This window comes from Arvicola amphibius, chromosome 14, assembly GCF_903992535.2.
Source record: "Arvicola amphibius chromosome 14, mArvAmp1.2, whole genome shotgun sequence".
Lineage (NCBI taxonomy): Eukaryota > Metazoa > Chordata > Mammalia > Rodentia > Cricetidae > Arvicola > Arvicola amphibius.
This window is the reverse complement of record NC_052060.1, coordinates 8,019,403-8,091,491: the sequence shown is the minus strand read 5'-3', so window position 1 is coordinate 8,091,491 and position 72,089 is coordinate 8,019,403. Positions and strand designations below refer to the sequence as shown.

At 42.2% G+C, this 72,089-nt stretch overlaps 3 protein-coding genes and 2 pseudogenes across 3 annotated transcripts; all 5 read right to left on the bottom strand.

Moving 5' to 3' along the window:
- Window positions 1–12,979: 12,979 nt before the first annotated feature.
- Window positions 12,980–14,157, bottom strand: LOC119801221 (annotated as a pseudogene).
- Window positions 14,158–20,101: 5,944 nt separating this feature from the next.
- On the bottom strand, window positions 20,102–21,238 carry LOC119801220 (speckle-type POZ protein-like). Its single transcript, XM_038311706.1, has one exon. The coding sequence runs from the start codon at window positions 21,236–21,238 to the stop codon at window positions 20,102–20,104; it is 1,137 nt and encodes a 378-aa protein (XP_038167634.1).
- A 30,341-nt stretch (window positions 21,239–51,579) lies between these two features.
- Window positions 51,580–52,671, bottom strand: LOC119801145 (speckle-type POZ protein-like). Its single transcript, XM_038311624.1, has one exon. The coding sequence runs from the start codon at window positions 52,669–52,671 to the stop codon at window positions 51,580–51,582; it is 1,092 nt and encodes a 363-aa protein (XP_038167552.1).
- Window positions 52,672–56,093: 3,422 nt separating this feature from the next.
- Window positions 56,094–56,952, bottom strand: LOC119801219 (annotated as a pseudogene).
- Window positions 56,953–57,114: 162 nt separating this feature from the next.
- LOC119801217 (transcription initiation factor TFIID subunit 10-like) lies at window positions 57,115–57,723 on the bottom strand. The gene has a single exon (XM_038311705.1). The coding sequence runs from the start codon at window positions 57,721–57,723 to the stop codon at window positions 57,115–57,117; it is 609 nt and encodes a 202-aa protein (XP_038167633.1).
- Between the last annotated feature and the right edge of the window lie 14,366 nt (window positions 57,724–72,089).

Below are 72,089 nucleotides of genomic sequence, written 5' to 3'. Positions count from 1 at the left end.
CGTGAGCCATCAGAAGTGGATCAGATTGTGGCTGGATCCTCTGATGATTGGTTGACAGTTGTCTCAATGTTGTGCTCACAGCAGAAAGGGACATGGCTTTTTCAGGGGAGGCCTGGATCCTGGAGTGTAGAATGTCATGCCTTCAAGGCGTCTCTGGTTTCCCTCAGGCTTCTCAGTTCTCTTACGAGGTTCTGTCAGAAAAGAAATGGAAATCAGACATAGAAACAGTCTCTCTTGGGCACAGGCAAGAAAAAAAATCAGGGCCTATTCACCCCTAGTAAAGAAAAGTCAAGGAAGAAAACCCACACCGTGAATCCCCTGGTTGGTGGGAATGGGGCTCAATGGTGGCTCACTTGCCTGGCACAGAGCACTCCTGCTGCAGCAGCTCCATCTGCAGGAGGCTCTCCTCCTGGGCTGTGGTCTGTTCCAGTTCATGCTGGAGATGTTCAAACCTAGAGGGAAAAGGCAGCTGGAACACAGGCCTGGTGGGGCCCTGACATGTCAGCTTTTGAGCCCCCACCAGCTAGAAGACCCATTGTCTTTTAGCTGAGTTCATTGACTGCTTCCCCAAGGGAAAAGGGTCTGAGTGCCCCTGGGCTGGATTTTTTGCTCAATGTTTAAAAATTGTTATAAGTTGAACTAGAAAATACACTGTGCAGTACTTGGGAAAACAGCATATTTTTCAAATAGTCCAAAAACAATATTTTGGAAGAATATCTTTGTCTCAGTCAGATATTCATGGCCTTGATTAGATACCAGGTGAATGTGAACAACCTGTAAAACTCCATGTCTGCCCTCTAGTGGAGCCTACACAACACTGCAGAGAAGGCTCTGATTATTCCTACAGCTCAGAAACTGCATGGGGTTAATTTGTCAACTCCTAATCTGTTTATGGCCAGAGTAAATCTTCTCACAGGAAACTGATGAACCCTGCAGAGAGCCTGCAATTAGGAGTAGTATGCTGCAACCAAGTCAGCAAGAAGACTAGAAACATCTCTCTAAATGTGATGATCCTGAAGGAAAATAAAGTGGCAGAGGACACACTGTCCCTCAAAATTGACCTCCTGCTTCTCTCAGGAGAAGGGGACACAACCCCCATAATACAAAAACCAAGCATTGTTTCGTGGACAAAAGATCCTGGTGATTTGCCAAATCGATAGTCTGAGGTATTCTTTCCCTGGATGTGGGTGGGAGCCTTGACAAATAGACTAAAACCCAAACAGGTCAGAGACCCCAAAAAGGATATTCCACTAGACTACACCTGCTTCTGTCAGTCCGTGCTCCTACCTCATCTGGGACTCAGTGTAGTGATGCTGCAGCTTTACTGCCATGTCCTTTTGCTGGGTAACCATTTCCTTCCGCTTCAGTAGGAATTGAAGGTGTTCCTCCAGTCTTTGATGTTCCTATTCATTAGAAGATTGCTTTCTTAGGGCAGGGTTGTCTGCACCTACGTAACACAGGTCTGCATGTATGTACACAAACACAAACGAACACACACACACACACACACACACACTCCTGGAAACATACAAGAACATGGATGCTCACATACAAGCATATTGCATTGCATCTGCATGTGTAGTTCCTTTATAACACTAATGGAAGAAGAGATCACCTGGGGCCTTCTAGAGAAGAGAGTTAACTTTCATTAGCCCACACCCTCTCTTCCCCACATTCTAAACCAGGCACAGGGATGTGGTGATGTGGTGAGGATTGTGAACTTTGGCTCTGTTTTGATATGTTTTCATTCTATTTCTCCTTTATATGTGTGGGTGTTTTGTCTGACTGTGTGTCTATGCACCACATGCATGCCTGGTCCCTGGGAGAAGAACACAGTGGGCAGAGCAGTCAATGTGCTGCTTGACTTGTACACCCAGGCCACAAACGGTGGATGCCAGGGTTCCTTAACCAGTCATTTAGGCTTGCATAGCAAGTTTTCTAGTCTGTACATTAAAGGCTTAGTTCTGTGGTCCAGGACCACTGTCTGATGGTGGACCAGCCCCTTCCTCTCACTCAGTGCTTCCCTGTGGCTCCAGGAGGGCAGCTTCCTCCTACAGGAGCTCTAAACCACAGGTTACTTCATTTTCAGCCCAATGAGTTCAAGAAAACCAGAAAATCTCTACAACCAGAATTCAAATAAACCTTTGCGTCCAGTAGATGATTGTGTCAGGAATTTGTCTAAGTAAGAGAAGAAGGCTGACTCATGGCCTAATGAGTGCATGTATTACTTCATGCTTAACAATATTCCATGGAAGGGCTTGATGTCATTGAATTTTTACTCATCAATGATGGGCATTTGAAAATTTTCTGGTTTGGCAGTGCTCTGAGTAATGCTTCTATAACCAGGGTTCCCCTAGATTCTCTGTGGACCCTTACTTCTTCTTCTGGGATCACTGGGTCATCTGGGGACTGCAATTCAAGTTTCTGAACAATTATACTTATCTTCTCACAGGACTACCCCATTTTACACCACTAACGATTTCTGAGGGTCCTCATTTCTGCCAAACACCATCAGGCCAACTTTGTCTCAGTGTAAAGAAGCTGGGAATGACAGCAGCTTCTGAGCGCTGCAGACACAACATGCAGTGAGTGCTTTAGACGATGCTGAGCCTGAGTGGGCTGCACCAAGACAGCCTGTTCTCACAGCTCAGCATGGCTGTGGGACTTCTGCTGGGGGCGGCACCTCTGCAGGTCAGCATCTCTTAAATGAGAAAATCCAGGCCAAGATCCAGGGACAAAGTTAACCGAGTCAAGATTGGACAAAGGTGAAAGGAAAATGGCAGCAGGCAATGATGAGGAGAACAAAAGAGGATGCAGAAAAGTCGTTAGTGGGCGGTCACCTTTCACCCAGAGCAGAGAAGGACACACATCCTCACCCGGGCTTTCCTGCTCTCAGGCACCTTGATTTGCCTCAGCAGCCTCTGTCTCACCTCCATACCCTGCATTACCTTGGTGTTCTGCAAAGGATTTCTTTGCAGATGGATATTTATGTCTCTACAAACATCAGTTTTGTTGTCCTTTGTTCTAGTTAGCTGTGCAAAAGATGGGCAGCTCCTTGTGATCCATGACTGATGCAAATTAAAGCTAACCACAGCAGGAACAGTACTTTCTATTAGCACTGGTCTCCAGCATCCTTAAAGATGTCCATCATTCCATGAGTGAACATACATATAAAGGCTCAAAAACATATTCTCAAACCCACAAAGACACATATAAACACAACACACATAACACACACACACACACACACACACACACACACACACACACACACACACCCTTCCTGAACCCAGAAAAGCAAAGGAGAAGAGTCGAGTGTTGCAGACCTTTCCTGCTGCAGCGGGAGGCAGCGGGTCCTCAGTGCTGTCTCTCAGTGCTCTTAGACTCAGTCAGGCTTCTGCCCTAGTCTGAACTTCTTTCCCTTGCAGGAAAGTTCTTCATCTCATGACTCACAGACCGTACAGGTGAGTGAAAACCTCTGCACACCTGAGCTTGACCACAAAAGACCAAGTCCCAAAGGAAGAGGCTGCACATGAAGCCTCCCAATAGCTCTAAGCTGACCCATTCTAGTCTCCTAAGAAACCTTACCCAGGCTCCTCCAGAGAAGACCGTGATAGCACCAGAGAATGAGACTGACCCATGGTCATGACCCAGCAACTTTGGACCATAACACAGGGCGTAATATATGAAAATAGCCCCAGATCAGTCAGTAGAAGCCGAGTGAGGTCTCCACAGTGTTGTTCTGAAATGCAGCACTCTGTACAACTATGAGGAGATCTGTTCTAAGACATAACCATGCGCATGACAGAGTGAGCATCAGAAGTCAGCACAGAGATGGACTGCAGGTTCTGTGTTGTGAAGCCAATGAGACAAACCAGACATTTCCTGGGAGGTTACCTCAGTTCATTAAAAGGGAAGAAGTCTACTTTTTATTTTGAAAATAGCTCTGGGGCTTGAATTTTTTATTATAAACTCAGTAATGCCAAAATAGTGAAAATGTGTACAAATTTAGAAAAACACCAAGTTCTTTCTCTTTCTTACTAAACAAACTAGTTAGCTATAAGATGAGACAGACAAAGATAGGAAAATCTACCTGTGAGGAGACAGGAGATCCAAAGAGCTCTGGCCTGGGAGCTTAAGCAGAACAAAAATATTCTCTTCTAGCAACAAATGATCCCCAGGCCTTGTCCTCACTCACTCACTCACTCACTCACTCACTCACTCACTCACTCACTCACTCACTCAAAGCTCTGTGATTCTCCCTATGTGGCTCCCAGCATAGAACCCTTCCTACCATACTGACATGTAGGTGTGTGATATGTGATTAACCCATCTCCCTCAAAGAACTGCAACTTCTTTCAGAGCAGGGTGGTTTGTTTTCCAATCAGGTTGTGTCTTCCCAGAGGTTACTCTCCAGAAAGACTTGTGAGGGATCCCAGAAATGAACTCTTAGATGGAATGGAGCTGGTCATCTGGGTAACTGAGTGGACGGTTACATGACGGGGTACATATGTGTGTGTGCGGTTAGATAGGTGGGCAGCTTGCTCCTGCTGCCTCAGCTTACCTGCTGCTGCTTTGTCAAGAGGTCACAGATCTTCTCAAGGGCCTCCTCACAGAGCCTCTTTGTCTCCTCACAGGACTCTTGCAGGAAAATCTGCTCCTGCTGCATCTTCCTGTTGTCCTCTCTCAACATGCCCACTCTTTCCTTCATCTGTGTCCTTTCCCTCAGAAGCTGGCTGTAGAGGGTGCTTAACCATCACAAACAATGATGAGCTCCAGTCCACCTCCATCTGCCACTCTTACCTACTAATACCACCTCCGCAAGGTCCCAAGTCCTCAGACAGCCCCAGACTGCAGCCCACCTTAGCCATGCCAGTGTCACCTAGGTGATGTACCTCTGAGAACAGGATTCTGCACTCCAACACACACTGGCCCTACACTGATCATGGTATTGGGAGAACATCATCAGGTATAGAGCAAACATGATCAGAGGGAGGACAGAGGACCCAAGAGGAATACATTCCACACCTGTGTCCCATAGCAACAGGCTCTGTAAGCCCCTCTCAGAGTCCCAGAATCCATTCTTGGTGCAAACCATGTTTTTTTGTCTAGAAGCTCTTGAAGCCGATAGGACAATGTTGGGAGGGGCTCTCAGACTCATTGCACTTGGGAGAAATCAGTCTGGGAGGACTTGTACAAGGTAAAAGCTAGAAGCACAGCCCTCACTTTGGTTCAAAGAGAAATAAGTGCAGCAGCTGTTCTTCCAAAGTGTGGGGTCCCATCCAATCAGACACTCACCTGTAGGAGTTGGTCTCAGTCAGCTCCTTGCAGTTGGAAGAGGCCTCACTGATTTCCTTGGGGGATTTCTCCAGCTCTAATGTCTCCTTCTGGTGATCCATTTTCAGCTCCTCAAGCTCAGAATTTAGCCTGTGGTAGAGCATGGGCCCAGGAACAAAGAACCCCATGAACATAGTCATCAGACCCCCATGAACAAATAATTTAAGGCTATGTCTTGGATTAGTCTAGTCCACTGGGTTTCACATCCTGAATTCTTGGTACGAGAACCTGTTGATGTTTATTAAACTTGCTAAGCTGCCCCAGGGCCAGAAAGACAAATCATGAAGAGGGAGTTGGACAGGGCTACATGAGCTTCCTCAGTCAGCCTAGACGAACAAACTAGCTCTGTTTTAGATGTCCCAGGATTCTGTGCTATGGGTCTTGGTCTACCTGAAAATTCTGATGACATGTTTTCTGTCTTCAGAAAAAAATGTTTATTCTGTGTTCCTGTTATCACGAGGATGCTCAGAACTCATAATCAGGATTTCAATGGAGGAGACCATACAGTACAATGACTTTATAACTTCCCCAGGGAATTCCATTCAGTCACCAAGGCGAGCACAAAGAATGAGGGCAGGGATGCTCAAAGTGGGACTCCAGGGCCTCAACACTTATATCACCTGAGACACTGAGACAGACAAACCTCAGCCCTGCTACCAATCTCTGACTCACAGGATGTGGACAGACACACACGAACACACACTACTATAAGGGAACCTCTCAGAGACAGTACAGAACGCACTCAGACACCACAGCACAAAGGAGATTTATTGACTTAGAAGAGAAATCATGGAATTGAGGGGGGCAGGAATTCCTCTGTATCAGGAAAGGGCTGAGAGCAAGAAATATTTTGTTTTTTTTTTTTTCAGCAGTGGGTTTTTAAGGAGATAAGGGGAAGTTTGTGCTAGGATGTTTGATTGGACATGATTGTTAAGCTAAGCCAGAATATTCAAATAGTGAATTTTGATTTCTGCACCTTGGTATTTGGTTTCAGGAATGAGTCAGTGACCAAAAAAGAGAATGAACCTTGGGAACTAATTTTAGGAAATCAATTTAATGTTTTACCAAGGCAGAGGAAAAAGAAAAGGGCAAAATCTGCCACTGCCATATTGGCAATTTTTGGTCCTGTTAAGCCCTTCACACACATAAACCCATACACAATTAGGATGCTAGAGACATGTAGATAGGTGGCATTATTTCAGAGTACAAGGAACAGAGAGGTGCCGGGTGAGCTCCAGGCCTTCTGGTCACACATTGAGATAAACCCAGTGGGACCAGGCCCTGCTTCCAGAGCAACCAACAAGAAATCACCCAGTTAAATACAAAGACTCCCATGAATTGAGCACCCAGCATCTCCCACAAGCCAGCACCTGTCAAGGCCTCTTTGAAATGTGTATTGTGAGCTCACACACTCTGCCCCATCCATAGAATGTGATTCAGGCCACAAACTCTGCTTTTCATTGGGAGGAAGCAGAACAGCCTGGATCCCCATCTCACTCCTACCCAGGCTTCAGTTCTGCCTCTCAGATGCACTCAGGAGAAGTAGTTTGGGCAGGAGGACACCTTGGAGGTGTAGCCTCAAGTGCCACGAGGAATGATGGGGTTGACACAGCAGGGTCAAGACAGTCACCAGAGAACTGGACATAATGACTACCTGTTGTTCACATCGTTGTTGGTATAATTGGCCAGGACTGCACGAAGTTCATTCCTTTCATTGGTCATCATCTGGAGCTGAAGGGTCAGTTCATCGACCTTGTTCATCTGCTGCTCCTGCTCAGCGAAGGAGGCTGAGGTCCGTGCCTTTCCAGTACTCCCTGTAGGTAGACATACATCAGTGAATTTATACAGTGAGATGGTACAGGGCCATGAGAGATCATGTTGAGTGCCAAGAAGAGTCCTGAGGAAGAGGGAATGCATGGAACCACTGAAGACCCCAAAGAGAAGAACAACTATCCTCAAGTTGGGACCCATAAGTCATGTCTCCATCCCCAATCACCATTGCTAGATATGTCCATCAATGTTGGGAAATATTATTTTCATTTGTGGGACTTTGTTCATGCTGCATTTGTTTAACTCTGTGAATCTATGTTACTGTGCCTGTCTAAAACACCTGATGGTCCTACTAGAGAGATGAACAGCCAGTAGCGAGACAGGAGCTGGGATAGGCGGGACTAGCAGGCAGAGAGTATAAATAGAAGGTGAACTCTGAGAAGAGGAGAATGAGAAGAAGCCCAAGAACAAGAGTGGAGAACTCCAGGTTTCTGCCACAACTCACTCAGCAGGCATGGAGTAAGAGTGAAAGCAAGATTTACAGAAGAGAAAGATCAAAGCGCAGAGACAAAAGGTAGTCGGGAAAATCTAAGTCAAGAAGAACTCACAAGAAGCACACCAAGCTGAGGGAAGGCATTCATAAGAAAGTAGCCTCTGTGTGTGATTTATTTGGGAGCTTGTCTGGGGGACGTTACTCTCCCTCTTTTTAGTGACACACAGCAAAAGAAACCCAGTGACGGTGGAGGACAGGGCTGGAGCTGGAACCACTGTGGTCCCTCTGTGCTTACCACGCAGAGGCAGAAGGAAAGCAGAAGGCCCTCAGCACAGCAGTTGAAGCCTTGACCATCCCTGGCTCTCTGCCAAACACACCATCAGAAATCCTCAACTCTGGGTCTGCTCTATAGTAACTTGGAGAAGCAGAAGAGGACCATTGCTTCCCAGAAACTCCCACCTCCTGAGTCCCACTCCTGAAAGGATCAACTGAAGCCTTCCTCCTTCAGGAATCTCTGTCCCCTGCCCAGGACTCACTGCGCTTTCCCCAGAGCCGTTTATTTCTTGATGTGTGACTCGGAGACTGAAGGCCATCTTCCTTGTGCCTCTCTCTGGTCTCCCTGCGCTCTCCATCCTGTCTCCCAAGCAGCCTGTTCAGTCGTGTCAGCATGGCTGTGGGTGAACCACACAGGCACTGAACGAATGCCTCAAGGGCAGTTGGCGTTGCCACAACACTGGTGACATCACAGAATTCCAGGCTCTCCAGGATACAGTAGAATGTCCAGTTGGGGGACTGCTGACGTCATATGATACAGCTATTAACCCCTGCTAACTACTTCACCTGAAAGTGACCTGAGACTAAGGTGCCATTTCCAAAAGTCTCTCTGGTGCCACCGGGGAAGCCTTTAGGCACATTGTCTTCGTAAAGCCAGGAACTTAGCCCTCTGCTTCTCATGTTTTATGTAAGAATTGAAAGCTCACTTCCCAACCATTGCCCATGGATGGCTTTTCCCTCCTTAAGATTCATACTCAAGTAACATGAGAAACAAAGGATGCTTAGAAATGAAGTCAGGATAAAGGCCGTAGAACAGATGAGATCTCTGAAGTGAACAAGCACCTGGTGCAGATCCTCAGACTTTTAGAGATTGGAGGGTTCAAAATCAAGAGAGGACAGAAAGGAAGTTATGAAAATTTCACCCAGAGTGCCAGTAGAGCTCACTCATGCTATGAGGTTGATAGTGAAGATGTGACTAATCTTGGCAGGTCTACCTGGAGCCACTGAGCCCAGGTGAGCCTTCGGATACTGAAAGCAAACAGTCGTAGAAAGAGTAGGATGGCCCCAACCTTGAATCTATAGACTGAGGAAAGAGTAGTGTCGACCAGAGGTCAGTGTGCACCATCTAGAGGAGTCATTAGTGATGGACACACACACACACACACACACACACACACACACACACACACACACACACACACAGAAATAAGTAGAAAAACTGGCACACAATCACACAATTCTGGTGCAGAACATGATGTAGATCACTGCCATTCTGTGTCAACCAGCAAAGAAAAGCCAAATTTCTTTTCTGGATCCACCTATTACAATTCTCATGCTCTTCCATAGGTGGCGCTGCTAGCTTCGGTGCAAGATACATAAGGAGAGCATGGGAAGGGCAGGCTAGGGGAGGAGAGTCAGAGCTGTTGCACCATACAGCTGTTCTATAGCCATCACCACCTTTCTACGTATCTGACAGTCCCTGTAAAGAGAAGCCAGTCCGTGGTCAGCCTGGAATGCATGTTCTCCGGATCTCAGCACGTTCTTCACCAAAGCAGGATCCTTGCAACTTAGGGCTGATGAGTCTGTTGAGTGATCTGTGTTATTTCAGATGGTGAAGCTCTAATCAAATAAATGTGATTATCAACTTTATTTCTAAATAGAGTCTTATAGAGACCAACGAGTTGAGGACATACTGGAATTTAGGAGCAAACATGTGCCAAACTTGTTATAAAAATTCTTTAAGAACATATAGGGCAGTGATGGGAGTAAAGAAATGAAAAGAGAGAGGTGATATAGATAAAGAGGGGAAGGGAATGAGAGAATATGCTGGCACATGAATCCAGAGCCGGGGCAGTGTTCAAGGTGGAAAAGCATGAAGGATTGCCTAACGATACCAGTGATTACAAAGAGGCCTAGAGTCATCTGTATCCTTGAAACTTCCGATGGTTTAAACTTTTCACCTACTAATTGTGAGATATCACACTTCCATGAGCACATACACAGCCCAGGAGATATAGTTAACCACCTAGCAAAAAGTGCACAGAAAACACTTCTCCATGTGCCTGTCTCTCATCTCACTGATGTCCCATACTAGAAGAGGCACCATGGTCTTTCCAATGTCCTGAGATTCACCTGACAGGGAACAACACCTGCCCTCCACAATGTTCATCTCAGCCCACCCTTGGCACTTGGATTGTGTTCAGAAATGAATTGAGACATTAGACTTTGCATAGACGCAAAGTTCAAGCTTGAGACTTCCTCTCTGTGAATCCCAGCTGTACCATTTTCTGCACTCTAGAGCGGAGTGTCTCACTGGTCAGCTGGTTTCTTCTCCCTCCTTTCACATGCTTCAGGTGACCCAGGGAACAGCCTCCTCAGGCCTATTTACAGCCGCATAAGGTACAGCTGGGCTCCCGAGCCCTCAAGTCTGGCCTCAGAAGCCATGAGAATAGTCGCACAGTTCAACACTAGTATTTTTGAGACACGGAATTTGGAGAGCAGTCATCCTCAATGCCCTTGCTTCAATTTCTCAAGTGCTGAAATCATAGGCATGCACTACTATGCCCAGCTCCTTTGTTTTCTATTTTTAGATATTCAAGTATCCAGAAAGATGCAATATCTAAAATGCTTGTGATCCCAGGCGTTTCCCACGGGGTAGTCTTGGCTTTAGAAATACAGGAACCAGTGTTTTTTTGAGTGGCTAATTCAGTCCAATCCTGAAGTCTAGATCTCTAAAGGAAACTGTGAGATAGAGTTTTCCATGGTGTGATATCTCTGGCAGGGTCTCCAGACAATAGAGCTGACTCAGACTGCACTGTTGGGTGGAAATATCACTGGGTCTCTGACATCCTCAGCTTGATCTCCAGACAGCATTCTTCTCCCTGTGGTGTCGCCCATGCGCATGCAGTCATCTGTGGGCAGCTGCATCTTTGTTTCCTGCAGGACATAGAATCAGGGACTTCCAACATGCTAGGAAGTTCCCTACTACTAAGCTACATTTTCACTGTCTTACCCTTCTTCAGCCTTCCCTCATGTCTTCCTTTCTTAAGGCTCCTCAGGCTGTCCCACAGAGAACTGGGTCCAGCAAGGACACAGAGCACTTGTCACTGTGATTCTGAGGTGGATGTTACTCATGCAAAACAACCTAGTGAGATGATGTCACAAATTGTTAATGGTGATGATAAAGATGATGATATAACTATAGTATTACTATCAATAACAAAGTCTCACTCTTATTTAAATTAATTAATTTAATGACAACCTTTCAAAATGACTTATACGACTGAGCGTGGTTAAGGTAATTGAAGAGAAATACATGAACCAGCATGGTATGGTAGCCTATGGCTTTGATCAGAGTAGTCTGAAGGCAGATGATGAGTCAACTCTGGAGTCTAAAGCTAACGTGGTCCGTACAGCATCTTCTAACACAGCCAAATATGCAGAGTGACAAGTTGTCAAAAAGAAAAAATGCACGATAGCAAACATGATTACCTCCTAAATTCCTGCTAAAATATTTCAGGCTGTCAAAGCTTTACAGAACAAAATTGTCTTACAGAGCCATTTGATCATCTTTAAGAAAGTACCTCTGATGGGCTGGAGAAATGGTTCAGCAGTAAAAAGTGCTGGAGGCAGTTCCAGAAGATTGGCATCCAATTCACTGCATTCACAGGACAGCTGAGAACACTGGTAACTCCAGTTATCAAGGTATCCAGGCTTTCTGGCCTCTTAGGGCACCGTAGGCTCATGGTGCACAGGCCAATCTGTGTAACAGGACCCAGACATTAGTGGGGCCACTGGACATAAGCACAACTCTATCTCTGATGCAATTACCATGCAAGAGGTAAAACCCAGCACTGTGTAAAAATCTGCAACACCTGCCTCACCAAAACAAAGACTTAATCCAGCAAAGTCCATAGTTCAGAGAATATATCTAAATGTTCAGACCTTGCTCAAAATATACTAGCATTTTGGCTTCTGTACTGCTTCATCTGGCTAATTCTTCTTTTTAACTGAAGTGTGTCAACCAGAATGTTTTTTTGTGTTTAAAACACACCCTGAGAAAGGCTGGTTGCCAGATTGGCTTAAATCCATGTTCAAGCAGTATTGCATTTTCTCTCTCTCTCCCTCCTCTCCCCCCCCTCTGTTTGTCTCTGTCTCTCTCTTGCGCGTGCGCATGTGCCCCACTCTGCATGTGTTTTTGCATTTGTGTGCATGTGTGTGTTTATATATCGTCCTATATGTTTCAGCCACTTTGTTTTCCTGTAATTATAAATGGCTTTCTGTGATATGAGGACACTCCTGCCGATTAAGATTTGTGCCTCCTCCTGTTGGGGACATGAATTCTTTTGAGTATGCCAGTACTCCAGAGAACCACCTCTCTTAAATTAAAGCTGCACCTGCCACATTCCTAGAATAATTCTTTTTTTAAAAAAATAAATGTGTTTATTGCAAAATTTGCAGATAGTAATGATTTCCAAAATTTTTTATTGATATTTATTGAGCTATACATTTTTCTCTGCTCCCCTGTCTGATGTGGGGTTAGTGAAGATCTTTTCCCATTCTGTAGGCTGTCATTTTGTCTTGTTGACCATGTTCTTTGCTTTACAGAAGCTTTTCAGTTTCAGGAGGTCCCATTTATTAATTGTTTCTCTCTGTCTGTGCTGCTGGAGTTATATTTAGGAAGCGGTTCCCTGTGCCAATTTCTCTTCAATAAGGTTCAGTGTGGCTGGCTTTATGTTGAGGTCTATGATCCATTTGGACTTGAGTTTTGTGCATGGTGAAAGATATGGGTCCATTTTCATTCTTCTACATGTTGATATCCGGTTATGTCAGAACCACTTGTTAAATATGCTTTCTTTTTTCCATTTGCTTTTTTTGCTTTTTTTTAAATTCTTTTTTATGGGAAAATTTCCATGTTTAGTGAAAAAGGCTCAAAGCATTGGACTATTTACATGTGGGTTAGTAAAGATGGCAGCGCCCAAGGGTCTTCCTTAGGGGCTGTGAGAAGACAGTTCATTTAAACCCCATTAAACAGAGGCTTCCTGTCTCCGAGGAGGAGCTCACAAGAGGCGCCATGTCCAGGCCCTTGATGCATGAGCACCAGCTTCAGATCAGGTCAGCCATGTTCATGGGCATCTCGTCTATTGGATGGAGTAGTACTGTTCTATGTCCCTGAGGATGCGGATGTCATCATTCTTCACAAAATTGATGGCCACACCTTTGCGGCTGATCGCCATTGATGGCCACACCTTTGCGGCCGATCGCTCCATCTCCCGATTCTGTGAATGTACAGTTCTCTGTTGTTTTGCAGGTCGTAGTTAATGATGAGGGACTCCTCAGGGACATCCAGGCCGTGAGGCCAGACATCTGTAGAAATGAGCACTCGGCTGGCACCTGAGCAGAACTCCTTCAAGATGGACTCACGCTCCTTCTGGGGCATGTCCCCGTGCATGGATGACACAGTGAAGTTGGCTTCTCTCATCTTCTCTGTCAGCCAGTCAACCTTTCTCTTGGTGTCCCAGAAGATGACAGCCTGGGTGACGGTCTGCGTGTCGTAGAGGTCACACAGAGTGTCAAATTTCCACTCCTCTCTTTCCACCGCCACGAAGAACTGCTTGATGCCTTCCAGAGTCAATTCATCACGCTTCACCAAGATGCGGACGGGGTCGGTCATAAACTTGTTGGTCATCTCCAGGATCTCATGAGGCAATGTGGCACTGATAAGAACCACCTGTGTGGCCGGCGGCAGGACCCTGTACACATCGTAGATCTGCTCCTTGAAACCTCTGTTTAACATTTCATCAGCCTCATCCAAAACCAACATCCTGATAGCCCGTGTCCTTAAACTTCTATGGGGAATCATATCAAAGACGCGTCCCGGGGTGCCTGCCACAACATGTTGCCCATAGTCCAGCTTGCGGATGTTCTCCCCAACATTGGTGCCCCCAACGCAGGCGTGGCACTGTACATTCATGTAGTCCCCGAGAGCCAGCAAACCCTTCTGAATCTGTACAGCTAACTCTCTTGTTGGAGCCAAGATCAAAGGCTGGGTTTCTCGAACCTAGATATCCAAGCACTCACTGGAGGACTGAAATGCTGAAGGTGGCCGTCTTGCTGGTGCCAGACTGAGACTGGGCTATGACATCTCTCCCCTTAATTATCTGCTTGTGAGCACGCTGCTGGATTGCTGAAGGCTTTTCAAAACCGTAGGCGTAGATGCCGCGCTGTAGGTCCTCCCGCAGGCCCACGGTGTCGAACGTGGAGGTCACGTCCACCTGCATCATACCTGGTTCATGAATTTCTATTTAATTACCTTAACCACACTCTTAATCTTACAAATCATATTGACAGATTGTCTTTATCATTAATTTAAAAAACAGCAAGCCTTTATTAATATTAGTAGTAGCACTATAATATATCAGCATCATCATTGTTATTAATTTGTGATAGGATCTCACTAGGTTGTTTGGGCTATCCAGGAATTCCTGATGTATACCAGGTTGTTTCCCTAGTCCTACACTCTGGGGGCTCTGAGATTGGAGACCTGACCTCTACGCCCTGATACAACAAAGCATGAGTAACATCCACCTCAGAATCACAGTGACAAATGCTCTGTGTCCTTTTGGACCCAGTTCTCTGTGGGACAGCCGGAGAACACTAAAGAAAGGAAGACATGAGGGAAGACTGAGAAATGGTAAGAGCATGAAAATGTAGCTCAGTAGTAGGTAACATGCCTAGCATGTTGGAAGTCCCTGATTCTATGTCCTGCAGGACACACAGATGCAGCTGCCCACAGATGACTGCATGCCTATGGGTGACACCACAGGGAGAAGAATGCTGTCTGGAGATCAAGCAGAGGATGTCAGAGGCCCAGTGAATAGTTGGAGTTATTCATTCATTAGAATATTTTTTATGGATCAAAAGTCAGGATTGTTGGTGCTTCTCACCTGGGAGGATGAGGTGAAAGGTATGTAGGTTCAAGGCTAGCCAGGTTGTGCAGCAAGGTCTTACAACAAAAACTAACCAATAAGGAAATACATATACATATAGGAGACACAGAGACCATGAGGAAGATCTTTCTCCATTTTGTGCAGATGTTAAGAAAAAAGTCAAGCAAAATTCCAGGGTGGAAATAAATGTCTTGAAGTTTCCCTGTTTTCTTCCATCTCTCCTGCTGTGGTGCAAATATAGGGTACAGCCCAGGCCAGAGGACTCGCTCAAGGCTCTGAAGTGTTAAGATCCATAGGGAGTACCAAATACATTCATTCATTTAAAAATATTTTTCAGTATCTCTTCTTCATGTCCTTGCCAACCATCTTATTATTGCCTCTCGCATGATTTAAGAAATGAAGTATTTAATCCCAGTACTCAGAGGACAGAGGTAGGCATATCTCTATGTTTATAAGTCAGACTGGTCTATAGTGTGAGTTCCAAGCCTGTGTAAAAACACTTTTCAGAAACAAAGAGTGTGAACCCAGATCAAGCTTAACATTGTTTTCTATTTTATGTCTGGTGTTTAACCCTACAACTATAGATATTCTTGAGACTAGCTTAGAAGGGTTGCTTATATACTGGAAGGTCATTGTAAACAATAGTCCAATGTTCCATCTAGGAATATATCATAACAGCTATTTTTCTCTATATATAATAAATGTGCTCTTCTAATGGCCCTCCTTGACTTGGGTCTGCACTGGAATACTTAAGCAGCAGAAATGCGGGAAGTTTTATTGGTGTGTCCATGCATACCAAATGACATCTTGTCTCCTAAAAGAAAACAAACGCAATAACGGCCCAGATCCAAGGTCACTCCCTTAAATATTACCCCTTCCCCAAAGGACAGATTCTGAGGATGGAAACAGTAGTGTCCGCCTGTAAATTATATTCAGGAGCCACAGGCAGTCTGCAGTGGCAGCCTGGAATACACAGGGATTTAAAGCGGGGCCTTGGAAACTATTTCATTTGAGTTGAGACTGACCTTTTTAAATTGCTTAATCTCTAAAAGTCAAACAATAAAAATTAAGTGAAAGAAAAGCATCATATGAGCATAATTTTTAAAATAACAGTTGAGCAGAGACATTGTCATTAATGAGAATATGTATATAATGAATTAGACATAGTTGTTAATAAAAGGAAGTGGCCTTATCTTAATTGTATCCCCCGCCCTCATTATCCAGATTAAAGGTGCATGTCTTCATTCTTCAAATTCCTCAATTGAAGTGTCTCTACCTACGACTGCAACTTAAGCAATGAGTTTTCACAGTTGTGCTCTCCATTTTGGGGTTAATTAATTCCAGATATAGTCAAGTTGACAACCAAGAATAGCCATCACAAGTGTGTTTTGTCTTTCCTGCCCTTGATTCCATTGAGACTCACAGTCTCAGGATGACTCCAGCAAACTTTAATGGTGGTCTTTCCCCTGCCCTTTAGATAATCCTACCTGGACACAGTCTTCTAGATCCATCTAAATGTGTGGTTGATGAATATCCTAAATCCTTTCCAAGTCTATCAACTTGATTGACCAGATTCACTTTCTCAATAGCTCACATACTACATCCTCCACTGGTGGGTTCTGTCCATTAATCCTTGGAACTGGCGGGCTTATTTTGCTGGTCCTTCAGAGTGAGAGATTATTCTCATTTCCATGGGATGCAGAATACACTCAACAGAACCAGAGTGGGAGGGTTGGGGATAGATCCCCCTCTGTAGTGTGATGAGCAATATTCTACCTACATGTCATCTCTCTCTAGTTAGTCCTGTTTTGGAGATTCTCTCTAAGCCTAGAGGACACAGAAATATATACATTGATTCAGTCAGCTCAGCCAATCCCAGTCTGGTGTTTCTGTAAATCTGAGTCCCAAACTACTTATTTACCAATATAGGATAACTCAATCATTTGGTTTTCATCCCTTGGTTTTTTTATTCCTCTGGTAGATTTTGTGCAGATGGCTAGCTAGTAGCATGGGTGACTATTTGCCAGGTGTGTTCAGGGTTAGGGTAGTAGGTACCCCCTACCTCTCATCAATCATTTGAAGGGTTTGTAGGTGATCCCTTCAATACCCCTTGTTTCCATGAAAGGTACTTTAAACTGTGAGTTCTGTGCTCTAATGGGCATGCTCCTGGAGGGCAGGGGTGACTTCTCACAGAGGAACTGAGGACCCCTGGGAAGCAGGCTTAGGCTTTATGCATGAAGTTTCTCATTAATGGAGAGGCACAGGGGGAACTTTTCTTTTTTCCCATTGCTGGGGACGTCACAGGGTAACCTGTCACACGCAAAAGACATTCACACATATCTTTACCAGGAGGGGGATGTCCTCTTACCTGAGAAAGCCACTGTTCATTAACAGAAAACAAAAGTGGCGATATCTCTCATTATCAGTGGTCTTGATTCCCCAGTGAGAAGTCACAGAATAATAAGAATGCATAATAAAGCAGGTTCCATCCTTCAGCTGCCGCCAGAAACACACCTTAACAAGATGGGTAGTGGTTGCTTCACAGTAAAGCCTTGAAAATAGACATTCCAAACAAATGGACCAGGAAGTAAGCTGGTGTACTTGCTTTTATAGCTAACAAAATAGACTTCAACTATAACCTAATCAGAAGAAGTAATATTCATCCAATACTCATTAAAGCAAAAGGGATCAAAGATAAACAAAATAGGAAACAATAGGTTTCTATTACTAAAAGGAAACCAAGATGAGACATGTATTTTAAAAAGACAGAAAAACCCTAGCAAAATAGCATAATCACTAACAGTCTTCCCACCAAAAGGGCCCAGGACCAGAAACTTTTGGCATATTGACCTACCTGCTATTCAAAGAAAAGTTAAAGTACTTCCTTCTCCAATTATTCCAGAAAATAGAAAAAAGGATCATTACCAAATTTATTTTTTCCTTTTTATTAAAAATTTCCACCTCCTCCCATCCACCCATTTCCTTCCCCCTTCTCCCAAATTTATTTTATGAGCCAAAATTACAATGATAGCTAAATCACAGACAAAAATATTATGAACACTGATGCAAAAATACTCATTATATAATTACAATCTGAATACCATAATATTCTATGATTTTATCATGATGAACTATGCTTTGTCCCAGATATGTAGGGATGTTTCAATGTACAAAATTCAAAAAATCTATTGAGCATATATGGACGGTTGCCTTCAGTAGAAATATACAACATGTCTTGGCTCTTTACATAGAGCAATGTGTTTTCATTCCTGCTGCATCTACTCTTCTTTGTCATCTGCTGGAGAAGGCTGTTGCAGTCTGCAATCATCTTTAATCTTTGGACAATGCAGCGCCAAGATACCCTAGAAGATTTCCTGCCCAACAACCATAATCTTTCTTCCATTATTGTGGAGACTCAGTCCGAATTTGTGATGGTTATCTTGATCAATCAGCCTCCAAACACTGTTATTTCCTTCTCAGCCTGTTGTTTTAAGGACATCAGAAGCTCAATGGCTTGGGAGAAGTCTGAGCTTCCATTCAGTGGAATATTTGTTGTGTCTACAGACAGGGGCATGGCCCCACACAACCAATCACTCTAGAACTAAAACTTCCAGACCTAAAAAACCTAAAACTATGGGAATGGGAAGCAAAGTTTTTCCCCAGGAGTCGCTAGGGGTGATAGTGAGAGGAGCTATTCCCTTTTCTACCTCTTAATGCCTGGACCAATGGACATGGGCTAAGGAGAAAGCTGCCTCCTACACAATCCTGACCCAGCACTAGAGGCTGATGTTACTTCTTTAATCTTTCCTTGTGTCTTGAGATGGCCAGTCCATCTTTCAGTCCTGACAGATGCTTCAGGAAGTTGGTGAACATGGGAATATCAACTGAACACATCATATGCAATGCAATAAGCATAGGCACAAGCTCTCATATCAAGGCTGGGGGAGTCGACCCAGAAGGAAGAAAGGGTTCCCAAGATCAGACAAACAGGTCAGAGACTCCCCACAGTCCTACTGTTTAGGAGTCCCACAAAAACCCCCGAAATAAACAACCACAGTATGCATACAGAGGACATAGTGCAGACCCATGCAGACTGTGTGATTGCCTCTTCAGTCCCTTTGAGTCCCTATGATCCCCGTTTATCTGATTCTGTGAACCCTTTACTGTCATCAGCTGCTGGAGAAAGCCTAACTGATGGCAGCTGGGCCAGTCACCAGTCTCTGAGTACAGTTTCATTAGGTATCGTTTCATTAACATTTGTGTGCGTGACTGTGAGGACCCCGCACAAACTTCTGCAGCTGAGCAGGACTGGGCTTCTTCTAACAGAAACACCACTGGAATCCACAAAGTCATTCTACAATTTTTATTCCTTTTATATTCTATTGCATTTGGGGTAAATTTTGTTTACGTGACTGTACAAGGGTCCTCTGCAAGAGGAACAATTGCTTTTGCCCACTGAGTCATCTCTCCAGTTCCCACAAATTGAGTTTGGGGGAAGAATGTCTTCATTCTGTTCCCCTTCTCTTATAAGAAAACATTCCCATTTGTTTTCTCCTTTGCTCTGAGCCCTTGATCATATGTTCTGCACAGTTCTCTCCAGACAGGTTTCTCCAAAGAAACCCTTTTGGGAAGTGCTGGGGGCATTAGCTAAACTGAATCCCAGTTTCCAAATCACTGGACCAAAATCAAACCAGTACAGCAACAGAGGAGAGGTTGCAAAGAGTCCATCAGAGTTCATCCCTGTTCCTCCCCCACCTGCCATTCTGTATCACCAAAAATAAAAACCTAGAGATAGATATTGGGGTCCAAACTGACAACCAGAAAAGCAAAGCAGCCAAGCCACTAGAGACATCTTTCCTCTATTAAGGCTGGGTGACTGTAGAAGAAGCAGATTATTAAACCTCTCTCACCCCATTTTATATTACCTCTAGTGCTGGGATTCCCTAGGCTAGGATTGAAGGTGTGAGCCACCACCACCTGGATTTGTTACTGCATTGATCTTGTTTAGATTAAGGTGCCTTTAAACTCACAGAGATCCATGTTACTCTGTCTAACAAATCCTGGGATTAAAGGTGTCACCATTGCCTGACCTCCCGTGGCTTTAGCTTTACTTGTGGTCTTCAGGCAAGATTTATTATTTATCAAAATACAAATAATACACCACTACAATATTCAAGTCATTAATAAATGTATTAAAGCACTACTAACTGTGTTGTCTTTCCCCAGAGTTGTTGTAAATGCTGTATGTACCGCATAGTCTACCCAGGAGTCATTGGTATCAACATAGGCCACTGCTTCTGGTATACACATGTAGGGTACCGGTGACAGGTTCCTGGTCTTGCTTCAGACGTTTGAGAGGGGGCTCCAGTAGATTGCATTGAGCAGAAGCCAGGGAGCTGTATGCTTCAGCCACCAAGTGAGGGTATGAATCCACCATTGTCTTCCAGTCTCTGGTCTGAGAGACCTCGGAAGCATGAGCTGTAATAAAATTCAGCACCTGTGTTTTCAGCTGCCCTGTCCTGTGGAGGTCAGCCAGGAAGAGAGTGTGGGCAGCAGTCTCCACAGAGAGGTCCCTGAAGAGGGCACTCTGGCACATGACCTTCAAATGCTCCGGGCCATACTTGTCAGCAGCTGCCAGCACAGCATCTGCCATGCTGTGGAGGACTGGTTCCTTCCCGGTGTAAATATAGCTCATCATTGCCTTGAAGACATCAGGTTCCAAGTCATGAATCTCAAATCGATTCTTTCTGCTCTCCTCCGTGTCATGTTCAAACATGACTCTGAAAACTGGACAGTGAGCAGCTAAGATGGCCTTGTGAGCCTGGAATTCCTGGCCAGCTACCACGAGGCTGCAGTCTGTGAAGCTGGAATTCAACCACAGCTGTCCTAGATCAACTCCTAATGGGCCTTTGGGAACCTGGATTCTCTGCTCCGTGCTCTCGTCAGGGATACTGTAGGAGTACGGGACCAGCATCCCCAAGCAGAGGAGGGTGAACTGGTCTTCAGGGAGAAGTCCACGAGAAGGGTCCAAGAGGAAATCTCGAAGGATGAACATTTTGTAACCGCTTTGGTAGCCTGGCAGGAAACTAAAGTCTTTCCGGCTAGTCACAGGTTTGTTTCTTTCTCCTTTGGTGTTTATGATCCAAAACTTGAACCGTACATTAAGGGGACTCTTTGTAGAGCTGAGCAACTCTAGGTTAACTGACAGGTAATCTGTGCTTTCTTCATCGACGCCCTTAGGGTGAACTCTCAAACACCATTTGTCATCGTCTCCTATTGAGAAAGTTGGGCTTCTAATACTGTCCCTCATTTCCTCCAGAATAAAACAGAAGTTGTGGATGGTCCACCTGCAGGAGAAATTCTGGATGTTGAACAGTTTATAGTCCCAGATCTTGTCTATGGCATCCTGCGACATTTCTCCTGAAGGTAGCTTGAAGGTTAAACTGGATCCAAAATGAAAAACTAGGATTTGTCTTCTTTTGCCCTGTAGGATACAATAAGGCATGATATATACTTTTAGCTTCTGTTTCTCCTCTGTTCCCTCTTTTATGAGCTGGAAAATTGAGTCTTTGAAAGTATCCAGATTTCAATTCTAGTTTCCGTGTGGGTAGACTAGGCTACAAGGGACTGTGCTATCACTTCATTTTTTTTTTCTAGATTGAATCTTAGGTCAATGGATTTCTAATTTTGAGAATCATACACAGCTTTTGATAATTTGCAACATTTTATATACTCATCCAAAATTTTGCACAGTGGTTCTCTAGAATAACAGAACATACCCAAGTACTCTCTCTTTATGAACAAAAGAGATTCATTAGAATGACTTAGGGCTGTAGTCCTGCTAATCCCAAAAAGGCTACCTGTGAAGGGAGAGTCCAGGAATGCAGTACTTACTCAGTACAGGAGATTAGACATGCGGACTCATCCTCAGTCTATGCTGCAATTATAAAGAAGAATCCTCTAATGCCTTTGAGGGAATGGTCTTGCTGTAAGGTGAAGCCAAGCAGGCAATGAGCAACAGCTTCCTTCATGTTTTTTTATATGCTCGCAGGAGGCAAAAGGTGTGGCACAGCTAGAGGTGTGTTTTTAAGACTCTAGATATGGATTAAAGGTGTGTTTCTTCAGGCCTTCAGATAAATTTTTGTGTTTTTCTGCCTCTGAAGTGTGTCTGTGAAGTGCTGTACCTACTTCAACTTAAGCAAAAACATTTCTCACAGTAGTGCCCTCTGTTTTAGGATTTTAGTTAATTCCAGGTGTAGTCAAGTTGGGAACCAAGAACAACAATCTCCAGAGAATTTGCTTACTGGGGTCAATCTTCCATAAGTAAGGAAATGGGGCTCATTTCTACACAGCTGTTATTACTCTTCTCAAGTTGTTATAAGAATTCCTCCCATAACACGATCTGGGAAGAGATGCTTTTCTTACCCTGTCAGTGTTCACAGCATGAAGGTCATGGTGGAAGAATTCATATAAGGAGGCAGGAGTAGAGCCAGACAGAATTGTCTGAAAGTGGCTGTCTTCCTTCCTGCATTTTATTCCAACAGACTCACAGTCCCTGGGATGGCTCCACTAAATTTATTGGTGGTCTTTCTGGTCCTCCTCAGTTAATCCTTCTTATATTCTCTTCCTGATCCACTTAAGGGTGTGCTATGAGAAAATTCTAATTACTTCTCATTTCCATCAATCAGACTGCGGAGATTAAGTGTCTCATTACCTCATACTTTTCCTCCTCAGTGGTGAGTTCTGTTCTTCAACTTTGAACTCCCATGCTTGACCTTAAATGGGAGAGAGTATTCTGGCTTTTAAAGGGTGCAGAATATTTTCAACAATTACTAAAGAAGGGACTTTGAGATGCTTCCCCTTTTCCTTAGATCATGGTCTGTAAAATACTCCCCACATCTATCATCTTTCTCTAGCTCGTCATGTCTGTAGGGACCCACAAAGCCTAGAGGACAGGAAAATAACCTCAGTGATTCAATCCTGTCAACAATTCCCAGCCTAGCTCTCCTGAAAGTCTGGCTCCAATGCTACTCATCCCTAAAGACAGGATAAATCAATCAATTGGTTTTGATCTCCTAATGCTTAGTTCCTCAGTTAGGAATCTATTACAGGTGGGTAACTAATAACATCAGTTACTGTTTTCTATGTGGGTTTAGTAAGGGTGGCAGGTACCACTTTCCTCCAATGTGTCATTTGAGTGAAGGTAGGCAGTAATGCAGGACCCTCATTTTTAAGAGAAATTCTTTACATTGCTAGCCTGGGTTTCCCAGGAGCATATTCCTGGAGAGAAGAGCAGATTTTCATGAGGAACTTAGAATTCTCTGTGGTTCAAGTACAGGATTTGTTCATATAGAGAATTATTCTCAAACTCTAATACAGGGCTAAAATACTGAAAACAGCCTGGTATTGGCATAAGAACAGACAGGAGGACCAATGGAACCGAGTAGAAGACTCGGATGTCAATTCACATATCTTTGAATACCTGAGTTTTAACAAAGAAGCAAAAAAATATCAAATGGAAGAATGAAAGCATAATTAACAAGTGGTGCTGGCACAACTGGATATCAACAAGTAAAAGAACTAAAATAGACCTATATCTAGCACCATGCACAAAACTCAATTCATAATGGATCAAAGACCTCAACATAAAGCCAGCCACACTGAACCTTACAGAAGCAAAAGTGGGAAGTACACTTGAATACATTGAGACAAGGAACCACTTCCTAAATATAACCCCAGCAGCTCAGACACTGAGAGACACAATTAAAAAATGGGACCTCCTAAAAATGAAAAGCTTCTGTAAAGCAGAATGGGAAAAGATCTTCACTAAACCCACATCAGACAGAGGTCTGATCTTCAAAATATACAAAGAGCTCAAGAAATTGGACACCAAAAGATCACATAATCCAATAAAAAAGTGGAGTACAGACCTAAACTGAGAATTCTTAACAGAGGAATCTAAAATGGCTGAAAGACACTTAAGGAAATGTTCAACATCCTTAGTCATCAGAGAAATGCAAATCAAAACAACTCTGACATTCCATCTTACACCTGTAAGAATGGCCAAGATCAAAAACATTGATGACAATTTATGCCAAAAAGGGAACACTTCTGCATTGCAGGTGGAAATGCAAACTGATAAAAACCCTTTGGATGTCAGTGTAGCGATTTCTCAGGAAATTAGGAAACAACCTTCCTCAAGATCCAATAATACCACTTTTGGGTATATATCCAAAGGATGCTCAATCATGCCACAAGGACATGTGCTCATCTATGTTCATAGCAGCTATGTTTGTGCTTACCAGATCCTGGAAACAACCTAAATGCCCCTCAACCAAAGAAGGGATAAGAAAAATGTGGTACATTTACAAAATGGAGTACTACACAGCAGAAAATAATAATTACATCTTGAATTTTGCAGGAAAATGGATGGAGCTAGAAAACATTATTTTGAGTGAGGTAACCCAGACACAGAAAGACAATTATCACATGTACTCACTTATAGGTGGCATTTAACATAAATCAAAGAAAACCAGCCTGCAAACCACAATCCCAGAGAACTTAGATAACAATGAGGACACTAAGAGAGACTTACGTAAATCTAATCTATATGCCAAGTAGGAAGTAGAAAGGCAACATCTCCTGAGTAAATCGGGAGTATGGGGAACTTGGTGGAGGTCTGAAAGGGGAAGGAGAGAGGCAGGGATGGGAGCAGAGAAAAATGTAGAGCTAAATAAAAATCAATAAAAAATAAAAAAGAAAATAATGCCTCTGCTTGCTTCTACCAAACAGAGCCCCCTGGACAAAATACTGCTACCAAAAAGCCATGCTTAACTCTGTTCTTTTGTTTCTAGGACTCCTTTCCAAGCTTTCCCAGACTTTCTGTAGATGTATTCAGCTCTATATTTGCATGTCAATCTCTTAGGGGAGGCTCTCATTTGTTCCTGGCTGCTTAGAGCTGAAATAATCACTATGATACTATGTAGCTTAAGAATATCTCTGGCTTGATCTTATATCCTAAATTACCTCATCTCCATTAATCTGTATATCTCCACATGGCTGTGGCTTACTGGGTAAAGTTCCATCTACCATCTGTCTCTGGCAGGACTACATGGCTTCTCACCTACTCTGCCTGCTCTCTGTCTCTATGTCTTACTACCTGGCTTTACTCTGTTAAGCCATTGGCTGAATGCAGCTTCTATATTAAGCAATGGCAATAAAACTTATTCACAGCATACATCACCTCCCACATCAGAGCTCTGAAATTATCTATCCAGATTCCAAAGTGTTTTCAGTGTAGATAGTCTAGGCTACCACGGGCTGTTCTATCAATTCATTTTTTTTAAGATTGAGTCTTAGGTAGTAGATACCTAACTTTGCCTGTTATGCAGACCTTTGATCATATGAGACATTTTATACACTTATATCAAAAATGTTTTACCTGGGTTCTCCGCAGTAACAGAACATATCCAGTGACTCTTTCTGTATGAACAAAGGAGATTCATTCAAATGACTTAGGGCTGCAGTTCTGCTAATCCCACAATGGCTACCTGTGAAGGAAAAGTACAAAAATCCAATTCTTAGTCTAGGAGGTTGGTCATGTTGGCTCGTCTTCAGTATATGCTGGAGTTCTGAAGAATTTCCTAATAGCAGTAATAGACTTGCTTCAAAGTGAGGGCAAGCAGGCAAAGAGTAATAACTTCATTCTTCCATGTTCTTTTATAGGCTCCCAGACGGCAGAAGGTGTTGCCCAATTAAAGATGTGGCTAGCAACTTCAAGATATGAATTAATGGTACATGTCTTCAGGCCTGGAGATCCAGATTAAATGTTTGTGTCTTTCTAACATCTGTATTTGAAATGATCTACCCACTTACACTTAATGAAAGCATTTCTCACAGTTGTGCTCTCTATTTTAGGATTTTAGTTAATTCCAAGTGTAGTAAGGTGGGAAACAAGAATATCCATCACAGGTGCATTTTGCTTATGGGGGTTAATCTTCCATAAGTAAAGGAATGGTGTCCATTCCTACACAGCTGTTATTACTTTGCCATGTGGTTATTAGAAGTCCCTTATAATATCTGGGAAGAGGTGCTTTTTTTTTTTTACCCTGTCAGGAGCCTCAGTGTTCACAGCATGGAGGTCAGGATGGTAGATCATGTATGGCAGCTGGGACCAGAGGCAGCCAGGATCCTCTGAAAGTGGCTGTCTTCTCTTGGCTTTTATTCCATCCAGATTCACAGTCCCCAGTATGCTCCACCAATATTATTGGTTGCCTATTCCTTTCCAACTCAAATAATCCTTATTGAAAGCAGTCTTCCTGATCCACTTTAGGGTGTGCTATGAGACCATCTTAAATACTTCCCAATTCCTTCATGCTGTCTGCCAAGGTTCAGCTTCTCAATACCTCATAACTTTCATCCTCACTGGTGAGTTCTTTCCTCTTTTAACTTTGACTTTCATACTTACTCTTCAGGGCTTTAAAAGTGAGAGAGTATTCTGGCTTCCAAAGGGTGCATAATATATTCAGGAGTTACCTATGAAGGGGTTTTTGAGGCAGTTCCCCTTATAATGAAATCTGTAAATTACTCCCCAGATCTACCATCTTTATCCAGGGCAGCATGTCTGCAGGGACTCTTTAAGCCTAGAAGACATGACAATAACTTCAGTTATTCAATCAACTCAACAATTCCCAGGCTAGCTCTCCTGAAAGTCTCTCTCATGGTTGCTCCTCCCTCACAAGAGGATAAATCAATTTACTTATTTGATCTCTGAGTTATTGGTTCCTCAGTTAGGAATCTATTAGAGTTGGCTAACTAGTAGCATCAGTGACTCTTCTCTATGGAGGTTTAGAGTCAGGTGGCGGGTACCTCTTCCCTCCAGTGTGTTTGGTAATGAAAGTTGACAATCAATGCCGGACCCCAAATTTGCAAAAAAAACTCTTTACATTTTAGCCCAGAGCTCCCATGAGCATGCTGCTGTAGAGGAGAGGAACTTCTCATGGGGGACGTGAAACCCCCATGGAGCTGAAGTACAGGATCTGTTCACAGAGTCTCTCCTTCCTGGAATGGGACAGGTGGTGCTTTTACTTCAGGTAGATGATTCACAGGTGGATATCTCACAGTCAAATAATTCAGGTCCGGATCAGGTGGATACACAAGTCTTAATCAGCTGTAGTGTCCGCATGCATGATAAAGCTATTGCAGGAAAATAAATGCTGCCTGGAGATCATAAAGAGGATGGCAGAGGCCCACTGAATATTTGGATTTATTTATTAATTAGAACATTCCTTAGGCATCAAGAGTCAGTAATGGTGGTGCTCATGTATAACCTGGGAGGATGAGGTGAATGGGATGTAGGATCAGGGCAAGTCGGGTCATGCAGGAAGGTCTTACAACAAACACTAATCAAAAGGATATATATATATATATATATATATATATATATATATATATATATATATATATGGAGACACAGAGACAGTGGGAATGATCTCTCTCTGCTTTCGGCATCATGCAAACTTCTGGGGTGTAGAGAAATTAGTTTATGTCTCCTGAAGTTTTCTTCCAACTCTTCCTGTTGTGGTTCAACTCAGTATTCAGCCCAGGCCAGAGGACTCCTGATTCCAGTGCCTCACTCTGTGAAGTGCTAGGGTCCATATGGCATACTACATATATTCCATTCATTTAAAAATATTTTTATCTCTTCTTTCTGTCATAGCCAGTCATCTTATTATTGTCTCTCTTCTGATTTAAAAAGTCAAGTTTTAATCCCAAGTCTAAGGCAGAGGTAGGCAGATATCTCTGTTTTTGAGTCAGCCTGGCCTATAGACTGAATCCAAAGACAGCCTAGGCTGTGTAAGAACACTTCATTTCAAAATCAAAGAGAGAGCACCAATCAAGCTGAAAGTTGTTTTTCATTGTGCATGTGGTGGTTCATCACTTCAGCTCAAGATACCCTTGAGACTTGTTCAGGAGGATTGCTTATATACAGGAAGGTCAATGTGAACAATCATTCAATATTCCATCTAGAAATACATCAAAACAATTATGTGTTCTCTATATGTAATAAACATTATATCTTATCTGCCCTTTTTTGAATCATGCCTATATTGGGAAATTGAGGCAGCAGAAATGCAGTGAAACAACAACAAGAAAACCTTGGGCAAGATAGTTTTGGCACAAAACTCTATCTGCTATTCAAGCAAGAGTTAATGCCCAGCTCTGTCAATTATTCCAGAAATAGAAACAAAGGATCATTTCCTAATTTATTTTATGAGTATAAAATTACACTGATATCTAAACCACAGAGCAATTCCATTATAAACATTGATGCAGAAACTCTCATTAAATAATTGCTAACTGAATCACAGAATATTCAAAGATAATTTATCATGTTGAACTAGGCTTTTGTCCCAGATATATAGGGATGGTCCAATATACAAAAATGAAAAAATAAACTTGACTGTATAAATCCCTAAATGACCAAATCACAGAAAGACGTAAACTACATAATCATATTATTAAATGCAGGAAGAACAGTTTTCAAAATTCAATACTGATGATGATAAAATCCAAGGAGAGATTGGAACACAAATGGCATACATAAAAAAATAATGGTAGTTTTTCTTTTTTCAAACTTCTAATTTCCCCTTAATTTGTAGTTGAACCACGGGGCTGCCCTGATTTTCCAGGTCCAGGCACCCTTCTCTGATGGAGCAGGCCTGCTGCAGCCCTTCTCAAACTGTCCTGCACCCCTCCACACCCACGGGGCTGGCTGTAGGAGGACGACTGGAGGTGCCTTGAGTGGCAGCTTTTCAGACAAGGGGTGTTTATCTGCAGTGCAGTACAAAGACAAACGGTAGAGACAAGAGGACGCACAAACAAAAAGCCTGCTCTTCTGGCCTGTGGATTAGAACTGTTCTGACAGCAATTCACATAGTCTTTGAGAGATGGTAGTTTTAAACAATCCACAGTCAATATCAACTGAAATAGAGAGAAACTCTAACAATTCCCCTAAATCCCTGATGAAGACAAGGGTTTTCACTCTCTCTGTATACAAACTGGAAAGGAAAAAGAATCTTTATTAGCATCACAGAATAATAGAGGTAATTTAGGTGAACAATTTATCTTGGAAATTCCGATAGCTGATCAAAAATTCTAGCAAATTAGCTTGACAAAAATCTAGGGGCTGAAAACTCTGTTTATGATGTATTGTGTAAGAGAAGAATCCATTTTCAATAAGAAAATAACAGTAAAAAGCTAGCAGTCCTCCAATATACAAATGAGAGACAGACTGGTGAAGAAATCAGAGAAAAAAATTTCAGAATAGCCTCTAATAATATAAACAATCTTGGGAGTAACTAAAAAAGCAAATGAAAAGTTTGTATGATAAAAATTTCATTTGTTTGAGGAAGAAATTGAAGAAGACATCAGAAAATGGAAAGATCTCCCATGCTCATGGATAAGTAGGATTAACATCTAAAAATGGGCATTCTACAGGAGCAATTTACAGATTCAATGCAGTTTGCTTCAATGTTCAGCACAATTCTTTACATATCTCTTAAAGTCTATTCACATCTTCATTTGGAAATCAAAAGGCATTGGATGGCTAAAACGTTCTTGAACACTAAAAGAACCTTTGTAGTACTCTGGGAAGTCCTTCTGTATATGTGTTGCTTTTATTGGTTAATGAATAAAGCTGCTTTCAGCCAATGGTTTAAGAGAATAACACCAGGCAGGAAATTCAAACAGAGATGTAGAGAGAGAGAGAGTAGCCAGAGTCAGAGAGAAGCAATGTAGCTGCTACATGAGGCAGATGCCTCTGCCAGAGCCCACCAAAACTTTACCGGTAGTCCATGACCTCATGATGATACACAGATTACCAGAGATGGGTTAGTTTAGGATATAGAAGTTAGGTAGAAATACACTTAAGATATTGGCCGAACAGTAATGCAAACAGTATTTGTGTGTGATTATTTTGGGTCTGAGCAGCTGGGAACATACAAGCAGCTTCCACCAACACTATATATCTCACCATTTCTGATTTCAGGTTTTACTTTAATGATGTGGGATTCGCCTCTGTATGCTGTGGATACCACTGGTGAATAAAGAAACTGCCATGGCCTGTTGATAGAGCAGAACCTAGATAGGTGAGGAAAACTAAACTGAATGCTGGGAGAAAGGAGGCAGAGTCAGGGAGAAGCCATGTAGCCCTGATAGAGACAGATGCTGGGAATTTTACCAGGTAAACCACAGCCATGTGACAATACACAGATTACTAGAAATGGGTTAAATTAAGATATGAGTTAGCCAATAAGAAGCTAGAGCTAATGGGCCAACCTATGATTTAATAAATATAGTTTCTGTGTGGTTATTTTGGGGCTGAACAGCTGGAAACAAACAGGCAGCCTCCTTCAGCACATGATCTCTTTGTTTATGGAAGATGAACCCCAGTGAGCCAACTCTACTTATAGCGGTTATTATTGGTTCTCAACTAGATCACACCTGATTAACTAAAAGCCTAAAATGGAAGCCACAACTGTGACAAATGTTTTACTTAAGTTGAAGTAGGTAGAGTCACATCAAATATGGACTTTGGAGATAGAAAGACACAAACATTTAATCCAGATTTTCAGGCCTAAAGTCACTCACCTTTAATCCAGATCTTGAACATGGTAAACACACTGAAAACTGGGCCACACCTTCTGCTAGAAGAAAGAAGCCCTTGCTCTTTGCTGCTTACCCTCATCTTGCAGCAAGTCCATTCCTTCACTGACATGAGAGAATTCTCCTTTGGAATTTCTGTCTTTATTGAAGACCAGGCAACATGTTTAATTTCCTGGACTATGTGTGTACTAGATTGTTGGACTCGACCTTCACAGCTAGCCATTGTGGGATGTCATGCTGTCAGGACTGCAGCACTAAATAATTCCAATAAATCCTCTTTATTCAAACAAAGAGAGATTCACTGTGTATGTTCTGTTACCCTAGAGAACCCTAGAGAAATATTTTTACATAAGAGTGTATAAAATGTTCCAAACTTTTAAAGTAATGTATAATTGCCAAAACTAGTTGCCGATTCTCAAAACTAGTTATCTAAGATTCAATCTAGAAAAAATGATTGAATGATTTAACAATCCCTAGTAGTAGACTTGGGGTGTCTTCTGTGAAACTAATATTGAAGTCTGGAGTGAAAATTTCAAGTAATACAGTTGCTGCTACATAAAAGAGGTAACAGATAAGAAACATAAGCTAAAAATCTATACCCTGTTTCTTATTGAGTTTCAAGGGGTGATGAGAAAACAAATCCTAGTTCTTCATTTGGGATCCAGTTTAACCTTTAAACTACCTCCAGGAGAAATGTCCGAGGGCAGGACAGCCCAGAGATAGAACTACACACAAATATTGTCCAGAATTCATCCTACAGGTGGACCATCAGCAACTTCCTTTTTTTTTCCTGAGGAAACATGGGACAGCATTAGAAGCCCAACTTTCTCGAGAGGAGAGAATGAGAAATGGTGTCTGAGAGTACACTCAAACAGTTTCAAGAAGGAAAGCACAGATTACCTGTCAGTTTACCAGTTTTGTTCAACTGTTCAAAGATTCACATTTGGGCAAAGTTCCAGTTCTGGATCGCAAGCACCTAAAGAGAAGAAAACCCAAAGTGTGAGGAGCCCAAGAGTATTCAGTTTCCTGCCAGATTACAACCTGAGATTCCAAAGGTTCATCCCTTGATATTTCATCTTGTCCCGTGCATATCAGATTCTCCCTGAAGATGAGTTCACCTTCCTCTGCAAGGTGAGCATGGTCAAAGACTCATTCAAGATCTCTAACCAGAAAATGAAGCAAAAGTTCCAGGTTGCCAGGTCCACATTGGCAGCAGAGCTAGGAGAGCTGTGGGAGAATTCCTGATTCACAGACTGCTGCTTGAAGGTGGCTGGACAGGAATTCTGGGCTCTCAAGACCATCTTAACAGCTTGTTCTTCAATTTCACAGCTATGTTTGAACAGGACATGGAGGAGAGCAAAAAAAAAAAAAAAACCTTCATTGACAACCTTGACCCAGAGCAGAAAATCTTCAAAACAATGGTGTAGTTTATTTACACTGGGAAGGAACCAGACATTCACAGTGTAGTAGGAGACACAGGAGAAAATAAGCCACAGAATCAACTAAGCAGGGATCATAGGGGCTCACAGAGACTGAAAAGGCCATCACAGAACCTGCATGGGTCTACATTATGTCCTCTATATACATACTGTGGTTGTTTAGCTTGGGGCTTTTGTGGGTCTCCTAACAGTGGGTATATGTGGTGTCTCTGACTTGTTCCTCTGATCTTGGGAACTTTTGTTCTTCATGTGCTGACTCTTCCAGCCTTGATAAGAAGGTTTGTGCTAACTCTTATTGCATCTATTTATCTTGTATTCACTTGATATCCCAGATGGCCTGCTCTTTTCTGAAGGGAAACAGGACTTAGTACATTGGGTGGAGTGGACAGAGGGGAGATTACATTCAGGATGTATTGAATGAAACAAAGATAAATAGAAAGAAAAAAGGAAAAATCAAGAAAAACTGAAAGAATTTTAAAGGGAGAAGTATTTGAATAGATCCACAAAGGGGCAAAGAATGAAGATCCCAGTGTCCCCTGTAAATGCCCATCACAAGATGACTTCAGTAGAGGAGGCAATTGATAATCAAGTAGATAAGATGACCCATTCCAGGAAGTCAGCCTCTTTCCCTAGAGATACTTGTGATTGTCCTATGGGATCATGATCAAAATAACCAAGGTAACTCAAAGAGGACATGCTCATTTCAACAACATGGACATCCTCTCCTCAAGACTGACCTGGCTACCGTTGTTTCTGAGTGCCAGATCAGCCAAAACTAGAGATGGACACAGAGCCCCAGAAACCTCACCATTTCCTCAGGCTGCCCAGCCAACAATTTGTTGATAGAATGAATACATTGGACCACTTCCTCTGTAGAAGGGACAACATTTTGTCTTTGATGGAGCAGATACTTACTCTAGCTATGCATTTGCCTTTTCTGCATATAATGATTTTATCAAAACTAACTTGTCTACCATCATGGTATTCCACAAAGAAAGGCTTCTGAGCTAGGTACTAAATTCACACATAGAGAGGTACAATGGTGGCCCACATTCATGGAATCCACTGTTCTTATCATGTTTACCAACTTCCTAACTGAGCTAGCATGATAGAAAGATGAAATGGCCTTTTGAAGACACAGTTACAAAATCCGTGACATGGCATTGGCTTGGACTGCTGGAGCAGGAGTCTCCAGAGGCAGTATATTGATGTAGGTGTGTCTTCTATCTATCTGATGATTTCATTGGATAATTAATAAAGAAACTGCCTGGCCCATCTGATAGACCAGCCCTTAGGTGGGTGGAGTAGACAGAACAGGAAGAAGGAAGTGAGGTAGATGGCTCAGTCAGATGCCATGCCTCTCCTGAGTTAGACAGACTGCCATGCCTCTGCTCAGGGAGAGAGTTGGGATGAAGCCAGCCGCCAGGTCAGACGTGCTGGATCTTTCCAGGTAAGATACCATTTGTGGTATTACACAGATTATTAGATATGGGTTAGTCAAGATGTGAGAAAGAGGCTGAAATTAATGGGCCAGACAGTATTTAAAAGAATACAATTTGTGTGTTGTTATTTCGGGGCATAAGCTAGCAGGTGGCCGGGAGCCGGGCAGGATGAAAAGCAGGCCTGCCTGCAGCTCCTCACTACAGAACGGCGCTCAACGTGGATAACTGAATCCACAGAAAGCTTGAGAAAGCTTGGGAAAGAATAAAGTAAATACCAAATTCTTGGTAGCAGCAATTTCTCGGGTCTGAATGTGTGTTTTTCGGTTTTCAGCCATAGCAAGAAAAAAGCTATGCTGTTTAAAAATGCCAGCTTTCTGGGCTGTCCTGCCAGTGCAAACTCTGACTCTTTGAGGCAGGAGGGCCGCCTACAGAGAGAGGACTTGAGTGTTGTCTGTGGACATACTTTTGCAGCTTGCTTGCTGGCAGGAACCATGAAACGCCATAGAGTTGTGGCCATAATCATGGCTACAGCCGGTACCTCTGCCATGAGGCTGGAAAGCTAAGGAATGGGCTGGATCTAGCTGTCAAAGCCACGGCTTCAGTCTTACTGATATTGTTTGGTAAATTAAAGCTTCATGTGGTCACAAAAAGAGAGATATACAATAAAAGAAAGATTCAAAGTCGAAGAAAACATCAAAATGGTTTACAATGTGTTGAAAATATATGCAGGCTAAAGGTGACAGTTCTTAAAATTAAAAAAAAGGAAGTAGTTTGATGTGGTGGTACACACTTTTAATCCCAACACTTGGGAGACAGAGATTGACCTCTGTGACTTCAAGGTGTGGTAGCACACACCTTTAATCTGAATGCCTGGGAGGCAGAGACAGACAGATCTCTGTGAGTTCAAGGTATTGTAACACACACCTTTAATCTCCAGCACTTGGGAAGCAGAGACAGTGGATCTCTGAGAGTTCAAGGACAGCCTGGTCTAAAGAGTTATTCCAGGCCAAAGATATATAGAGAGCCTGTCTCAAAAAAGTAAAAGTAAAAATAAATGAAATAGAGGTTAAAATATAGCCACACAAAGATGGAAAATATACAGAAAATCTTGATACTGTATGCTATTATGCTCTCGTTGAATTGTTTAAATGCTGAGGAAGGAGCAACAGCTGCTAAAAGATATTTGTTTATAAATGCTGCTGAACTAATCCAACATAGATATTTTGAAAATACCTTGACTTCAGAATTTGGATCTAAGGATATGATACTTTGGAAAAGAGATTCTTTTGTTTTTACAGAAAATGAGACCCTATGGATTGCTTCTATCCCAATATGGTATGATAGACCACACCCTCCTGAAGGTTGCTGTGAACACCCTCAAAAAATTACTTTACGCAACTGATGACTGAGATGAACCTGGCACACAGGTTACACCATGAAAGATCTGATTAACAGCGTCCCCATTCAGCAGGAAGCAGTTTGGAGAGAAATAACTGCACCCATGTTCCCAAATATTGTTTATAAATGTTCTTTTACATTTAAAGGGGGATATGATATAGATATGAATAATTTGCATTGGTATGGATTTTAAGGTCAATTTTGTTATATGTATATGTATGTCTGATCTTGATTAAGGTATCGTGATTGTGTAGTTCATTTAAAAAATGTAATGTATAATTAGGAAATATAGGTTGTTAATGAATAATCATTGATAATAGTTAAGCTTGTAGTCATGTTACTTAGATTTTCTAGATATATAGAGATATATTTCAGTTAGATAGGCATACTTCCTATCTTCCAAAGACTACAGAATATTGCATTTTAAATGTCTTAATAACTTAGGACTTTTCATGACAATGAGACATGTCTGCTCCTGGCAGCCCCAATCTACTTCAAGAGGAAGATGGGCATCGAAGAGGCTCCTTATTGAGTTTGATAGCCATTTGGGCAAGAAACTGCTCTTGCCTGGACTGTTGCAGAAACTGGACACAAAGAACCCACAGAGAGAGGACTGCTGAACTTGCCTAAATGTGAGATGATTCTTTGGGGTTCCTGACTCATGAAAGAGTCTGTGAGACATTCTACAGGACACAACAGATACTGACTGAACTGCCTTCGAAATTTCCTGCTTCATGGAAATATCTGCTGGATACTTATGGGCCTGTAGGCCGAAGATGGATGCCCCAACAGTACAAAAGAACTTTGGGTGACTGTCCAGGTAGCAAGATGTCTCTGTGATTTCTAGAGTTTGGAAGTTGATTATTTCTTGTTTACTTAGGTAGTATTATATCTTTCTGGAGTCTTTGATGGAGTTGAAGAGTGGATAGATAGTTATAGTTTTCCATTGTTATGATAAAAGATAAAATAGATATAAATATTGTAACTGTAATTCTTGCTTTATAACTTTTTTATATGTAGTTATATATATATATATATATATATATATGTGTAGTTTTACTATGTTAAAGTGAAAGCCTTTCTTTTTTGTTTAAACAGAAAAAGGGGAAATGATGTAGGTGTGTCTTCTATCTATCTGATGATTTCATTGGATAATTAATAAAGAAACTGCCTGGCCCATCTGATAGACCGGCCCTTAGGTGGGTGGAGTAGACAGAACAGGAAGAAGGAAGTGAGGTAGATGGCTCAGTCAGATGTCACGCCTCTCCTGAGTTAGACAGACTGCCATGCCTCTGCTCAGGGAGAGAGTTGGGATGAAGCCAGCCGCCAGGTCAGACGTGCTGGATCTTTCCCGGTAAGATACCATTTGTGGTATTACACAGATTATTAGATATGGGTTAGTCAAGATGTGAGAAAGAGGCTGAAATTAATGGGCCAGACAGTATTTAAAAGAATACAATTTGTGTGTTGTTATTTCGGGGCATAAGCTAGCAGGTGGCCGGGAGCCGGGCAGGATGAAAAGCAGGCCTGCCCGCAGCCCCTCACTACAGTATATACTTTTAATCAGAGTTCAAAACATGATATGGTTTCTTCATTGCCAGATCCCTGTGTCCAGGTATCAAATGCTTGAAAAGGGAATAATTCCTATCACTATCACCTTTAGCGATCTCCTGGGGAAAATATTCTGCCTGTTCTCATAACCTTAAGTTCTGCTGGTCTAGACATTTTGCTTCCAGAGTGATGGAAGGTGTGGGGGCAGTGTTCCTGACTGGAGTGTCAACAAACATTTCATTAAACTGGAAGCTCAGACTTCTCACAGGTCACTTTGTGTTTCTGATGTCCTTAAGCCACAGGCCAAGAAGTAATAACGGATTCGGAGGGGTGATTGATTGAAAAGAAAACCAAGAAAAAAATTGATTTGCAGCTCCACAATGGAGTTAAGAAAGATTAGGGCTGTTGGGTTACTCATGGTGCCACATTGTCCAAGGATTAAAAACAATGAGAGATTGCAACAGCCTACTCCACACAGTTGTCAAAAGGTACAGACATTCCAGGAATGAAGATACATATCACAACTCCAGGAAAAAAGCCACATGGTCTTACAACTGAAGGAGAGCAAAGACCAACAACCCAAATATTTGAGTTGAATTAAATAAGCTTTATTTTCTGCCATAAGAGGTTTTCTCACTAATCCCAGGTTTGAGAGAACAGCAAGGAACATAGGAGAACTGAAGTTTCTATAATACAAAAAGTGCAAAGCTAAGAGCTTTCCATGGGTCGGGGAGAGTTGTTCAAAAGGAATTTTAGTGATGTAGGAACTTGGCTGAATTTTCTCACCAGGAGCCAGTGACAAAAAGAAATACTGCTTCAGAGTATGCATGACTGGGTTGATGAAGAAAGCACAGATTACCTGTCAGCTTACTTAGTGATGTTCAACTGTCCAAAGAGTCATGTTTGGGCAAACACCATGACTGCTGTAGGACCTAGACATAGCCCTCAGCAGCAGTCAGGCCAGGGATATCACGATGGATCCTGGTGGCAGCATAGGCCTCAAAATAGCATGACCCCTGTATATAGACTTATGTCTGAGTCTTCCATTCAATCATGCCCATACCATGCACTTTTATTTTACTTTTTTTTTTTTTTTTTTTTTTTTTTTTTTTTTTTTTTTTTTTTTTTTTTGGTTTTTCGAGACAGGGTTTCTCTGTGGCTTTGGAGCCTGTCCTGGAACTAGCTCTTTTATTATAGCTTTGAAGTGTTGGAGGAGGTTGCTTCCCTGTTCCTGCTCCTATGAAGTTTGCTGCCTTAGGCCTGTTCCAGCCCAGGTCACTGGCTCAGTCCTGCTCCTGTGGAGTTTGTTGCCTCAGGCCTCCTTTTGCTTTTTCAGGTTTTATGTGGATATAGTTGACCATGGAGGCATCCCAATCTGTAGTTTATTTAAACAGAAAATGGGAAAATTGTGGAAAGTCCTTCTGTATATGTGTTACTTTCATTGGTTAATGAATAAAGAACCTGCTTTGAGCCTATAGCAGGGCAGAACAGAGCAAGATGGGGAAAACTACAGTGAATGCTGGGAGGAAGGAGGAAGAGTCAGGGAAAAGCTATGTAACCCCACCAAAGGCAGACACTGGTGGAATATTGCCAGTAAGCCACAGTCATGTGGTGATATACAGATTAATAGAAATGGGTTAAATTAAGATGTAAGAGCTAACCAATAAGAACATAGAGCTAACAGGACAAGCAGTGATTTAAGTAATACAGTTTCTGTGCGGTTATTTTTGGGCTGAGAAGGCAGGAACAAACTAGGGTCCTCCTAATACAATCATGTCTGTTTCTACAGGGCTATTTTTTACTCTTTTGGGTGTTGCACTAGTTGCTCCCATGAGCATGATCAGGGAAGCAATGTTGTCCTTACTTTGACAAGGGCCTCAGTGTTCACAACAAGAAGGAGATTCAGGCAGGACCCTGTAAAAGTAGCTTTATTTCTTTCTGTCTTTCATTACACAAGGGCTCACACTCCGGGGTATATCTCCATCCACTTTCTTTGGTGATCTTGACCTTCCCTATCACATAGTCCTCCTTACACACTCCTCCAGATCCCCTTAATTGTGTTCTATGAGAAAATCCTAAATAGTTCTCAATTCCATTATGCTGACTGCCAAGATTCAGCCTGTCAATACCTCATAATTTTCATCCTCACTGGTAAGTTCTGTCCTCTTTAACTTTGAACTTCTATGCTTACTCTGCTGTGCCTTAAAAGTAAGAGAGTTTTTTTCCTGTTTTCCAAAGGATGCACAATATATTCAACAGTTACTGAAGTTACAGGTTTGAGATAATTCCCCTTCAAAAGTGATCTACAAAGTACTCCTCTTATCTATCATCTTTCACCAGTTCCTCATGTCTGGAGGGACTCACTAAGCCTATAGGACAGGAAAACAGTTTCAGTGATTAAATCAACTCAGTACTTCTCAACCTATTTTTTCCTGAAAATCTGACTCCAAAGCTGTTCTTCCATCAAGACAGGATAAATCAATCAATTGGTTTTGATCCCGTAATTTGTGGTTCCTCAAGTGGAACCTTTTGCCACTGGCTCACTAGTAAGCATCAGGGACTCTTTTCTATGTGGGTTTAGTTCCAGGGTTGCAGGTACCACTCACCTCAGTTTTGTCATTTGGTATGAAGGTAGGCCATTGCTACATGATCCCTTATTTGTAAGAAAAGTGCTCTAGCTCGTGGTCTTGAGCTCCCATGGGAATGCTCCTGCAGCATGGGAGCAATCTCTCACGGAGTAACTGAGACATCCCTGGGGCTGAAGTTCAGGCTCTTTTCATACAGTCTCTCATTCCAGGAATGGAACAGGTAGAGCTTTTATTTCAGATATGTGGTTCTCTGGGACCTGTTACAGACAAAAGGATTCAGGTACCTAGCAGGAAGAGGCACTGTTCTCAAGTAGCAGTGGTATCCACACACCAAAGAAAGCCACTGGTTATTACGGAAAAACAGAACTGACAGGAAACACGTAGAAAGACTTGCAAAGAAACATGAACACTAAGGCAAAAGACAGAGAGAGAGGGGAGAGAGAGAGAGAGAGAGAGAGAGAGAGAGAGAGAGAGAGAGAGAGAGAAGATAGTGCTTGAACATGGATTTAAGTCAATTTGGTGGGTTGTGCCTTTGTTTTAGTTGAAACATATATTGCTGTTTTTTTTTTTTATACACATTCTGGGTTTTACACTTCGAATGGTACTTCCTTCCTGGATACAGTTGTGCTTAGGTATGGGGCCCTGCTAATGTCTATCCCTTGTTACAACAGACAGGTTATGTGTGCACCATGAGCTTATAGTGCCCCCTCATAGGGCAGAAGAGGCTGTTGAATCCCCCGGATAACTGAATAACCAGATAACTGAATGACTGGAGTTACCAATGTTGTCAGCTTCCCTGTGAATGCAGCCAGTTGGATGCCTGTCATCTGGAAAGTTATCCAGCACCTTTTACTGTTGGACCACTTCTCCATCCCATCACAGTTACTTTGTTAAGATGACAGAACAACTCTGAAAGACTAGTTTGTTCCCTAAGTTTTGGCAAACTGAAATATTTTAACAGGAATTCAAGAGACAATCATGATTTGTTTTATGAGTTTCTCTTCATTTCTTTTATTTATTTCTTTTTTATGGATGTCACTATGGATGTCTGGCTTTGCTAGAACTTTTTCTATGGACCACATTACCCTCAGACATATAGAGTTAAGTCAGTCTCTGCCTTTAGACAACTCTCATCCTAATCACAAACTACCAGCTTATGTCTGGCTCATCCTTGCAGTATAGACAGATTTATAGATTTGTTGAGTTTGCAATGCATGGACTGCTACTTCTGACATTCAACTGGATTGCTTATACTTGAGTGCTGTGATATTAGAGAAGAAGACATTGGGCAGTCCTCTTCTAGCATGTGTGTTTGTTTTCCTACATTTTGTCTTTAATGACTGGAGATTATTTATTCCCTGATTATTCATGGTTGTAGTGAATCTCCTTAGGTTGGAGTCTAGTTCAGTTGTGGACAGATAGGAAAAGTGTGTCTTGGTGCTACTACCCATAATTCATAATATTGTGCGTTAAGAATTTGCTGGAATTGTTAGTTTCTTTAACCAATGAGTTTATTTCCTCTATAGTATCTTCGCTGTCTAAGATTCTTTCTTCTATCTCTTGCATTCTGTTGGTTATGCTTGTCTCTGTAGTTCCTGATCAATTACCCAGATTTTCCATATCCAGCCTTCCCTCAGTTTGTGTTTTCTTCATTACCTCCATTTCATTTTTCAAGTCTTGAACTGTTTCCATTACCTGTTTGATTGCTTTATCATGGTTTTCTTGGATATCTTTGAGAGATTTATTCGTTTCTTCTATCTTTTTGTTTGTCTTCTCCACTTCTTTACAGCAGTTTTTCACATCCTGTTTAAGGTCCTCTATCATTTTCATAATACTACGTTTAAAGTCAATTTCTTCTACTTCTTCCGGAATAGGGTGTTCAAGTCTTCTTGTTGCATGATCCCTGGAATCTGGTGTTATCATGTTGCTTTTCAGGTTGTTGGAGGAATTCTTGCATTGAAGCCTGCCCATCTCTTCCTTCAAATACAGCTATGAGAGTCTTGGTGTCTTGGTCCAATCTATACTGTGACTGACTCTGGGTGGATCTCCTCAGTGCAGGAGCAGGAACTGTTCCTGGGCCAAGGACCTTACAGCCAATAGGGCAGGCTGGGGGGAGCAGGGATGTGTGGAACAAGGAAGCCCCTGCAATAGGAGTTTCAGGGGCCCAGTACTCCTTTCCCAGACATTCTGCCCCACCCCGGGATGGCACCCACTCACCGGTCTGAAAGGTTGTCCTCAGCACAAGGACAGGACTCTTGGAGGTCGAAGGACCCCCAGACAAAAGGGTGAACTTGGGGTTAGAGGAGGGTTATGTGTGGCAGTTTCTCAGGAACTGGAGTCAGCCTACCTCAGGATCCAGCAATTCCACTCTTGGGAATATACCCAAGAGATGCCCAATCATACTACAAAAGCATTTGTTCAACTATGTTCATAGCAGCACTATTTGTAATAGTCAGAACATGGATACAACCTAGATGCCCCTCAACAGAAGAATGGATAAAGAAGGTGTGGCACATATATACTTTAGAGTTCTATTCAGTGGTAAAAAACAATAACATCTTGAACTCTGCATGCAAATGGAAGAAAATAGAAAACACTTTACTGAGTGAGATAACCCAGATCCAAAAAGAGGAATATGGTATGTATTCACTCATAAGCAGATTCTAGCCATAAACAAAGGACATTAAGCCTATAGTTCATGATCCTAGAGGAGCTAAATAAGAAGGCGAACTCATAGAAAAACATATAGTTATCCTCCTGGATACTGGAAGTTGAAAAGTTCGTCAGGCAAAAGTTGGGAGCAGGGGGATGAGGGTGGATTGGGGAGAAGGGGAGATGGGGAGAGAGAAGGGAGAAGAGGAGGATTGGGGAGAGCTTGGGGCAATGGGATAATTGAGATGGAGGAAGGATGGATATGGGATCAGGGAAGAAGTTATCCTAACGAAGGGAGCCATTTTAGGGTTGCCTAGAGTCTTGACGCTAGAGGGCTTCCCAGGTGTCCAAGGGGATTTCCCCAACTAGTTCCATGGGCAGCAGAGGAGAGGCTGCCTGACTCAGTGTTAGTCACAGAACCTCACAGCTCTTTTAAGAGCCTCTTCCACCAAACATTGAAATGGTGTTTATGAGCAGTCAGCATCAGGTTTCTTGCTGGTAGCATGAACCTGAAACTTCACAGAGTTGTGGCAATAAATCTGGTTCCTGCCAGTACCTCTACCATGAAGCTAGACTCTCAAATAGCTAAGAAATGGGGTGGAGCCAACTTCCAAAGTTGCAGCTCTAATGGTAGGCATATCACTTAGCAGATTAAAGACGCATGCACTCAGAAAAGAATCAAGATATAAGTAAAGACAGACTTAGACCAAAAACTCTCAAAGTGGCTTACAGTGTGTTTAAAAATATATGTAGACTTGGGAGAGAAAAAAAGGATGGAGAATACCATTCAAAAAATAGAGTAGTCCAGTGTGGTGGCACACACCTTTAATCTCAGCACTTGGGAAGTAGAGGGAGGTGGTCTGTGAGTTCAAGGCCAGTCAGGTCTACAACAGAGTGAGATGTAGGACAGCCAATGATACCCAGAGAAACCCTGTCTCAAAAAAGCAAAAATTAAAAATAAAATTAAAAGAAGTAGAATTTTTAAAAAGCCACGTAAATATGTAAAATATACAGAGAATTGGGTCACTTTATGTTATTGTCTTGTCTTTGAATTGTTTGATTGCTGAGGAAGGAGCAACAGCTGCTAAAAGGCATTTGAGTATAAGTGCTAATGGATTAATCCAACCTATATATTTCAAAACTATCTCAACTTCAAAATTGAAGTCAAAATATATGTTCCTTTGGAAAGAGGTTCTGCTCTTTATTTCCACAGCAAAAGAGAAGCTATGGATTTATTCTGGGTTAAGAAAAGCCATGTTTGATCAAGCAAGACCCCTCTTAAAAATCTTGGATAAGAGTGGAGGGCCCAGATGATCCAACATTTTAGGGCAACTACCTTGCAGTTTCCTCTGAGTCCCACATCCAGAACAGCTTCAAGACTGCTGGCTGAATACAGCTTCACAGAATACTCCAGTCAGGATTTGATCATTACCCTCAATTTTTGCTTTGGGTCCCCATAAGATTACCCACACCCCTAAACAGCAGGAAGTAGCCTAGAAAACTAGCCCACATGCCCAAAATATGAATTATGAATATTTGTCTTTGTTTAGCATGTTGGTTACAAGTTGTTATGGATAATAGTCAGGAAAAAAACTAAACAAAGGAAATTAGATTCAGGGTTCTTGCTTTGAAACGAAAAAAGGGAGAAATGATGTGGAATAATGATCTTGTCTACTTTAAAGATTTGCCTCACTTATTGGTTTAATAAAAAACTGAGTGTCCAGTAGACAGGCAGGAAGTGTAGTTGGCACTATTGGATTAGGAGAATTCTGGGAAGAGAAAAGTCAGAAACACAGTTGTAATCTGGCTCAGAGGAAGGAAGATGAAAATGCCTTACATGGAAAAGGTACCAAGTCACATGGCTGAACATAGATACGATTTATGCATTAATTTTAGTCGTAAGAGATAGTTAGCAACAAGCCTAAAAATAGACTTATCATTAATATAAGTCTTTGTATGCTTCTTTGGGCCTGAAAGAATGTGGGCTAGGTGGGACAAAACCTTCTGTCTACAATGTCTCAATGGCTACCTGTGAAGTGGAAGTGTAAGAATTCAGTACATACCCAGTCCAGCAGGTTAGACCTGCAGGTTATTCTTTAGTCTATGTTGGAATTATGAATAATTCTCTAATGCCAGGGAAGGAATAGACTTTCTGCAAGATGAGGGCAAGCAGACAAAGAGCAACAGCTTCTATCTTCCATGTACTTTCATAGGCTTTCGGAAGACAAAAGGTGTGCCCCAAGATATGAATTAAAGGTGTGTATTTTACATTCTTGAAGTCCAGGTTAAATGTTTGGGTATTTCTACCTCCAAAGTCTGTATTTGAAGTGACCTACTTACTTCAACTTAAGCATAACATTATTCATAGTTGTGCCCTCCACTGTAGGATTTTAGTTAATTCCAGGTCGAATCAAGTAGGAAACCATGACTATCCATCACAGGTGCATTTTGCTTACTGGGGTAAATCTTCCCTAAATAAAGGAATGATGCCCATTCCTACACAACTGTTATTACTCTTCTTATATTGTTGTAGGAATTCTTCCCATAAGTCATGCAGGGGTAGCACATGCCTTTAATTCCAGCACCTGGGAGGCAGAGGATGGTGGATCTCTGTGAGTCTGAGGTCAGCCTGGTTTAAAGAGTGAGTTCTAAAACTGGCTACAAAGCTACTTAAAAACTCTGTCCTTCCGCCTAAACACACACACAAAAGAATTCCTTCCAAAACAAGAAACATGATTAAGGAAGAAGTGCTTTTTTTTTGCTTTGTCAGGGGCATCAATGTTCACAACATGAAGGTTCAGGTGGAAGAATTTATATATGGTGGCAGGAAGCAGGGATAGGCAGGACTCTGAATGTGGCTCTCTTCTTTCTTTCCTTTTATTCCATCCAGACTCAGAGTTCCCAGGATGGCTCTGCAAAATCTCATTGGTGGTTTTCCTCTCCTCCTCAGTTAATCCTCCCTATGCAGTCTTCCTGATCCACTTAGGGGTGTGCTGTGAGAAAATGCTAAATATTTCTCCTTCCATCATGTAGAACGCCAAGACTCAGCTTCTCAATACCTCCTAATTTTTACCTTCATTGGTGTGTGCTGTTGTCTTTAAACTTTGAACTTCCATGCTTACTATGCTGGGCCTTAGACATGAAAGAGTATTCTGGTTTCCAAAGGATGCAGAATATATTCAACTGTTACTGAAGAACCTGTAATTAGTGATCCTAGAGAAGCTAAATAAGAAGGTGAACCCAAAGAAAAACATATAGTTATCCTCCTGGATATTGGAAATAGACAAGATGGCCAGGCAAAAATTGGGAGCTTGGATGTGGATGTGGAGTGGGGGTAAGGGGAGATGGGGAGAGAGAAGGGAGAAGGGGAGGATGGGGAGAGCTTGGAGGAATGGGATGGCTGGGATGGAGGAAGGGTAGATATGGAAGCAGGGAACTATATATCTTAATTAAGGGAGCCATTTTAGGGTTAGCAAGAGACTTGACTCTAGAGGAGTTCCCAGGTGTCCAAGGAGATATTCCCAGCTTATTTCTTGGGCAGCTGAGGAAAGGGCCTATCCTATAGCCACACTGATGAATATCTTGCATATCACCATAGAACCTGGCAATGGATGGAGATAGAGACAGAGACTTACATTGGAGCACTGAACTGAGCTCCCAAGGTCCAAATGAGGAGCAGAAGGAGGGAGAACATGAGCAAGGAAGTCAGACAGCAGGGCTGATCTAAGGCCAGCTGGACTGGGACTGATGGAGCATGTGATCAAACGGGACTCTCTGAAGGTGGCTGACAATGAGGGCTGACTGAGAAGCCAAGGACAATGGCACTGGGTTTTGATTCCACTACATGTACTGGCTTTGTGGGAACCTAATCTGTTTGGATGCTCACCTTCCTAGACCTGGATAGAGGGGAGGACCTTGGACTTCCCACAGAGAAGGGAACACCGACTGCTCTTTGGACTGGGAAGGGAAGGGTAAGGGAAGGGGGAAGGCTGAGGGAAATAGGAGGAGGGGAAGAGGTGGAAATTTTTGATTAAAAAAAGATTAAGGCTTCATATAAGATTATTAAACAACCTTTAATAACTGTGCAGTAAAGGAAGACAATGACCTCAAAATGTAAACAATGTATAAATATCTTGATCAGAGGGAGAAATATATAATTCAATATGATATATCCTAAAATTTTATCAATATATAAAGGTCTTAAACAGAGGTAGAAACATACATGCGTATAATCTGACAAAATAACTTTGCATTGATGTACAAATATTGTAAACAGAAATAGAAGCATATTCAATATAACAAATATAATTTGAACTTGTATCAATATACAAAAGTCTATACAAATGTAAATTGTCCAAAATATAACTCACAAGTATTCATTCTATTACTCACTATTATTATTATTAGTGTAAGTTTACACTAATCTACCTATTATCCCTTTCAATTTTCCCTTTTTTTGAAATCTCTGGGCCTACATAATTTCCACTCAACTTCCAACCCTGTACAAGTAATGATCAATCCCTAAATAGTGTCCATAACCATGAAGACAAACTTCCTTGGGAGAGGGGACATCTTCTTCTAAAATTGCTTCCAACTGTCATGGGGGCAATGTTCTTTCTATGAGATCCTGTATAAGTAAAATGATGGTTAAGTCTCAAGATTGCTGTTTCATATAATTACAAATGGTCCCTCTGTAGTCAATAGAATTTTTCTGAAGTTCTTATTTGGAGATCTGGCCAGAACATTGTAAGAAGATACATCATTTCCGCAGCTGGTACCCAAAACCTTGTCTCATAGTAGTGCTATCAGCATCACGATGTCACATCAATCAGTTGGAGTCATTGTTGTGGGACCGCTTCTTCTTCCTGGACACTTTAAAGATTACTGCAGGAAAATCTACTGTTCATTATTGAAAACTTAAACATTATTCCTGTAGACATATATTCAATGAAAGATATGATAAAGACAAAATGGGCATGGAGAAAACTAAAATATTTCCTTAAAACCTATCTTTTTTCTGTCCCATACCAGATAGTGCCTGACAAGAGACAGAAATTCTGAATTTTTTTAACAACATGATTGGATTTAGAAAACCATAGCCAAGGTCCAAATTTAAAGCCATCTCTGACTTTTGTGTGTGTGGATGGAATAGGAGAAAGAAAAAAGAAAAAAAGAAAAAAAGAAAATTCAAGGTTAATAAAGAATTATTCAATTTATTTTTGGGGTAGTTTCCATCACTTTCTATTTGTTTAGCATATCCTTTATAGTTCAATTTGATCCTTCTATAAATGCCTGATCTATAGGAATGTTTGTTATATATGTAATATGCTCTGTATTATAATAAGCAAAAAACTCTTTTATTTTCTTAGATATATATGCTGAACCATTGTCTGTCATTATTTGTGCTGGTATACCCATGATGGCCATAACTTCTAATAAATACATTATTACTGAATCAGCCTTTTTTTGAGCTCAAGGCAGTTGCCTATTGATAACCTGAATAAGTGTCAGTGGTGTGGTTACATATTTTAATTTTCCATATTCTGTAAAGTGGAACACACCCATCTGCCAGATTACATTCTTTTGAGTAACCTTTGGGTTACTCCTTTCAGATAATGGTATTTGGTTATAAAAAAAGAGCACATAGGATATTGCGTTGTTGCTATGTAATAGAAAACTCTTTGTTTTGGGGGGGTTTTTCGAGACAGAGTTTCTCTGTGGCTTTTGGAACCTGTCCTGGAACTAGCTCTTGTAGACCAGGCTGGCCTCGAACTCACAGAGATCTGTCTGCCTCTGCCTCCCGAGTGCTGGGATTAAAGGTGTGCACCACCACCGCCTGGCGAAAACTCTTTCTTTAAACCTTTGCTATTGACATGATGTTTCTTAATAAATTCTGGGGCTTTCAGCACACTTCTGATCAATTTCTGTATTACATTGTGCTACAGGACCTGGTAGACACACATGGGATCAGAAATGTGTTAAATATATAGAAAAAAGCCTATGCTTGATTATACCTTGAACCTATATAAATAACAAAGTCAATTCTGAACATCTGGTATAAATTCAGCATTTTTTTATTTTTTTATTTTTTTTTATTTAAAAAATTTCCATCTCCTCCCCTCTTCCTCCCCCTTCCCTCCCCTCACCTCCCCCCATACCCTCCCTCCCTCCCTTTTCAGGCCAAGGAGCCATCGGGGTTCCCTACTCTATGTTAAGACCAAGGTCCTCCCAACTCCCCCCAGGTCCAGGAAGGTGATCAACCAAGCTGAGAAGGCTCCCACAGAGCCTGTCCATGCAGGAGAGTCAAAGATCAGCGCCTTTGTCCTTGGCTTCTCTGTCAGCCTCCACCATAGGTCACATTCAGAGAGTCTGGTTTGGTCTCATGTTCCATCAGTCCCAATCCAACTGGAGTTGGTGATCTCCTGTTAGTTCTGTCCCAATGTCTCCATGGGTGAACGCACCCCTCACGGTCCTGACTTTCTTTCTCATGTTCTCTCTCCTTCTGCTCCTCATCAGGACCTTGGGAGCTCAGTCCGGTGCTTCAATGTGGGGCTCAGTCATTTTCTTCATCTATCGCTAGGTGGAGGTTCTATGGTGATATGCAAGAAATTGAGGGTGGGGCGAGACGCGGCCAAGGGAAGATGGGGAGAGAAAAGCGTGAAGGGGAGAATGGGGGGAGCTCGGAGGAATGGGATGGTTGGGAAACAGGAAGGGTGGATATGGGAGCAGGGAAGCATATATCTTAATTTAGGGAGCCATCTGAGGGTTGTCAAGAGACTTGACCATAGAGGGGTTCCCAGGTTTCCAGGGAGACACCCCCAGTTAGTTCCTTGGGCAGCTGAGGAGAGGGAGCCTGAAAAGGCCAGTTCCTATAGCCATAATAAATTCTGCATTTTAAGTATGCAAGACAACTCTTTTTTGCATAGTGGGAATCATGGCCAGGTGGTGGTGGCTTGAATCAGTAACTACATTGAAAGGTTCTTTAAAATCCCTTAGTACCACGAGAATAGCACATAATTTTGCCTTTTGAACAGAATTATCAGGGCTTTGTTTCACCTTACTTAAATCTTTGGATTTGTAACCTGCCTTTCCTGATTAATTTGCATCAGTATAAAATGTACAGTCTTCAGATTTTGGTGTGTCACATACAATTCAGGGAAGAATCCAAGTTGTTCTCTTTATAAGGTGAATTCTATCACTTTTGGGATAATCTCTCTGAATGTCTCAAAAAAAAATCACGAGCTCGTTGTCATGGTTCATTGTCTTCCCATATGTTTTAAATTTCATCAGTAATAAAAGGCACTATAATCTCTGCTGGGTCTATATCTGTGAGTTGAAGAAGTATCAATTTTCCTTTCATAATTAATTTAGAGACATTTTATGTAAGTTCTTATTTGTTACTTGATATATGTGGTAAAAAGATGCATCCTAAGATAATATCTTCTCTCTGCATTAAAATTCCTATAGGGTAAATTCTGGAAGGCAATATGACTAGAATACAACTAAGATTTGGATTCACCCTATCCACATGTTCCTCCTGTAATTTTTCTTCAATGACTATTAATTGTAATTTTCAAATTACTGATTCACAATTACACAGAAACAGATACATAATACACAAACAGACAGACGTAAAAGTGAGCTCATTCATATCTCCAACTGGGTCTGGAGTGGGTCTGGGAGAGACTCGATTCCTGGTCAGGGAACCAAATGTTGCAACCTAAAGTCCAACTACCAGGAGAATTCTCACCAAGAGACTGTCTCTCACACCACAGTTGATGTAAAAGCATGGGGATTTTATTAATTCTGTCCTGACAGGGTCTTTCAGCATTCGACAAGCCAGAAAGACCCCAAATAGCTGATACAGGCTACTTTTAAAGCAAAAAGCCACAAAAGGTAAAGGGTATCTGGGGTTGTTTTTAACTATTATGATTGGCTTTTAACTATTATGATTGGCTTACTCAAAGGGCTATTACTGATAATTGCCTGCAGAGTGGTTGCCAGATCAGGTGAAGTAACAGGGAACATCTGAGGGTCACTTTGCCCCTTTCCCAGGGACCGAGTCAAAACACCAGGAACTGAGTCAACACCCCAGGGTTATCTTGCCCCTAGTCAATAACTGAGGTCTATTTTCAGAATATTTACAAGGACTCAGGGAGATGATGGAAAGTTCCCAACATTTTAGTATGTGCATGTGTAGTTGAAAGGTCCTTGGTTCCTGGAGGGGGGAGGATTGCTGCTGAGAGGCCTCAAAATTGGCCACAGAGTTGTCAGAAATGGCTTTAGAGTTATTTTAGAGTTCTACAAAAGCAATTCCTTTTGACAAAAAGGGTGTGATTTGACACTAGCATGGCTACCAACATACACATGAGCATGTTATCTTCAATCTTTGAGTTTGGCTGGGATTAAATGGTAAATCTACTACTCCACACTAATCTGGAAAGAGTTGTGGAAGAAAACCAAGGAGATTCAGACAAAGGAGTTGGAGAGAGGGATACCCAGGCATTGACCCTGTTTCTAAAAGAGTATGAATTTCTGACAATTGCACAGAAGTAAGATTTAGCACAATTAAGGAAAACTCAGACATAGATATTATGGTTCAACCTGAATAACAGAAAAGAAAAGCAGTCAGCCACTGTACCTTACCTCTACCTCTGAATGAAAATGGGTGAGATCCTCTCTCCATGAATGCTGAAGTCTGCACAGTGCACAGTCAACTGAGTTCCTCTTTCCCATTATATGCCTTTCTCCAGGCAGGATATACCTCCAGCCTCAACCTCCCTAGTGCTGGAATAAAAGGCGTGTGATCCCAGGCATTGGGAGCACCTTTTTTCTCCTTTAAGACAGATTCAATCTCAAGTAGACAGGATGACTTTGAACTCACAGAGATATATCTCTGGCTCTGTCTCCTGAGTCCTGGGATTAAAGGTGTGTGCCACAAGTCCCTGGCCTGTATAACTGAATAGAATGGCTTCTTTGCCCTCTGACCTTCAGGCACACTTTATTTATTAAAACACAAATAATATACCACTATAATAGTTGATAGAAATTAGAGGAGAACAAAGAATCATATTTCAAATATGTAAAGACAGAACCACAGTTCAGGAAGAGAAAGTTTGAATTGTTAATGAATCAATCCCCTTCTTCTTTTTCAAAACCAATAAATGTTATTTTTCAAAGCTGAGTCAATCAACACACTGCCAGGGGCAGTTGTCTTTTTCCCCTTAGGCCTCCATGTCTCATTTCTCACAAGAGCATGATGGGTTTTTATCCACTCTGCCACAGTCAGTGCTAAGAAAGGGAACTGAGGGTTTGTGGTCTTATGTGGCAGTGAACACTGGGCCCAAACCTCCACAGCTCAGCAGAGTTGGAGGTCTAAAAACGACTTCATACAGAAACACTACTAGAACCCACAAACTAATTTTAAATATTTTACATTTTATTTGGATAAGGTTTTGTCTACAAAGATAGCTGTGTCCATGGAGTAGGAAGTCAGATCCTCTGTAGCCCCAAATGGAGATGGTTGGCAAGCCCCCCATGTGTCCTGGGAAGTGATCAAGGGTCCCCTGCAGGAATAACTATTGCCATTGTCCACTGAGTTATCATCTCTCCAGTTCGCACATGCTGAGTTTGGAGGAAAAATGTTTTCTTTCTCTTGCCCTTCTCTTGTAAATAAACATGTTTATTCTTTCCTTTGTTTTGAGCCCTTGATCATATGGTCTGTTCATCCAATGCAAACAGTTTTCTGCAAAGAAACCTTACTGGGATGAGCTTGGGATCAGCAGAACCCTGAATCCCAGTTTCCATCTGATGGGACAAAAATCAAAGCAGTCTAATGACAGGGTAGAAGTTGGATAGAGTATACCAGAGTCCAGTGCAGCTCTTCCCCTTACCTGCCCTTCAACTCATTTACACATATGTTAAAGTCAGCCTGGCAGCTGTGTTGGTGCCCACCGGCAAAACAGGTGACATTAGTAATAATACTGACTGCTTTTTCTGTAGGCCACAGCCCACAGGGTCCTAAGATCGCTTCAGGCGTTTGAGGGGGGGCTCCAGGAAAAGACAATGTGCAGAACCCAGGGAGACACATACTTCAGCCACCAAGTGGGGATAGGAGTCGACCACTGTCTTCCAGCTCGAGGTCTTAAAAACCTCAGAAGCATGAGCTGTAATGAAATCCATTGCCCGAGTTTTCAACTGCACTGCGCTGTGGAGGTCAGCCAGGAAGAGAGTGTGGGCAGCATTCTCCACAGAGAGGTCCCTGAAGAGGGCCCTCTCACACATGACCTTCAAACGATCCAGGCCATACTTGTCAGCAGCTGCCAGCACTGCATCTGCCATGTTGTGGAAATCTGGTTCTTTCCCGGTGTAAATGAAGTCCATCATTGCCTTGAAGACTTCAGGTTCCAGGTCACGAATCTCAACACAGTTGGTTCTTCTCTCCTCCATGTCATGTTCAAACATGGCTCTGAAAACTAGAGAGCGAGCAGCTAAGATGGCCTTGTGAGCCCGGAATTCCTGGCCAGCCACCACCAGGCAGCAGTCTGTGAAGCGGGAATTCTCCCACAGCTCTCCTAGGTCATTGACCAGTTTGCACCCTGGAATGTCAATCCCTGTCTGCGTGTTCTGGTCAGAGATGCTGATGTAGTCCTGAACCACGCTCACCTCACAGCAGAGTGTGAGTGTGTCATCTGGGAGAAGCAAACATGGAGTGGAGAAAAAGACGTCTCGAGGGAAAAACTTTTTGAAGCCCCAGTCTCGGTTTAGGTCAAACCTGATGACTCTTCCACTGTTGATGATTTGGGAATTTTCTCCTTTGGCAGTTATGATCCAAAGCTCGAACTTTGCCCACACGGGGCTCTTTGGTGAGCTGAGCAACCCTAGGAAAACTGACAGGTAACCTCTGCTTTCCTCATCGAGCCCATTCGGGTATATATTCATAAACCATTTCTGTTTATCATTGGCTCCTGGTGAGAAAGTGGGACTTTTAATACATTTCCCCAAGTTTCCCTCCAAGCAAAAAGAGAAGTTGCTGATGGTCCATCTGTAGGAGAATTTCTTGACTCTGATCTGTGTGTAGCCACTGCTCTCCGCTGCCAGGTCCCCTGACATATCTGCTGCTGGGAGTGTGAAGGTTTACCTGGAGCCAAAGAAGAAAAGGATAGTTTTCTTCTTCAACCTGGGTGTCACAATTACAATTTTTTTTGATTTTTTAGTTTCTGTTTTCTCCTCTGTTCTTTGTTCTATGAGGCAAGAAACTTGATTCTTTCTGAAATTCTATCCAGATTGCACTATGAGATTCAAAGAAGACAGTCTAGAGTACTAGGCCCTCTTTCTTACATCACTCCATTTTTTTCTAGATTGAATAGTAAGTAAGAAGGTGATTAGTTTTGACAATTATATACAACTTTCGATAATTTGGAACTTTATATATACTCTTATAACAAAAAGTATTATACTAGGGTTCTCTAAAGGAACAGAACACATAGAATGGATCTCTCTGTATGAAGGAGAGTGATTCATTAGATTCATTTAGGGATGCCATCTTGCTAATCCCACAAAGGCTAACTGTGAAGGGAAAGTGCTAGAACCCAGTACTTACTCAGTCCCAGAGGCCTGATGTCTTGGCTATTCCTCAGTCTATGCTGGAATTCTCTACTGCCAGCGAAGGAAAGGACTTGCTGCAAGGCAAGGGCAGGCAGCAAAGGGCAGCCCCTTCCTTCTTCACTCTACTTTTATGCTTAGAGGAGAGGGTGTGGCGTAGTGTAGGGTGTGTCTTCAAGCCTTGAGATCTGGATTAAAGGTGTGTGTTTTCTGGTATCAATTCCACAATAAAAGTTTCTATATTTCAACCTTCAAATTCATATTGGAAGGGGATCTACCTACTCAACTTAAGGAAAAAATTTCTCACAAGTGTGCTGTCCATTTTAGATTTTTGTTAATTCCAAGTTTAGCTAAGTTGGGAACCAAGAATAACCACCACAATTGTAATTTGCTATGAAAAGATCATAAATGTTTTTCAGTTCATTCACGTTGTCGGATTAGATTGTTTTTCAATACCTTATGACAGGAAAACTTCATTGTGGACCTCTGTCCTCTTCAAAGTTTAAACTTCCATGCATACTCTGCAAGGTCTTAAAATGAGAGAGTATTCTGGTTTCGAGAAGAATACATTCAAGAGTTACTGATAACCTCATCCTCCCAGGTGAGAATATTACACATGAGCACCAACAAACCTGACTCTGTGCCCTTTAAAAATATTCTAATGAATGAATAAATCCAAATATCACTGGGCCTTTGATATCCTCTGCTTGATCTCCAAACAGCATTCTTCTCCCTGTGGTGTCACCCATATGCATGCAGTAATCTATGGGCACCTGCATCTGTGTGTCCTGCAGGACATAGAATCAGGGACTTCCAACATGTTAGGCAAGTTCCCTACTACTAAACTACATTTTCACAGTCTTACCCTTCTTCGGTCTTCCCTCATGTCTTCCTTTCTTAAGGCTCCTCAGGCTGTCCCACAGAGAACTGGGTCCAGCAAGGACACAGAGCACTTGTCACTGTGATTCTGAGGTGGATGTTACTCATGCAAAACAACCTAGTGAGATGATGTCACAAATTGTTAAAGATGATGATCAAGATGTTGATATAATTATAGTATTACTATCAATAACAATAAAATCTCACTCTTATTTAAATTAATTAATTTAATGACAACCTTTCAAAATGACTTGTAAGACTGTGCGTGGTTAAGGTATATGAAGAGAAATACATGAACCAGGCATCGTATGGTAGCCTATGGCTTTGATCAGAGTAGTCTGAAGGCAGATGATGAGTCAACTCTGGAGTCTAAAGCTAAGGTGGTCCATACAGCATCTTCTAACACAGCCAAATATGCAGAGTGACAAGTTGTCAAAAAGAAAAAAAAAATGCATGAAAGCAAATGATTACCTCCTAAATTCCTGCTAAAATATTTCAGGCTGTCAAAGATTTATAGAACAAAATTGTCTTTCAGAGCCATGTGATCATCTGTAAGAAAGTACCTTGATGTGGGAGAGTCTTCTGTTTGAGTTGATTTCATTGGCTAATAAAGAAACTGCCTGGCCCATTTGATAGACCGCCCCTTAGGTGGGTGGAGTAGACAGAACAGGAAGAGGAAGTGAGGTAGAAGGATCAGTAAGATGCCACACCTCTCCTAAGTTAGGCAGACCGCCCTGCCTCTCCTCAGAGAGAGATGCCAGATGCGATGAAGCTCCAGCCCAAGATGGACACACGCTAGAATCTACCTGGTAAGACATCATTCATGGTGTTACACAAATTATTTGATATGGGTTAGTCAAGATGTGAGTAAGAGCCTGAAAATAATGGGCCAGGCAGTGTTTAAAAGAATACAATTTGTGTGTTGATATTTCGGAGTATAAGCTAGCTGGTGGCCGGGAACAGGGTGGCAGGAACGCAGCCTGTCTGCTCCTCACTACAGTACCTGTGATGGGCTGGAGAAATGGTTCAGCAGTAAAAAGTGCTGGATGCAGTTCCAGAAGATTGGCATCCAATTCACTTCATTCACAGGACAGCTGAGAACACTGGTAACTCCAGTTATCAAGGTATCCAGCCTTCCTGGCCTCTGAGGGCACCATAGGCTCATGGTGCACAGGCCAACCTGTGTAACAGGACCCAGACATTAGTGGGGCCACTGGACATAAGCACAACTGTATCTCTGATGCAATTACCATGCAAGGGGTAAAACCCAGCACTGTGTAAAAATTTGCAACACCTGACTCACTAAAACAAAGACTTAATCCAGCAAAGTCTATGGTTCAGAGAATATATCTAAATGTTCAGACCTTGCTCAAAATATTCTAGCATTTTGGCTTCTGTACTGCTTCGTCTGGCTAATTCTTTTTAACTGAAGTGTGTCAACCAGAATATGGTTTTTGTGCTTAAAACACACCCAGAGAAAGGCTGGTTGCCGGCTTAAATTCATGTTCAAGCAGTATTGCTCGCTCTCTCTCTCTCTCTCTCTCTCTCTCTCTCTCTCTCTCTCTCTCTCTCTCTCTCACTCTGTCTCTCTGTCTCTCTCTCTTGCGCGTGCACATGTGCCCCACTCTGCATGTGTTTTTGCATTTGTGTGCGTGTGTGTGTTTATATATCGTCCTATATGTTTCAGCCACTTTGTTTTCCTGTAATTATAAATGGCTTTCTGTGATACGAGGACACTCCTGCCGATTAAGATTTGTGCCTCCTTTAGGGGACATGAATTCTTTTGAGTATGCCAGTACTCCAGAGAACCACCTCTCTTAAATTAAAGCTGCACCTGCCACATTCCTAGATAATTCTTTTTTTAAAAAAATTAATGTGTTTATTGCAAAATTTGCAGATAGTAATGATTTCCAAAATTTTTTATTGATATTTATTGAGCTATACATTTTTCTCTGCTCCTCTGTCTGATGTGGGGTTAGTGAAGATCTTTTCAAATTCTGTAGGCTGTTATTTTGTCTTGTTGACCATGTTCTTTGCTTTACAGAAGCTTTTCAGTTTCTCTTGGTGTTGCAGTAGGTGACAGCCTGGGTTACGGGCAGCGTGTCGTAGAGGTCACACAGAGTGTCAAATTTCCACTCCTCTCTTTCCACCGCCACGAAGAACTGCTTGATGCCTTCCAGAGTCAATTCATCACGCATCACCAAGATGCGGACGGGGTCGGTCATAAACTTGTTGGTCATCTCCAGGATCTCATGAGGCAATGTGGCACTGATAAGAACCACCTGTGTGGCCGGCGGCAGGACCCTGTACACATCGTAGATCTGCTCCTTGAAACCTCTGTTCAACATTTCATCAGCCTCATCCAAAACCAACATCCTGATAGCCCGTGTCCTTAAACTTCTATGGCGAATCATATCAAAGACGCGTCCCGGGGTGCCTGCCACAACATGTTGCCCATAGTCCAGCTTGAGGATGTTCTCCCCAACATTGGTGCCCCCAACGCAGGCGTGGCACTGTACATTCATGTAGTCCCCGAGAGCCAGCAAACCCTTCTGAATCTGTACAGCTAACTCTCTTGTTGGAGCCAAGTTCAAAGCCTGGGTTTCTCGAACCTGGATATCCAAGCACTCACTGGAGGACTGAAATGCTGAAGGTGGCCGTCTTGCCAGTGTCAGACTGGGCTATGACATCTCTCCCCTTAATTATCTGCTTGTGAGCACGCTGCTGGATTGCTGAAGGCTTCTCAAAACCGTAGGCGTAGATGCCACGCAGTAGGTCCTCCCGCAGGCCCACGGTGTCGAACGTGGGGGTCACGTCCACCTCCTCGCTGGTCTCGAACTCCACTTTGGCCATGTCCTCCTCTTTGAGCAGCTGCTTCCGCGCGGAGCCGGACATCTCCATCCTGGCCGTGGCCGCCCTGATTCTGAGTCCACCAAGAGGTGAGGAGCATGACTGGCAGCAGCGGCCTGACCTACAATTTTTTTTTTTTTTTGCCTGTCACAATAAAGTTTATTATGAAAACAGGCTGTTGTGGGGACAGAGGAAAAGACAGATACATCTGGGTTAGGTGGCTCAGGAGAAGTAGTGCGGCTTCTTCACATTGATGCCATATTCACTGAGGGCAGGGGTCAAGTCCTCCATGGTTAGGGTGTAAATGCGGTCCTTGCTCTTGCTCCGGGAGCTGCCAGAGGCTGTGCCCTTCATTTTGCAGTGCTGTAGGACATCATTAGCAATATCTGAGATGAATTTCTGGGCAGCTAGTGAGATGAGCCGGACTATGCGTGGGTCTGAAGCTTCAAAGCCAGCACGGTTCAGGTAAAAACCAGTCACTGCATCTTGGATCGTAGGGGTGTAATCCTCCAGCTGCATCAAGAAGTCCACCAGTGGCGTGCTGGATACTACGGGCTTCACTTCTACATTGGCCGCTCTAGGCAGGGCGTAAACCCCGTTAGACATTGCCCCTTCAGGGGGAGCTGAGCCGCCTGCTGCCACTGATGCCCGCCCACGCCTCTCAGCCAGCTCCCTGGCTCGCGCAGCTACGGGGCCAGTGCCAGTAGTGGTGGCTCCAGCCCCGGGTCCCCCTGCCGTCCCCGCGGGGCTGGCCTTGCTCTCCCAGGTTGGGCTGGTGGGCAGCATGGCCGGCTTCGCCTCGGGGTCCGCGCTGGAGCAGCTGCAGCTCATGGGGCTGGTGGGAGAGGCCGTGAACCTGACCTCTTTGTCAGTCAGAGAATGCTGATCCTTCCTCCAGGAATGCTCAGAATGAGACTGGCTGAGAGCTGTCTCCTCCTGTTTTATATACCTCTCTAGGGCTGAGATTAAAGGCGTGGCCCACTACCACCTGGTTTCTATGGCAAACCAGTCTGGCTACTTGGATTAATGGAGTGTGATACCACTGCCTGGTATGTGAGGCTGACCAGGGTGGTTGTTTTTTTTTCTTTTTCTTTTTTTTTTTTTTCAGTTTTTCCTCATTTAATGGGAGATTAAATTCTATTTTTTTAATTTAATATTTTTAAAATTTCCATCTCCTCCCCTACTCTTCCCCCTTCCCTCCCCTCCCTTCCACCCATACCCCCACTCCTTCCCTCTCCAGGCCAAAGAGCCATCAGGGTTCCCTACACTGTGTTAAGTTCAAGGTCCTCCCAACTCCCCCCAGGTCCAGGAAGGTGCTCAACCAAACTGACAAGGCTCACACAGAGCCTGTCCATGCTGTAGAGTCCAAGCCCATCGCCATTGTCCTTGGCTTCTCGGTCAGCCTCCACCATCAGCCACATTCAGAGAGTCCAGTTTGGTCGCATGTTCCATCAGTCCTGTTCCAACTGGTCTTGGTGATCTCCCGTTAATTCTGTCCCACCATCTCAGTGGGTGAACGCACCCCTCAAGGTACTGACTTCTTTCTCATGTTCTCCCTCTTTCTGGTCCTCATCAGGACCTTGGGAGCTCAGTCCGGTGCTCCAATGTGGGGCTCTGTCTCTATCTCCATCCATCACCAGGTGAAGGTTCAATAGTGATAGGCAAGATATTCATGAGTATGGTTATAGGAGCTGGCCTTTTCCGGCTCCCTCTCCTCTGCTGCCCAAGGAACTAGCTGGAGGCATCTTCCTGGATACCTGGGAACCCCTCTAGAGTCAAGTCTCTTGACAACCCTAATATGGCTCCCTTAATTAAGATCTATGCTTCCCTGCTCCCATATCCACCCTTCCTATATCCCAAGCATCCCCTTCCCCCAAGCTCTCCCCTTCCTCCCCTTCACGCATTTCTCTCCCCATCTCCCATTTCCCCCATCCCACCCAACACCCAATTTCTCAATTTTTGCCTGCCAGTCTTGTCTACTTCCAATATCCAGGAGGATAACTATATGTTTTTCTTTGGGTTCACCTTCTTATCTTCACAAGGATCCCGAATAATAGGCTGGATGTCCTTTAATTATAGCTAGAAACTGATTATGAGTGAGTACATCCCATGTTCATCTTTTTGGGTCTGGGTTACCTCACTTAGAATAGTTTTTTCTGTTTCCATCCATTTGCATGCAAAAATCAAGATGTCATTGTTTTTTATTGTTGAGTAGTATTCTAGCAAGTATATATACCACAGTTTCTTCATCCATTCTTCCAATGAAGGGCATCTAGGTTGTTTTCAGGATCTGGCTATTACAAATAATGCTGCTATGAACATAGATGAACAGATGCTTTTGTAGTATGATTGGGCATCTCTTGGGTAAATTCCCAAGAGTGGAAGTGCTGGGTCCTGGGGTAGGTTGATCCAGATTTTCCTGAGAAACCACCACACTGCTTTCCAAAGTGGTTGCACAAATGTGCATTTCCACCAGCAATGGATGAGTGTACCCCTTACCCCACAACCTCTCCAGCAAAGGCTATCATTGGTGTTTTTGATTTTAGCCAATCTGACAGGTATAAGATGGTATCTCAAAGTTGTTTTGATTTGCATTTCTCTTATAGCTAAAGAGGTTGAGCATGACCTTAAGTGTCTTTTGGCCATTTGAACTTCTTCTGTTGAGAATTCTCTGTTCAGTTCAGCACCCCATTTTTTAATTGGGTTAATTAGCATTTTAAAGTCTAGTCTCTTGAGTTCCTTAAATATTTTAGAGATCAGACCTTTGTCAGTTGCAGGGTTGGTGAAGATCTTTTCCCAGTCAGTAGGCTGCCTTTGTGTCTTAGTGACAGTGTCCTTTGCTTTATAGAAGTTGCTCAGCTTCAGGAGGTCCCATTTATTCAATGTTGCCCTTAATGTCTGTGCAGCTGGGGTTATCGTATCCAATCTCTTAGCCTGTGCCTTTTTATAGGTGAACTGAGTCTGTTGATATTAAGTGATATTAATGACCAGTGGTTGTTAACTCCGGTCATTTTTTTTGAAAAGGAAAAGTATGAGGTAATGAGACCCTTAATCTCCGCAGTCTGATTGATGGAAATGAGAAGTAATTAGCATTTTCTCATAGCACACCCTTAAGTGGATCAGGAAGAGAATATAAGGAGGATTAACTGAGGAGGAACAGAAAGACCACCAATAAATTTAGTGGAGCCATCCCAGGGACTGTGAGTCTGAATGAAATAAAAGCAGGAAGGAAGACAGCAACTTTCAGACAATTCTGTCTGGCTCTACTCCTGCCTCCTTATATGAATTCTTCCACCCTGACCTTCATGCTGTGAACACTGACAGGGTAAGAAAAGCATCTCTTCCCAGATTATGTATATGGGAGGAATTCTTATAACAACATGAAAAGAGTAGTAACAGCTGTGTAGGCATGGACACCATTCCCTTATTTATGGAAGATTCACCCCAGTAAGCAAATTCTCTTGAGATTGTTGTTCTTGGTTCCCGACTTGACTACAACTGGAATTAACTAAAATCCTAAAACAGAGGGCACTAGTGTGAGAAATGTTTTTGCTTAAGTTGAAGTAGTTACAGCCCTTCACAGACACACTTCAGAGGCAGAAAAACACAAACATTTATCTCAAGGCCTGAAGAAACACACCTTTAATCCATATCGAGAGTCTGAAGGACACACCTCTAGCTGCGCTACGCCTCCTGACTCTTGGGAGCCTATAAAAAACAAGAAGGAAGCTGTTGCTCATTGCCTGCTTGGTCTCACCTTGCAGCAAGACCATTCCTTCACTGGCATTAGAGGATTCTTCTTTATAATTACAGCATAGACAGAGGACCAGTTGGCACGTCTAAACTCCTGGACTGAGTAAGTACTGGATTCTTAGACTCTCCCTTCACAGGTAGCCTTTGTGGGATTAGCAGGACTGCAGCCCTAAGTCATTCTAATGAATCTCCTTTGTTCATAAAGTCCTTGGGTATGTTCTGTTATTCTAGAGAACCACTGTGCAAAATTTTGGATGAGTATATAAAATGTTGCAAATTATCAAAAGTTGTGTTTGATTCTCAAAATTAGAAATCCATTGACCTAAGATTCAATCTAGAAAAAAAATTAACTGATAACACAGTCCCTTGTAGCCTAGTCTACCCACACTGAAAGTAGAATTGAAATCTGGATAATTTCAGAGACTTAAGTTTTCAGCGTCATAGAAGAGGGAACAGAGGAGAAACAGAAGCTAAAAATATATATCGTGCCTATTATTGTATCCTTAATCTAAACAAGATCCATGCAATAACAAGGCCAGGTGGTGGTGGCTCACACCTTCAATCCTAGCCTAGGGAATCCCAGCACTAGAGGTAATATAAAATGGGATGAGAGAAGCTTAATAATCTGCTTCTTCTACAGTCACCCAGACTTAATAGAGGAAAGACATCTCTAGTGGCTTGGCTGCTTTGCTTTTCTGGTTGTCAGTTTGAACCCCAGTATCTATCTCTAGGTTTTTATTTTTGGTGATACAGAATGGCAGGGTGGGGGAGGAACAGCGATGAACTCTGGTGGACCATATGCAACCTCTCCTCTGTTCCTGTACTGGTTTGAGTTTTGTCCAGTGATTTGGAAACTGGGATTCAGTTTAGCTAATGCCCCCAGCACTTCCCAAAAGGGTTTCTTTGGAGAAACCTGTCTGGAGAGAACTGTGCAGAACATATGATCAAGGGCTCAGAGCAAAGGAGAAAAAAAACGTGAATGTTTTCTTACACGAAAACATTCTTACCACCAATCACCCTGGAACCAAAACTTCCAGACCTAAAAAAAACCTAAGGCAATGGGAATGGGAAGCAAAGTTTTTCCCCAGGAGTCACTAGGGGTGATAGTGAGAGGAGCTACTCCCTTTTCTACCTCTTAATGCCTGGAAAATGGACATGGGCTAAGGAGAAAGCTGCCTCCTGCAGATTCCTGACCCTGCACTAGAGGCTGATGTTACTTCTTTAATCTTTCCATGTGTCTTGAAATGTTTAGTCCGGTTTAAAACCAGACCTGTTGTATATTTCTACTGAAGGAGCCTAAAGGCAACCATCCACATATGGTCAATTAGAATTTTTGAATTTTGTACATTGAACCATCCCTACATATCTGGCACCAAGCATAGTTCATCATGGTAAAAATCATAGAATATTATGGCATTCAGATTGTAATTATATAATGAGTATTTTGCATTGATGTTCATAATATTTTGTCTGTGATTTAGCTATCATTGTAATTTTGGACGAATAAAATAAATTTGTTAATGATCCTTTGTTTCTACTTTCTGGAATAATTGGAGGAGGGTGTGCTTTAACTTTTATTTGAATAGCAGATAGGCCAATATGCCCAAAGTGTCTGGTCCTGTGCTTTTTTAGTGGGAAGACTTTTACTGATTATGCGATTTTGCTAGGGTTTTTCTGTCAATTTAAAGTACTGCAAGACTTTAAGACAATTCTGAAGTCATTTCTGACAATTCTGAAACCTCTCAGCCTCCATGCCTTAGTCCTTCCCCTCCTCCTCTGGATACCAAGGACCTAACAGCTACACATGCATGTACTCAATTCCTGAACAATTAACCATATACATATGTTTTGATTCAGTCCCCTGAGAAACGGGGTCAAAATGACCTCTTACATCATCTGCTCTGGTAACAGCTCTCCAGCCAATTATTGGTAATAGCCCTTTTGAATAAGCCAATCATAATAGTCAAAGAACAACCCCCCTTGATTCTGTGGCCTTCTCTTTTAAAAGTAGCCTATTGGAGGTCTCTCGGCTTCCCGGATGCTGAGGGACTTGTCATGAGAGAATTAATACAATCCTCATGCTTTTGCATCAGCTATGGTGTCAGAGGTGGTCTCTGGGGGCGACTCCTCCTTGGTGTTTGGAAGCTAGACTCCTCCTTGGTGTTTGGAAGCTAGAGTCCAACAGTTCCCCACAGTAACAGAACATACCAAGGACTCTCTCTGTATGAACAAAGGAGATTCATTAGAATGACTTAGGGCTGCAGTCCTGCTAATCCCACAAAGGCTACCTGTGAAGGGAAAGTTTAAGAATCCAGTACTTACTCAGTCCAGGAGGTTGGATGTACCGACTGGTCCTCAGTCTATGCTGCAATTATAAAGAAGAATCCTCTAATGCCAGTGAAGAATGGTCTTGCTGCAAGGTGAGGCCAAGCAGAGAATTTGCTTACTGGGGTGAGTCTTCCATAAATAAGAAATGGTGCTCATTTCTACACAGCTGTTACTACTCTTTACATGTTGTTATAAGAATTCCTCCCATATACACGATCTGGGAAGAGATGCTTTTCTTACCCTGTCAGTGTTCACAGCATGAAGGTCAGGGTGGAAAAATTCATATAAGGAGGGAGGAAGTAGAGCCAGACAGGTTTCTCTGAAAGTCGCTGTCTTCCTTCCTGCTTTTTATTCCATTCACACTCACAGTCCCTGGGATGGGACAGTTTCTGTGTGGTTATTTTAGGAATCTGGACAACTAGGAAATAAGAAGTTGCCTCCTATAACAGACTGGTGCTCCAATGTGTTCTAGCTCAATCCATATAAAACCTGAAAGATCTTGGAAAGGAACTCTAGACAGTAAAAAAGAAAGTTTAGCCACATTTTTTTTTCTAATGGACTCTGGTTGCTGGTGGCATGCTTTAAGAGAGGTCTTCCTGATTCAGCAGAGGAGACAACAAAAGCCATACAGTTTCAAAACCGCATCACAGACTGTTCTGGCACTTTCAGGAGGCCAAGCACTTGATTGGGGTTTGTGAGCCCTGGTGCTTGCATGCTCACATGGGGTCTGGAGGAAAGTTGCTGAGACCATGCCCATGGCTCAGTGCTCCCTTCCTGGGCAGGCAGCTGGATCAGGTCTACTATGTGTGCACAAGCATGGCAGATTCCTTTCACCATACACAGAGGTATTTCCAGGCCATGCAGTGTGTTGCATTGCAGATTTAGCTATTACTCAAACAAAAAGGGTTTATGTGCTGTATGCTCTTTCTCAGAGTTAAAGTGGTGAGTGCAGCTGCTACCTGGCAGTCCCAGAGCTGGCAATAATGGTACCTCTGCCATTTTGAAAAGCAGATAAAGGCAGAGTCAGCATCCAGGGTTACTGCAACCAAGCAGCTAGCATTTTTTTATTTTTTTTTATTTAAAAAATTTCCATCTCCTCCCCTCTTCCTCCCCCTTCCCTCTCCTCCCCCTCCCCCATCCCCTCTCTCCCTCCCTTTTCAGGCCAAGGAGCCATCGGGGTTCCCTACTCTATGTTAAGACCATGGTCCTCCCAACTCCCCCCAGGTCCAGGAAGGTGATCAACCAAGCTGAGAAGGCTCCCACAGAGCCTGTCCATGCAGAAGAATCAAAGCTCAGCGCCTTTGTCCTTGGCTTCTCAGTCAGCTTCCACCTTCGGCCACATTCAGAGAGTCTGGTTTGGTCTCATGTTCCATCAGTCCCATTCCAGCTGGACTTGGTGGTCTCCCGTTAGATCTGTCCCACCGTCTCCACGGGTGAATGCACCCCTCACAGTCCTGACTTTCTTTCTCATGTTCTCTCTCCTTCTGCTCCTCATCAGGACCTTGGGAGCTCAGTCCGGTGCTCCAATGTGGGGCTCAGTCATTTTCTTTATCTATCGCCAGGTGGAGGTTCTATGGTGATATGCAAGAAATTAATCAGTATGGCTATAGGAACTGGCCTTTTCAGGCTCCCTCTCCTCAGCTGCCCAAAGAACTAGCTGGGGGCGTCTCCCTGGAAACCTGGGAACCCCTCTAGAGTCAAGTCTCTTGACAACCCTAATATGGCTCCCTTAATTAAGATCTATGCTTCCCTGCTCCCATATCCACCCTTCCTATATCCCAAGCATCCCATTCCCCCGAGCTCTCCCCATCCTCCCCTTTACGCTTTTCTCTCCCCATCTTCCCTTAGCCCCGTCTCGCCCCACCCTCAAGTTCCCAATTTTTGCCTGGCGATCTTGTCTACTTCCAATATCCAGGAGGATTACTATATCTTTTTGGGGGTTCACCTTCTTATTATCTTCTCAAGGATCCCAAATTATAGGCTCGATGTTGTTTAATTATGGCTAGAAACCGATTATGAGTGAGTACATCCCATGTTCATCTTTTTGGGTCTGGGTTACCTCACTTAGAATAGTGTTTTCTGTTTCCATCCATTTGCATGCAAAATTCAAGATTTCATTGTTTGTTTTTTACTGCTGAGTAGTATTCTAACATGTATATATTCCACAGTTTCTTCATCCATTCTTCCAATGAAGGGCATCTAAGTTGTTTCCAGGATCTGGCTATTACAAATAATGCTGCTATGAACATAGTTGAGCAAATGCTTTTGTAGGATGATTGGGCATGTCTTGGGTAGATTCCCAATAGTGGAATTGCTGGGTCCTGGGGTTGGTCGATCCTGATTTTCCTGAGAAAACGCCACACTGCTTTCCAAAGTGGTAGCACAAGTGTGCATTCCCACCAGCAATGGATAAGAGTGCCCCTTACCCCACAACCTCTCCAGCAAAGGTTATCATTAGTGTTTTGGATTTTAGTCAATCTGAAAGGTGTTTAAGATGATATCTCAAAGTTTTTTTGATTTGCATTTCCCTGATAGCTAAGGAGGTTGAGCATGACCTTAAGTGTCTTTTGGCCATTTGAACTTCTTCTGTTGAGAATTCTCTGTTCAGTTCAGCACCCCATTTTTTAATTGAGTTAATTAGCATTTTAAAGTCTAGTCTCTTGAGTTCCTTATATATTTTAGAGGTCAGACCTTTGTCAGTTGCAGGGTTAGTTAAGATCTTTTCCCAGTCAGTAGGATGCCTTTGTGTCTTAGTGACAGCGTCCTTTGCTTTATAGAAGCTGCTCAGCTTCAGGAGGTCCCATTTATTCAATGTTGCCCTTAATTTCTGTGCAGCTGGGGTTATATGTAGGAAATGGTCTCCTGTGCCCATTTGTTGTAGAGCACTTCCCACTTTCTCCTCTATCAAGCTCAGTGTGTTCAGATTAATATTGAGGTCTTTAATTCATTTGGACTTGAGTTTTGGGCATGGTTATAGATATGGATCTACTTTCATTCTTCTACAGGTTGACATCCAGTTATGCCAGCACCATTTGTTGAATATGCTCTCTTTCTTCCATTGTGTACTTTTGGCTCCTTTATCAAAAATCAGGTGTTCATAGGTTTGTGGTTTAAGATCCGGGTCTTCAATACGATTCCATTCAATACGACTTCTCTGTTTTTATGCTAATACCAAGCTGTTTTCAGTACTGTAGCTCTGTAATAGAGTTTGAAGTCAGGGATGGTAATGCCTCCAGAAGTACCTTTATTGTATAAGATTTTTTTGGCTATCCTCGGTTTCTTGTTTTTCCATATAAATTTGATTATTGTCCTCTCAATCTCTGTGAAGAATTTTGATGGGACCTTGATGGGGATTGCATTGAATCTATAGATTGCTTTTGGTACAATTGCCATTTTTACTATGTTGATCCTCCCAATCCACGAGCAGGGGAGATCCTTCCATTTTCTGGTATCCTCTTCAATTTCTTTCTTCAAAGACTTAAAGTTCTTGTCAAATAAATCCTTCACTTCTTTGGTTAGGGTTACTCCTAGATATCTTATGCTATTTGTGGCTATTGTGAAAGGTGATACTTCTCTGATTTCCCTCTCTGCTTCCTTATCCTTTGTGTATAGGAGGGCAACAGATTTTTTGGAGTTGATCTTGAAGCCTGCCATGTTACTGAAGGAGTTTATCAGCTGTAGGAGTTCTTTGGTGGAGTTTTTGGGGTCGCTATCATATCATCTGCAAATAACGAAAGTTTAACTTCTTCCTTTCCAAATCGAATCCCCATTGATTCCCTTATGTTGTCTTATTGCTATTGCTAGAACTTCAAGCATTATATTGAAGAGATAAGGAGAGAGTGGACAGCCTTGTCGTGTTCCTGAATTTAGTGGGATGGCCTTGTGTTTCTCTCCGTTTAATTTGATGTTAGCTGTCGGCTTGCTGTAAATAGCTTTTATTATATTTAGGAATGACCCTTGTATCCCTAATCTCTCCAAGACGTTTATCATAGAAGGGTGCTGAATTTTGTCAAATGCTTTTTCAGCATCTAATGAGATGACCATATGGTTTTTTTCCTTCAGTTTATTTATATGATGGATTACATTGATAGATTTTTGTATGTTGAACCAGCCCTGCATCTCTGGGATGAAGCCTACTTGATCGTAGTGGATAATTTTTCTAATGTGTTCTTGGATTCAGTTTGCCAGTATTTTATTGAGAATTTTTGTTTCAATGTTCATGAGTGAGTTTGGCCTGTAATTCTCTTTCTTGGTGGAGTCTTTGTGTGGTTTAGGTATCAGTGTAACTGTAGCTTCATAGAAGGAATTTGGCAGTGACTCTTGTGTTTCTATATTATGAAATACCTTAAGGAATATAGGTATTAGGTCTTCTTGGAAGTTCTGGTAGAATTTCACATTGAAACCATCTGGTCCTGGGCTCTTTTTGGTAGGGAGGTTTCTGATAACAGTTTCTAATTCTTCGCGACTAACAGGACTATTTAGAGCATTTACCTGGTCCTGGTTTAACTTTGGTATATGGTATTTATCTAAAAAACTGTCCATTTCTTTTACATTTTCCAATTTTGTGGCATACAGGCTTTTGTAGTAAGATCTAATGATTCTCTGAATTTCCTCTGTGTCTGTGGTTATGTCCCCGTTTTCATTTCTGATCTTATTAATTTGCGTGTTCTCCCTCTGCCATTTGATTAGTTTGGCTAAGGGTTTGTCAATCTTCTTGATTTTCTCCAAGAACCAGCTGTTTGTTTCATTGATTCTTTGGATTGTTTTCTGTGTTTCTATTTTGTTGATTTCTGCCCTCAGTTTGATTATTTCCAGTCTTCTACTTCTCCTAGGTGAGTCTGCTTCTTTTTTTTCCAGAGCTTTCAGGTGTGCTGTTAAGTCACCAATGAGTGCTTTCTCCGTTTTCTTTAAGTGGGCACTTAGTGCTATGAACTTTCCTCTTAGCACTGCTTTCATTGTGTCCCATAGTTTTGAGTATGTTGTGTCTTGGTTTTCATTAAAATAATGATGGAAAATACATAGAGAGTCTTGATACTGTATGCTATTTTGCTCTCTTTAAATTGTTTGAATGCTGAGGAAGGAGCAACAGCTGCTAAAAGTTATTTGTTTATAAATGCTGCTAAACTATTACAGAATAGATATTTTTAAAATACCTTGACTTAAAATTTGGATTAAGGACATGATCCTTTGGAAGGAGTTTCTTTTGTTTTCACAGAAATGAGACCATATGGATTGCTTCTATCCCAATATGGTATGATAGACCATGCCCTCCTGAATGATTGCTGTGAACACTTTCAGAAAATTACTTCACCCAACTGATGACTGAGATGAACCTGGCATACAGGTTATACCATGAAAGATCTGATTAACAGCATCGCCATTCAGCAGGAAGCAATTTGGAGAGAAATAAGTATGCCGATGTTCCCAAATATTGTTTATAAATGTTCTTTTATATTTAAAGAATGTACATTTAAAGACGTTACATTTCTCATTTTACATATGATATAGATATGAATAATTTACACTGATATAAATTTTTGCTGTTTTGACATAAATTTAAGGTGAATTTTGTTATATGTATATGTATTTCTGATACTGATTAAGGTATTGTGATGTGTAGTTCATTTAAAATGTAATGTATATAGGTTGTTAATGGATAGTCATCAATAATAGTCAAATTGTAGTCATGTTAGATTTTCTAGATGTACATAGATATATTTCAGATAGGCATTCTTCATATCTTTCAAAGACTACAAAATATGCCATTTAAATGTTTTAATAACTTAGAGCTTTTCATGACAATAAGACAAATCTGCCCCTTAAAGAGGAAGATGGGCATCGAAGAGGCTCCTTATTGAGTTTGATAGCCATTTGGGCAAAAAACTGCTCTTGCCTGGACGGATGCATAGACTGGGCACAAAGAACCCACAGAGAGAGGACTGCTGAACTGCCTAAAGGTGAAATGGTCTTTTGGGGTTCCTGATTCATGAAAGAGTCTGCGAGACATTCTGCAGGACACAGCAGATAGTGACTGAACTGTCTTTGAAATTTCCTGCTTCATAAAAATGTCTGCTGGATACTATGGGCCTGTAGGCTGAAGATGGATGCCCCAACAGTACAAAAGAACTTTGGTTGACTGTCCAGACAACGAGATGACTCTGTAATTTCTAGAGTTTGGAAGTTGCTTTATTTCTTGTTTACTTAGGTAATATTATATCCTTCTGGAGTCTTTGATAGAGGTAAGAATAGATAGATAGTTATAATTGTTTTCCTTTGTTATGATAAAAGATAAAATAGATATAAATATTGTAACTATAATTCTTACTTGATAACTGTTTTGCAATATGTAATTTGACTATGTTAAAGTTAAAGCCTTTCTTTTTGTTTAAACAGAAAAAGGGGAAATGATGGAGAACTCTCATTGTTTAATAAAAACTGCCTTGACTTTTTGATAGGGCAGGATTTAGATAGGTGGAGTAGGCAGAACAGAATGCTGGGAAGAAGGGAAGTAAGGCAACCGCCTCAAGCAGTAGACATGCCTCTCCTCTCCAAGAAGGACACAGGTCAAGATCTCTCCTGGTAAGCTACCCCTCGTGGTGCTACACAAATTACTACATATGGGTTAAAACAAGATGAGAAAATTAATTAATAAGAGGCTAAAACTATTGGGCCAGGCAGTGTTTAAAAGAACACAATTTGTTGTTATTTTGGGTGTAAAGCTAGCCAAGTGGGAGCCGGGCAGGATGAAAAGTAGGACTGCCCGCCGCTCTTCACTACACCCCTGTCTGATGTGGGGTTAGTGAAGATCTTTTCCCATTCTGTAGGCTGTCATTTTGTCTTGTTGACCATGTTCTTTGCTTTACAGAAGGTTTTCACTTTCAGCAGTCCCATTATTAATTGATTCTCTCAGTGTCTGTGCTGCTGGAGTTATATTTAGGAAGCAGTTCCTGTGCAATACATTCAAGTGTACCTCCCACTTTCTCTTCTACAAGGTTCAGTGTGGCTGGCTTGCTTTATGTTGAGGTCTTTGATCCTTGGACTTGAGTTTGTGCATGGTGAAAGATATGGGTCTATTTTCATTCTTCTACATGTTGATATCCCAGTTATGTCAACAGCACTTGTTAAATATGCTTTCTTTTTTTATTTGATTGTTTTTGCTTCTTTATCAAATATCAGGTGTTCAAAGATGTGTGGACTGATATCCGGGGTCTTGGATTCGGTTCCATTGGCCCTCCTGTCTGTTCTTATGCCAATACCAGGCTGTTTTCAATACTGTAGCTCTGTATTAGAGTTTGAGCAATAATTCCTATAATGAACAAATCCTGTACTTGAACCACAGGGAACTCTTAGTTGCTCATGATAATCTGCTCTTCTCTCCAGGAATATACTTCTGGGAAACACAGGTAAGTAATGTAAAGAATTTCTTTACAATATGAGGATCTGCATGGACTGCCTACCTTCACTCAACATGATACATTGGGGGGAAGTGCTACCTGCCACCCTGACCTAACCCACATAGAAAACAATAACTGATGTTATAGTTACCCACCTGTAATGAATTCCTAACTGAGGAACTAAACATTAGGAGATCAAAAACAATTGATTGATTTATCCTGTGTTGATGGATGAGTAGCATTGGAGCCAGACTTTCAGGAGAGCTAGGCTGGGAATTGTGGATGAGGATTGGCTCACTGAAGTTAGTTTTACTGTCCTCAGGCTTTGTGTGTCCCTACAGACATGATGAGCTAGGAGAAAGATGATAGAATGTGGGGAGCATTTTACAGATCACAATCTAAGGTAAGGGGAAGCATCTCAACTTCCCTTATTAGTAATTGTTGAAAATATTTCTGCACCCTTTAGAAGCCAGAATACTCTCTCCCATTTAAGATCCAGGCATGGTAGCATTGGGAGTTCAAAGTTCAAGAACAGAACTCACCACTGAGAAGGAAAGTATGCGGTTAATGAGACACTTAATCTCTGCCATCTGATTGATGGAAAATGAGAAGTAATTAGAATATTCTTCATTGCACACCCTTAAGTGAGCAGGAAGAGAGTATAATAAGATAACTGCAGGAGGACCAGAAAGACCACCAATAAATTTAGTGGAGGCCTCCCAGGGACTGTGAGTCTGAATTGGAAATAAAAAGCAGGAAGGAAGAAGCCCACTTTCAGAGAATTCTGTCTGGCTCTACTCCTGCCTCCTTATATGAATTCTTCCACCTGACCTTCATGGCTGTTGAACACTGGCAGGGTAATGAAAGCATCTCTTTCCCAGATCATGTATATGGCAGGAATTCTTATAACAACATGAGAAGAGTCATACAGCTGTATAGAAATAAACACCATTTCCTTATTTATGGAAGATTGACCCCAGTAAGCAAATTCTCTGGAGATTGTTGTTCGTGGTTCCCAACTTGACTACACCTGAAATTAACTAGAATCCTAAAACAGAGGGCACTACTGTGAGAAATGTTTTGCTTAAGTTAAGTAGGTATAGCACTTCACAGACACACTTCAGAGGCTGAAAAACACAAACATATATCTCAAGGCCTGAAGAAACACACCTTTAATCCATATGTAGAGTCTGAAGGACTAACCTCTGGCTGGGCCACGCCTTCTGACTCCTGGGAGCATATAAAAAAACATGAAGGAAGCTGTTGCTCATTGCCTGCTTGGCCTCACCTTGAGCAAGACCATTCCTTCACTGGCATTAGAGGATTAAAGGGCCTCAGGAATCAGGTGCACATCTGGGACGTCCTCAAGTATAAGGGGCCAAGTGACCATGTATTCAAGAGCACAGTGACAGTGGGGCTGAGTCATGGGTGTGGGGAAGTAATGTACACTCACCCAGCTAAGTGAGCACCCTCAACAGTCTTAGGTTTTTTTTTAGTCAAGGGTGACCATATTGCGCTAGTGTTGTGCCTGGCCCCTGTGATGTTCCCCCCAAATTCAGAAACTCGACTGCATAATTTTTGTTAATTTGCGACTGCATTTGTGCTTTCGGCTATGCCATATCTCATATTTTGTACCCTTCATTCCTTTCTTTTTCTTTCTTATATGTTTTCTTTTTCTGTCTTCCTTTCTTAAAAAAAAAAAAGTCTGTACTTTTGGCCATC

Excerpts from the sequence above, each read along its gene's own strand:
- LOC119801217 (XM_038311705.1), bottom strand. The coding sequence starts at position 57,723 with ATGAGCTGCAGCTGCTCCAGCGCGGACCCCGAGGCGAAGCCGGCCATG.
- LOC119801145 (XM_038311624.1), bottom strand. The coding sequence starts at position 52,671 with ATGTCAGGGGACCTGGCAGCGGAGAGCAGTGGCTACACACAGATCAGA.
- LOC119801220 (XM_038311706.1), bottom strand. The coding sequence starts at position 21,238 with ATGTCGCAGGATGCCATAGACAAGATCTGGGACTATAAACTGTTCAAC.